The sequence below is a fragment of the Trichosurus vulpecula genome, chromosome 5 (assembly GCF_011100635.1).
Source record: "Trichosurus vulpecula isolate mTriVul1 chromosome 5, mTriVul1.pri, whole genome shotgun sequence".
NCBI classification, from domain to species: Eukaryota; Metazoa; Chordata; class Mammalia; order Diprotodontia; family Phalangeridae; genus Trichosurus; species Trichosurus vulpecula.
The window spans coordinates 5,985,506-6,046,453 of record NC_050577.1 but is presented as its reverse complement, the minus strand read 5'-3'; the positions used below and the strand labels follow the sequence as shown (position 1 = coordinate 6,046,453).

Sequence of the window (60,948 nt, the reverse complement as noted above, 5' to 3'; positions counted from 1 at the left end):
TTAACAAAAAGAAGAATGAGAAAACTAGGTAAAAGGAAGTAAGAAAAGTAAATTAGTAAGTTAAGCAAAACCAGGGAAATGGGTGACAGGGGAGGGGGAGGGGGAGGGGGCATGACAGAGCTTGAGAGTGAGGGGAAGGAAGATGGCAGGGAGAGGATTTCCTTAAAGTAGATTAAGCAAAAATAACTGATGAGGCAAAATGCTGTCTTTACAGAAGAAGAGGAACAAAAAATACTAATTCAAGGAAAAAAAATACAGACAGATGGATATAAGCCTAACTCTCCTAACTTTAAATGTGAATGGATTTGATAATCCAATAAAACAAAAAGGAGATAGACTGGATAAGAAAACAAAGCCCTACAATCTGCTGCATACAAGAAACACATCTAAAAAATAAAGGCATACACAGACAAAAAGGAGGCTCGTAACCTGATTTACTATGCTTAAGTGAATTTTAAAAAGCAAGAGTTGATCATGTGTAAGCAGAACGGCATTTGTTTTCTTTGAGTGACTCAGTTTATCTCATTGAGCCTTGCTGAGTGCTGGGCCCCAGCTGACTCAGTTTATCTCATTGAGCCTTGCTGGGTGCTGGGCTCAGAGCCCTGTTAGGTGTGGAACCATGGTGGGGTAAGGCTAACTCCAGGGAGGGCCTAGTTTACATGTCTGGGATAGCAGAGGCTTTTTCCCCTGAACTAAATGAATGTTCTGAAGTTCGGGGTGCTGGTTTTTTCCCCTGAACTGAATGCTGGATTAAAGTAAGCTTGTCAGCCCCTTCACCTTGCTTCCCTTGATTAAGCAGATCAAAAGAACCTGTGCTTCCCCGACGAAGCTGCTAACCGGATGGTTAAAAACAGCAGAGGCTGCTACAGCCGAAGCTGAAGCAGGAGCTGCCGGTAGCAGAGCTGACCTACATGTGGACCAAGGAGTGCTGAGCAAGGACTTGAGGCCAGTGGGTATCTTTTTTACCATAGAGGGGAAGCATGTATATGATTTTGCTTTATACCATCATGCTTCTCTGTGGCCTCCTGGTTACTCTTATGAGGTGGACTAATTGGGCCTGGAGGCTTTTGATCAATATATCAAGATGGGGATGCTGGTTTGTGGGTATGTTACTGTGGAGCTTAAATATATGCTTTGATTCTTCTGCCTCCTACTTTGAGAATGCCTTATATCCTGTGGTTCCGAACCTTTCAGACATATATATGATCCTCTTTGAAATTATAAATTCTGCCTTCATATTACATCATGCTACCAGACAAAGCAAAAAACAAAATTCACGGTGTAAAAAAGAGATAAAGAAACTATATTATGATGGAAGGAACCATAGACAACCAACAAATAACAAAATTAAACTTATATGCTCCAAATGTCTTAGGATTTAAAACATGCAATGCATAAGACAAAAATGTGCAGAATTACAAGAAGACAGTGATACAACAGCAGCAGGAGATGTTAACATCCCCCCTCTCTGCTTTGAGCAAATCCAACAGAAAGATAGATAAAAAGGAAAATATAGAATTGAACAAATTGCTGAGGGAAGTAGAGCTAAAAGATTTACAGCATCTTCTAAAGTACACACACACACACACACACACACAGACACACACATACACACACACATACACACACACACAGACACACACATACACACACACACACACACACACACACACACACACACACACGCACGCACACTCCTTAATTCCACAGTAAACTTCTACAAAAATTGACCCTATACTAGGGCACAGAGATATTGCAAACAAATACACAAATATAAAAAGGCAAAAATAGTAAGCACATCCTCTAGAGATCATACCAGCATAAGTAAATTATTACTTAGAACTATTTGTGTTTCGGGACTGCACACAAAGACACAGACTTGAAGTGAGGCTTTCTGTGAAATCTCAGTGTTAGCAGAACGTCTGGCCCTAAATAAGTGCTTTACCAAAATCTATTGCCTGACTGATTTTTCAGAGAGCATGACTGTTCTCAGTGTCCTTTACTTCCCACAATGTGTCTAGGATGATGTTTCCCAACGTGTACCCTTGAGAGCTCTCCTCTCCCCCACCTTCCTCCTCCTGCATCCTGCTTAGGTGCTTTCTTCTCAGGTCATTCTTCCCTACCGCTGGTGCCCAGGCCTGGTCTAGCCTCTATTCCTGCAGTCACCTGAAGTCTGCCACCCGTGAGGATATAAGCCATGAGAATGGGTGCAAAGGCATTGCATGAGGCATATAGAAATAAAGAAAATTCATGTGACTGGTGAGTAGTGAGTGACAAAGGAGGCTGGGAGACACGAGAGGCCTGTTTTAATTCGAGGCACATATCGAAGCTTCCATTTTCATAGACAGAAATTCCATTAAGAAAGTGACTAAAATATCTATACTGTTTGGCCCACAGACCTTACCCCTGTGTACATACCAAGGAGGTCAGTGACCAAAAGAAACTTCCCTTATAGATCAAAGTATTTATATTTATTGCAACCTTTTTTGTAGTAGCAAAGAACTGGAAACAAAGCATATACACCCAACAATCGGAGAATGACTAAACAAAATGTGGCACATTAAGATTAAAAAAGATGGATATGCATATACTATATAAATATTGTACGCATATGCATAGATTATAAACATATATGTATGTGTGTATATATATATATGTATATACACACGCACGCGCACACACACACACACACACACACCCATCCATTAAGAACTACTATGTTCAAGGCACTGTGCTAAACACTAGGGGATACAGATGAGAAAGAGAAAGGCAACACTTTCACTGAACTGAAGTTTACAGCCAACAGGAAGAATGACAAGGGAAGAGTAGCAGGGTCATGATGACCACGATGGTGGAGCTGGAAGCGCGGCGGCTGGGGCAAAGGGAGACGTGGTTGGGATTCTGATGCCTTTCTAGGGGAGGCTCAGGGTGGGGTGGGGGCGGAATTGCTCCACCTTTCAGCCCTCCAATCGGAGAGAAAGAAGTGGCCTAGGGCATGGCACGGACACGGTGTGAACATCGGAGCTGAAGCCAGCTCTGTGACACGAGATTCCTGGCAATAGGCAGTGATGGAGCTGAAAACAGGCTGAGCATCTAGTGGCAAGTGAATGGAATATTACCGTGCTGAAGGGAAGAAGAGAAGACAGATGTGCTGAATGCAGAGAAGCACGGGAAGGCTTATATGGATAGATGCAAAGTGAAGTCAGCAGATCCAGGAAGACACTAGAAATAACACAAAAGATGACAGTGATAACCACAAAAGCCTGAAACTGAAAGCTGTGACATTGTAACAGAAGGCCCATCTCCTCTTCTTTATGTAGGTGGGGGAAGGGGGAGGTGGGACACCGAAAAAGACACTCTCTTATTAAAATCTATCAGTTTTGTTCTACTATCCCCCAACCCCACCTTTTTTTTATTCTTTGTTAAAAGGGGCCACAGGAGCAGAGAGGGAAGGCTGGACCCTTGGTGACACCTGGCAGAAGCCTTCACATTACCCTGTGAAGGACTGTGCCAGCTCTACCATCTGATAAAGGACTGACTCTTACCACTATTTGGCCTTTCTTTTAATGAGAGGTCTCCCTGACTGACTCTGTGCCAAGCGGCTCTCTTGTCATTCTGGATTGATTGTTTTCCTCTTCTATAATTAATCCTCTATACAGCCACATTTCAGATATTGTGGGCTCTGTTCCAGACCACTGGAATAAAGCAAATATCACAATAAAGTGAGTCACACAATTTCCCAGTGCATATAAAAGTTATGTTTATGCTATACTGTAATCTGTTGAGTGTGCAATAGTATTATAGCTAAAAAAACCCAAATGTACATACTTTAATTAAAAATACTTTATCGCTAAAATAAATGCTACCCATCATCTGAGCCTTCAGTGAATTGTAATCTTTTTGCTGGTGGAGGGTCTTGCCTGGACATTGATGGCTGCTAACTGATCAGGGCGGTGGCTGCTGAGGACTAGGGTGACTATGACAATTTTTAAAAATAAGACAACAATGAAGTTTGTTTTTCCTTTCATTTGAACACTTAGAGGCCATAGTAGGGTTGTTATCTGGCCAAATTTCAATATTGTGTTTCAGGGAATAGTGGGGCCCCAGGAGAGGGAGAGAGATGGGGGATCACCAGTAGGTGACAGGGTCAGAACACACACAACAGTTAAGTTCACCTTCTTATGTGGATACGCTTCATGGCACCCAAAACAACTACAAGAGTAACATCAAAGATCACTGGTCATAATTCACCATGATAGATATAATAATAATAATAATGAAAAAGTATGAAATATTGCAGGAATTACCAAAATGTGACAGACATGATGTGAGCACATGCTGTCAGGAAAACGGCGCCGATATACTGGCTTGATGCAGGATTGCCACAAACCTTCAATTTCTAAAAAACACAATGTCTGCAAAGTTCAGTGTCTGCTTGTACCTTCTTGGTGGAAAAAATGAGCATTGGGGTGTTATTGTTACATACTGAAAGGGAAGGAACATTGGGAAATACAGGTGATGTAAAACCAAAATAAACTCATGAAATTTTACTTTAATGAAATAGGTAGTAAAGAGTCATTGTGATTTTTGAGTAGAGACTTACTGAATGAAAGTTGTGTTGGGAAAGGATTAATTTTGAAATTATAGACATGAAAGCTTAAAGTAGGGAAAATCCACCAGCAGTAGGACATCTCGGGAAGCTTATGAAGTCAGTAATTCAAGTATCTTGTCGAAGACCATAATTACAGTAAGAATGGGGAGGTGGTATGGAGTGGTGGGAAGGTCACTGGATTTAGACGTGGTCACTGGATGCCTGGGTTCAAATCCTGGCTCAATAACCATCTATGAAGCCTTAAGTTACTTTTTATCATTAGGCATTGGTTTCCTTGTTTGTCAAATGAGAGGTTTAGCATAGAGGAGACTAAGTAACTTTCCCCCTAGAAGTGACCCTGTCACATTACATAACCTCAATGGGCCCTTGCTTGTTGTAACAAGGCAGACATTTTTTATATTTATCTATTTTTAGTTTTCAACATTTGCTTTTATAAGATTTTGAGCTCTAAATTTTCCCCCCTCCCTTCGTTTCCCCTTCCCCAAGACGGCATGTAATTCTGATATAGGCTATACATGTATGACCGTATTGGACATATTTCCACATTAGTCATATTGTAAAGAAGAATCAGAAGCAAAGGGAAAAACCATGAGAAAGAAAACACAAAAAGCAATCAAAAAAGAGAGAAAATAGTACGTTTCAATCTGCATTTTCCATCATGAGTTTTTTGGAACTGTCTTAGATCACTGCACTGCTTAGAAGAGTTAACTCTAACAAAGTCGGCCATCATACAATGTTGCTATTACTGCCTACAAGGTTCTCTTGGTTCTGCTCACTTCACTCTGCATCAGTTCGTGTGAGTCTTTCCAGGTTTTTCTGAAGTCCACCTACTCACCATTTTTTATGGAACAACAGTACTCCATTACATGCACATACCACAGCTTGTTCAGCCATTCCCCAATAATAGAGATTCCCTCAATTTCCAATTCTTTGCCACCACAAAAAGAGCTGTCATAAATATCTTTGTACATGTGGTTCTTTTCGATAAGGCAGACATTTTATTCCTCTCTCATTAAGCCCGTATACCGCTGTCTTTGGTGGCTGTCCCAAACCTTCTTCTCTCTCCTCGAGGCACCTACAATGCCCCTTCCACACTCATATTCTCCTACGGAATACCTCCTCCTCTTGAGGCACTCCTGCTTCTCCTCCTCCCTAACTGACTGCATCATCTCGGTATCCTTTGCTGGTTCTTCATTCATATCCTGCTCCTTAACCATGGCTCTGTATTAGCAGCCCTTCCTTTCCTCTACCCCATCTCACTCCGTGCCACGACTTTACTACCATCGTGATGAAGCTGAGATACTGTCATGCATTCCCAGTGTCCTCTGACATCCTGTAGGTGTCACGAACTCAACACGTCCAAACAGGACTCACTGTCTCCTGCCCTCTTCCAAGCCACAGCCTCTTCCTAACCACCCCATTACTGCTAAGGGTGTCCATACCCACCTCACAGTGACCCAGGCCCCAGCTGAGGCACCATCTTGGTGCCATCCTGGACTCCTTGCTCTCACTCATCCCCCATTAACCATCTTTGACTTCTCCCTCATGCTTGTCCCAAAACATTATGTTACCAAATCTGGTCACTCCTACAATTCTCCCATGCATATCCTTTTCTCCAGTCAGGCATAAGCCCAGTTCAAGCTCTCTTTACCTCTTATCATGGTGTTCTTTTCTTTTGGAGGCAATTGGGGCTAAGTGACTTGTCCAGGGTCACATAGCTAGGAAATGTCTGAGGCAAGATTTGAATTCAGGTCCTCCCAACTCCAGGGCTGGTGTTCTATCTGCTGCACCACCTACATGGTAGTTTTCTAACTGATGTCCCTGTTGCAGGTTTCTCCTCAGTCCAAATCTTCCCATACTCAGCAATGTCATTTCCCAAAGCGTCGGTCTGACAATGTCACCTTCCTGCTCAATAAACTGCACTCTCCTTATCACTTCCAGGATCAAATAAAAGCTTCCCCATTTAGCTTTGAAAGTTGCTGATAGCCTGGCTCCTTCCTCCCTTGCTAGGCGTCTAACACTCCCCTCCCCTGCATGCACTCAGCTGTGCTCACCTCCTTGTAGAGCCTCAGACACCTGCTCTAACTCATGGTGCCTTTGGACTGGTCAGCTCCCATGCCTGGGATGTAGTCTTACCTTCCTCTGACCTGACTCTCCATCTACTGTCTGCCTAGTCATTACACAGTGCCCCCTGTTAGCATATGAGCTTCTGGGGACCAGGAACTTTCCCCTCTGCCTTTTTGTTTCTCCAGCATATAGCACAAAATAAATACCTAATAAATGCTTGTTGAGTGACTAATCCTGAGGGACAGAAACAGAAAAACACCACCACAAAGCCTTGGTGGGGAGAAATTTGGAGAAAAGCAAACAAAGGCAAGTCTGAGGTTAAGCTGCCACTTGGGGGAAGTGGAGGCTGTTGACAGTAGGGGAGGAGAGAAGCTTGGGGTTTGATTGTGTCATTTCAGTTACATTTAAGAAAATGGTATCCGACTCTGATGTTAATAAGAACCTGGAAAGGGAAGCTATCAGAGCTGCGGGTAGAATTCACATCAGCTGACTAGTCTGGAAGATGTGTCAGAAGGGGCCTTAGCAATCATCAAATCAGATTTCTCGCTCTGGGCAGCCTTCCTCGAGTAGATGAGTGTGCTGCATATACATGGTAACTGAAAACAGGTATAGAGGAGTGAGCACAGCTGGTGTGGGAGAAAGGCCTCTAGATTAAGGCTGAGCCCAGGACAAAACAGAAGTGCAAACACTCCTGCTGAAGGTGGCATCAATGGAAATTTACTAGAGGTACGAGCCCTCTGCCAGTGGGCCTCTGAAGAAGTCTTATTATCCCCACAGCCCTGGCACTGGCCAGTTCATTTTTCCTTTACCAAGGCCATCAAGCCTTGAATATAATGGATAGGAAACTCATCTATAAGCTCCACTGCCTCCTGGGAATTGTCCAATGTCTCTGTCTACCATGGCAAAGGGGCCAGGTCAGAAGCAAAGTCGAACAGGTGTTGGATGGCTCAACTCACCTCAGCCTCTTAGCTGCCGAGTCAATTCCACCTCACAGAATAATTCCACAGGGAGTCTCTTTGTGATTTATACCAGCTGGAATTCCATCCGTGCCCGCTAGCTTAAAAAATGGCCAGGTGTAACACCATCTTCTGAACACAGCATCCGGATGATCAGACATCTCTATGGCTCAGCTGAAGTCCCAAACAGCTAACACAGATGAGTTAGGTAGTTTGTAATGTAATAAGCAGAGAAAGCCTGTGGGCAAGGACTCAGAGCCTGGCTCTGGAGGAATGAGATAATATGTTCATTACCCAAAAGCAATTGTCCTTGAAAACAGTTTCTATGTAATTGGAAAGCACAAGGTGGCTTATTGACAATGGCTATGGGGCATGAAGAGGGCTGTTTCCAGGGAGTGGCCCTGCAGAACATCATTCAGATGTTCCTGTAGCTAGTCAAGCTTCCCTTCAGACAGCCAATGGACTTTAATGAGCCCCAAGAAATATTCCATATCCTGAAGGCCCTCATGATCTTCACGGCCCCAGGCCATCAACCCTCCGGGTTATCTGCCCCAGGTCAAACCCACAGCCTTCAGAATCTACAGAATTCTAACGTACCTCCTCAACTAATACAAGTCACTTTGCAAGTCCTGTGGTTCCACGACAGCGACTACGGGCAAGGAAAGCAGATCGTATTTCCATCCACATTATACTTATGATACATGTATTATATTCTGACGGAAAAGCTCTCTTGGTTGTCCTTGTAGCTGCATGCACTCATCAGAGCTTTGGGGGGTGGACTGGGGAGGGGAGATAGAACAAATGCACCCACCACCTGTTGGGCCCAGAACTGATTAAGAGGGAAAGAGTAAGCTGGACTGCCTTCGGGAGACTGCCCTGTCTGCTGTCCTTTGAACTGAACAATCAACTTTCTTCATCCACTGAATGTTCTTGTGAGGATGGCTGGGCCACTCTCTTGGGTCCCTTCTACGGGGCTCTGCAACGTTCTGGGGCTTGATGTATTAACCATCCTGCTTCTAGGAAGTGCTTGATGACTTATAATGAAGGTGGCCAGCTCTCCACTTCAGAATATGCACAGGAATTCTCGTACTGTTTCTTGTACACTCACTGTGTATCTTATAGATTAGCTGACGAGCCAGAAATGGGTACCAGTACAAAAGATTCCCATGAGGACACAGCAAACTTTTGTGCTTGACTGATCTGAGACCATGCTGTACATTGGGACCTCAGCCCCCCGCCCTCTAGCCGTGCCTGGCATTTGGATAGGTTTCATCCGTCTGAGTTTCAGGTTTGTAGAGGGACAGCAGGGAGGCTGGGAGCTGGAGTCCATGGTGGATGTTTTTGGACGGCTGAGGCTTGTGAGCACAATGTCCCAAGGTACTTGCTTGACCCCATAGAAATAGATCAAAGGCGGAAAAGACAGAGTGACAGCAACTCATTCCTCAACTAAGCTGCATTGTCAATTGAATCTCCGGGAGAATGCATGGCAGCAGCTGCTTTTCAGGTTGAACCCACCGTCCATAGGCACTGAGGTGGTACCTGGCACACAGTAGGCACTTAATAAATGTTCACTGATGGATGAGCAGAGGGTGACTATCCTCCACCAGCCCTCCCAACGCTGGGGAAAACGGCTTCGGCACTTACTGTATCTTCTCAGGAAATGCTCCTTTTAAAGAGCTAATCGATGCCATTTGACCAAGTGACACTGGGGCATTAATCAGTGGAGGATATAAGGGGTGAGGGACATTGAGAGAGGACACACCAGAATGACAGTTCAAGTCAACAGCATTGGAGAATAACCTCGGTGCCCCTGAGGGGTACCCCTGGAAACTTGAGATGTTGTAGGCAGCCAGAGGGCTGAGGGGGACTTTCCTCATCAGTGGGAGTTCAGAGAACGATCCTGGGTTCTGGACACCTCCAAGCTCTGGCAGGTCCAGCAGCAAGGGGGAAGGCTCATTAGCAGAAGGTTGGCCACCAGAAATATCACTTGTTTGGGGCACAGCATGTTATTAAACTATCTCCCAAGACACGGGCAGCTGCAAATATCAGAGGAGATGGATGCACAGATGCTTAAGAGATGTTGCTAATAGACTGAGAACTGTTGGAATACCAGACTTGGAGAATAGTCATGAGTGGATTAGGGTTGTATTGAGGAGATGGCCGGTGAAATGCTCCACACTCTGCCCTTGGTCCTGTGCCGTTTGACATTTTTATCATCGAACTGGAAAAGGCAGAAGTAACATGTTCAAATTTGAAGATGACAAAAAGCTGGGAGTGGGGTTAGGGAAGAGAGCAAACATGGTTGATGGCAGTCAGGGTCCAAAAATATCTTGCCAGGTTAGAATACTAGATTGAATGCAAGATGGAACTTAATAGACAGATTTTTTTAAAGTCTCCTATTTAGATTCCCAAAAGGCTTTATTAGAAAAAGCAGAGCTCAGGGTAAGTGGTGGTCTTAACTTACCCTTCCTTGGTCAGACCATAGTGATAAGGCAGGACAGCGTTAAGATGGAAAATGCCCAAAAGAAGGTGACAATGGGAATGAAGGGCTTGGAAATCCCTCCACACAAAGATTAATGGAAGGAAATGTGGAAAAGAAGATATCCTCAAGAATCTGAATGGACACAAGATGAAGGCATCTATTTGTTCCTCTTAGACCCAGAAGTCAGGAATAGGTGTGATGGGCAGATTGCAGACAGATCAGCACGATCTAATGCCAACTTGCCATCGCTGCTACTCACCACACGTGGAATGGGGCCTTGGGACCTTCTCTCCTACTGGAAGAAAGTCTTTAAGCAAAGGCTGTACCGACAGTTTTCTGGGTAAACTGCAGAGGAGACTTTTTCACTTATAAATTGGACTAAATAATCTCTGAGGTTTCATGAAACTGAGATTTTCTAAGACTGACGGCTTCTAAATCGAATGCTGTCTAAGGTTCCTTACAGCACTAAACCATGATAGACTTGATTAAACATTTGTGAGTGGTAACTCTGCCCTCCATCCATCCCCCTGCCCCACAACACTCTTCTCCTCCCCCCTCCTCCCAATCCCCATGCCAGGTGTGCCTCCTACAAAAATGATTGTGTCTCTTAGGCTGGTTTCTTTTCCCCTCAAAAGATATCGATCTTCTGCTCCCTATTCTTTCCCCCGTACTTTTAATTCTGACATATAGACAGAAGAAGCAGGGACATTCAACTCTCTGAATCCTATCATGTCCTTACAAGGGAATGCCATGTTCCTTTCATTTTTTAGTATCCTACTTTCTAGTCTCAAAAGGCACTTGTGGCATTGTGGGTAGAGCTGGCCATGGAGTCAGGAAGATCCAATTGCACAATCTTGGGCAAGTCCCCTGTCAGTGGCCCGAGGGAGTTCTCTAGAATGTTATACATAGGAGGTAGTGCCCAGTGTTGGGGATATAATGGCAGCTACCAAACAACTTCTGATGTCAGGGGGTTTGAGACTCAAAGAAGAAGACCTAAGACAAACGGCTCCAGAGGAAGGTAGAGAGAGAAGCCAAGAACTGGGCCCTGAGTTTAACGGAAGGTTTTAGCCTCACTCTATTGTTCCATGATGGAACACGGGCCAGTGGCCTTCCTCAGCCTCTCCCTTCTTGGCCATAACTCAGCCTTATCGGCTTCTTGGGCCTTCTTTCTCCTTTTGCTCAGTTTGTGGGGGCTGTAGGCTAGCGTTGGGGAAAGGGATCCCGTTGTTGCTGCTGCTCTTCCTTCTCAGTCTGCAACTAGAAACTCCAAGGACCAACTAGACTCCATCTTCTGGCTCAAACATCATAACAGTCCCAAATTCCTTTCAAGGCTGGAAGGGTAATGCTTACCTCTCTGAACTACAGATGCTAGGAGCTAGTCAGCTCCCACAGGAACTCCTTTGTTTCCTTCTTACACATTCATAAAACAATCTAGGCAACAAGAGATGGGTGTCTGAACGAGGGCAGTTCCTTTGGGAGGGCTGAGAAGAGCAGGGAAGGGAACATGAACAGGACCTGGCAGTAAGTGAATGGATGTGGACAAGGGGAAGGTGGAGGGAAGTCAGGGTCTGGAAGCTGGATGACTCGGTCAGGTTGTTTCTGCTTTTGGAGGATGGGGGAAGGCAGATGTAAGCGGAGCTTTGGAGGCACTGAGTCTGAGGTGGCAGTGGGACTTGGTATTGACAAATCTAACAGGAAGTCTGAAATAAAGGCCCAGGCCTTGTGACCTCTCTCCACTTTAGCAGTTCCATCACTTGCTAGGCAGCCACGTATCTGGTGATGATCCTCTCCAGACCTGGAATGGTTCCCACGTATGGTGTAAGATGAGGGTCCTACACCCAGAGACCATGAGCTCATTTAATATTCTGATAACTACTTCAACATAGTGGTTTCCTTTGTAATGTTTGCATCTTAAAAGACTTTGGGAAGAGGCCCACAGGTTTCCCTGGGGTGCCATTGTGATTCATAAACAAGACAGGTTAAGAACACCACAATGAGGGAAGCAGAGACGGTTTGGGTCCTTAGAGAGGAGAAGTGAAGCGGAGGTCAAAGAAGGCCTCCAGACCGCTGCAGAGGGAGTCAACCTAAGACTCCTCACTCAAGGGAGCTCCAGAAATCAGAGGAGGTTCACAAGGCCATGCAGGAACCAAGAGGTAGCAAATGAGCTCACGTCCACCAATCACTGCCTCTCTTTCTGCCCCACAAGCCTGTGTGACCACTTCTGCACACCCCAGTCCCCAGCCTCAGGCACATCTTCACTATGATACCCAAGGATCTGTACATACAGGCCTGGTCTCAAGAATCACTGAGACTCCAAGGCTAAGGAAGGTCCCCAGGTCTTTGGGTAACAGGAACTCCCATGGGCTAACTCACTTATGAGACCTGCCTAGAACCAAATGAAAAGGCAGCCATGAACTGCCTTATAAGGGTGCAGACTTCACTGGACAGCGTATGTGTCCAAGATCCTCAGAGTCTCTCTTAAAGTCTATGAAATGAACCGTACTCAGACCTTGACTGCAGGGACTAGGTGTCCCAACTTAGGAGAGGTTCCCTCTCTGAAATATTCTTGGGTTTAGAGAGTGCTTGATGATCCATCAGGGCAGATGGGCATCAAGTAATGTTATCTAGGTGTGCTAAAGTCTGGTATAGGCCTATACAGATTACACAGTCTCTGAGAATATCTCATGCAACCTGTACTTGAACAAGAATCTTCAAATAAATACCCCTAACAAATGGCTGTCTAGCCAGTAAGCTCCACCTACGACCTCATCAGGCAGTAGTCTTTCCCCAATGGCAAGAGCTGCCAGAGAAGCTAATTTCACCTCCACACCTACAATGATGCATCACAGGACTTGAGTGGAGGAGATGACATAAACTCCCTTAGTTTAACCCAAGCTAGGGAAACAGCCTGAATACAAGATGTTCAGGCTACTTGAGTACAGGGATCGTGCCTGGCACATAAATGACTAATAAGCAAAATGATTTCTAAGTAAACCAATGATGAAAACACCAAGAGTCTGCAGCACAGTCAGAACACGTCACCTAGGACACCAAAGTGATGCATGCCTGAAGAAACCAGATGGCAGTGAGAGGGTTACAGAGAACTCCGTCCATGTGGATTCTCCACCTGGACCCATGAACTGGCCTGGGGAGGCCATAAAGAAGCATCCCACCAGAGAAGGACTGCCGTGACTGGGTGGAGAGATCGTGGAGGGAGAACGTAACACAGTGTAAAGCAGTATTTCTAATAGAGATAAATCTTGACAGTCACAATGCACACACGCCTTCTGACATCAGCTTTGTAACAGCACAGAGACTAGGGCTAACTGAATGTGGACAGAAGAATTAAAATTCCTGATTTTTTTCCTTTTGGTAAATCCAAAGTTTTATTTCATAATCACTCCAATCATTAATTTTGTAGAGCTATCTGATTAACAGCAGCCATTCCCAAACAATTAAAATTAGTAACGGGTTAAATAGAAACACATAGCACAGGAACTTGTTAATGAACTTTTGGCGGACTGTTTATAAACATCGATAGCCCAATCAATACCACAGAATTGTGATCATTTAGATATACAATACTGATGACTAATTCTAGGTTACCAAAGATATCTAAAATATATCTTAATTAAAAATCGGCACAGCCCTCTCCCCAGCAGAATCCAGATATCTTTAAATATTAATTTTTTTATAATTTACTTTTTTAGTGACAGAGGAACCACATAAAAATGTTGCTGTGTAAAGTCCTTGTTAAGAATTTTAAGGCTAGGAGATCCACACAACCTTTGACTACTTGATTCTAATGAACTCAAAATGCATATCCAAACGCACTTTGACAGGAAGAAATTTTATTTTTCATGCTTAGCTAACAAATTTATTACAGATTTTAGTTTGACACACATAGTTACAAGAGCAACAGTTACAACTTTTAATTACAAAAATAGTTCTACTTTATCTTGTTTTTATGTTTTTATCATGTATGATCTGCATATTTGATTGGGTGAACTGCAACAATGGTTCAGCTCACACACAAATGCTTGCATTGAAGAGCTTAATGTGTCACTAATATCCTTGATGAATGTTAATACAAACAAAAAGTGTCCAACACACAGCCAAGTTCTAGGTTCTGTTCTTCACCCGCCATGAAAGAAAAGACTAGAGCCCAACTAGCATTGCTATTCCTAACTTGAGAAGTTACTGAGCAGGTGGAGTCCAGCACACAGCACGCACTGAATCATCCTTTAAAAACTACATTAAATAATCTTAGTCTAGCTTTGAAAGGCTACCCAGAAGGCATATTCCACAATTCATAAGATTTCAAAATCCCAGTGGGTCACAAAGAACAAAACTTCTTATCCAAAATAATCCATCAGTTAGAATCCAGCTGCTTAAGCAACAACCAAGTCTGACGTTGCATTAAGGATCTCCCAAGGATAGAAGGGGAGACAGCAGCTCCCAGACTTCAAGGATTTTTACAATTCTGGGAAAGAGAGTTGGAACCCAGATCATCTACATGGTAGTATATAGTATTGTCTCTAGGCCATTGGCCCAATACTCATCCTTTTTTGTTCTTTTACTAAAATATGCTAGAAATTTACTCCTTAAACACATTTCAATTAATGTAATACACAGAAGGTAGCAATTTCCCTTCTTAGAAGTTATATTTTACCATGAAAAATTTACCAGAAACTTTCTCATTAATTTATATACAGTCCTGAACCTAATGAACTCTAATGAGGTCTTGTATAGAAAGACACAGAGCCATGGCCTTTACTTTAGGGCTTGTGCTAAACACAAAATACACAAGGACAAAGGGGGATGAAGTCAACCAACCCCAAGAAGTGTAAACCACATGGCATAGAGCCCAGGGAAGGGGTTCTGCCTTTCCTATTAAAAAACTACATCAGTAACTTAAGTGCCATCCAAGAAGAGGACATTAAAGTTTCAATAATCAGCAATCAGGGCATAGGCTGAAAAAATTGCTTTGAGATCTGTGCTCTCTGTGCACACACAAAAATATAACTGACTCAGCCATGACAAAAGGAATTTTGACTAAGAGGAAAAAATAAACTTATAAAAAATTTTATCTTCATCTGGGAGAGAACTTCAATTTTTAAAATTTGCAAATATATTTTGTTTTAATGTGATATTTCAAATGCTAAAAACACGGAAGGGTCTAAAATACTTTTAAACAATTCTCCCAATAATTTAGAAATATTTTTTCTTCAAGTCAAATTTGATTCAAGAATAATAAACATTTTAAATTCAGTAACTGTATATAGGAAAAGGAAATGAAAATAATAAATTATCCACTGAATTTCTTAGATAAAAGAATGCTATAAGCAAAGCACTTGTTGCCTCAGTGGAGCTATGAATATACATTAACTTACTGGTCTGCTGATAACCTATTTGCTCATAATCTAAAATCCTTATATTCAATTCATATTACATATAAAAGACTAAATACTTTATTTTAGTATTCAATGAAGATTATGAAGATGAACATTGTGAATGTATTTTAAAGTTTTCCTTCCAAAAATGCATCTTTTAAACTGGAAAAAGGCAAAACAAAACCATTAGTTGACATTGACAGATCTTGAAGGTTATTTTTTTTATCATTACAATGCTTTCAAAATATGAAAAGCTCTACTGGATCATGACACGTCCAAGGAATTTGAAATGCACATTTAAAGTGCCCCAAGTTCCCCAATTTATTGAGACTCCATGTAAGAATGGCCAAGTCCCTCACAAATGCAAAGCTTTCATACTAGAAAACTTCATGAACTATTCTTTGCTGTACTGGGAGAAGACAGATTTCAATGTAACTTCATATATTAAGGTACTACTGTTTTCCTAAGACATGTAATCACCATGTGGAATTCATGTTTATTTCCAGAACTAAGTTTTCTGGGGAAGGAAAAAAAAAATGCAATTTTATTTGTTAGCATCAAAATGGCAAAAATGTGACCATGAGGAACCTGGCACACTGAAATAACGTGGGGGAGGAGGGGATGGATGAGAAACGCAAAGTCTACTGGAGATGCGTCCTGTGAGCAGCCAATCTAAGCCCATCATAACTGCATCAGTGAAACGTCAGCCAACTTAGTCATTCCCTTCCCATGTGTTGAACAAAGCTCAGCTCCTGATGAACTCCTGCACAGGTTACTTCACTACTAAGCTCTTTACCCGATCCATTATGGGCGGGGTGGGGGGCAAGCGTGTTTGTCTTTGTGGGCTGATGTGGGCTCCTCTGTCACCAGCCTGGCCCAGGATGGCTCTTTTCTCCACCCCAAGGCACTGTATGAATGGCAGCAGGGTGAAGAGAGGCCCTGGGGTCATGACAGGCAGGCCTCCCTCTGCACAAGGAGGGTACAGTCCACAGTGGGGGCCATTACATCACACTGCTCCCTAGGAGAGGCCCAGCATGGCAGAGAGATGCCTGAACATCTAACTAGGGAGCAGCAAACACTTGGAAGATACTCCTTTCCTATGAATGCGACGCGTCATATGCATTTTCACAAGTATCTATAAGGAATCTTCATCACATTTGCCAAGAAAGATCAAAACGTAAAAAACTTGTAAAAGAAATACCATGAAAATAAAATCACAGTTGTAAATAGCTTTCAAAGCGCTTTTCTGAGCAAAGGTGCTGCTTATTTATCTACTAGCCTCATTTTATTGTCCAACCTATTTAGGGTCAGTCATAGGTTCCCCAAGTGGGCGATACCACCCTGAGTGGCACTGGAATGATCCAGGGGGGTGGTAGTAGCCTTGGGTGCAACTGGGGGGCTCTAAATAAAAAGAAGCGGGCAGTGAAAGCATAAGGAAAGAAAAGAAGAAAATTTTGAAAAACTGTTCGTGCGTTTCATCTGCTGTGTAACAAAGTTAAAGTCTTAGTGGTTACATTATTTTCCAAATGAACACATAAAATGCAAGTTCTAACCTATCAGTAGTCAAGTCCACCAACAAGTCTTAACAAGCAAGTGTTGGCAGGCAAGTATGTCATGCATTTTTGCGAAGTACAGCATGCATGGGCAGGGATATGCGCACATAATAACCTGTTTACAATACGATACCACATGGTTATGTGACACAATATTGTGTCATCAAAATTTCAATGCAGGAAAAACCCCACAAATTTACAATAAATTATTAAACTTAAGATGGGCCATTTAAACAACATTTCATACTTTTTCGAAATGATGCAAATTTTTTTAAAAATGTTAAAGGGCTAAAAAGAAAGTAGATTTCCAGGGGGGTGCTGAGTAATTTTTTTTTTGAAAAGGGGACAGTAGGCCAACTAAATATGAGAACTTTTGGGGTCAGTAAAGGGAGCTTATTCTGACATTTTCTACCAGAATGTTACTAATAAAATAATTAGCGAACACTGGACTTAATTTTAGATCAGTTGCTCCTTCACTTTTAGGTCAGTTTTGAATATCATCTAATGCTTACTTAGTGAGATGCTGGAAATCTCATTTAGGAATAGGGAATGATCAGAAGACATTAAACATTAAATAAGTATACACTTGTATTAGTCACTACTAATCCAAGAAATCACTAATTTCTAAGTCCGGTTATGAATATCTCCTAACTTTTCTTTATAGTGAAACATTAAAGTCTCTGAAAGTGATGTCAAGCACTGAATGTTGAAATGCTCCCATCATCTCACATCCAGGAAGAATCCTGGAGCTCAAAGGCTCCTGCCAGACCCTGCAAGGACACAGAGCTTTACCATAGTGTAGGCCCCCAGCCCTGACTTTGGGCAGAGTGTTAGCAAGGAGGAGGTCGGGTAGCAACCAGTGACCTCACAATTCATTATGAGATCATCTGGATACTCTGAGAAGACAGCCTGGCGGGGAGTGACCTCACAACTTAAAAACTCAAACTACACATTTACTCATGACCAACAAACAAATTTCACCTGAACATTTTCATCACATGGGTTGGAGAGAAGGGCATGTGATTTGCTCAGGTTTTACATGGCCATCCTATGCCCTCTTGGAAGCTCAGTGACCCTCTTCAAGAGGGATCATACTCAATATCTCTCATGAATTCAGTAATGTTTTCTTTTCCTTCCAACTTCAGAAGCTCTGAAATCAAGTGAAATGTATGTCTATGATTAAAAAGTAGAAAAAAGCCTAAACAAACCAACCTTGATTCTGAAGCTTTGAGATATGTATTAAGGTAGATTATTTTCTTAATTATAACATTATTCACATTCTTAGACCCTGGTCTGGTTAATCAACATTTGACTGACGCCTGTGTGCAAACCACACACCAAGTTAAATTATGTGTGTGCACGAGAGTGCGGAGCTAGCAGGGTTCAAATGAGAGACTGTCCATCGAGACCAATGAGATATCTGGGAAATAGGTACACAGCACATGCATATACATGCATGTATACACAAACGATGATGAAGAATTTCTGAAAAGCAATGCAATTAGAAGGGCAGGGTAATGAGTTTACAAATGAAACCAGAGCTTAGGGAAAACAAGGAAGAATTAGCCATTGTGGGGGGGGCACGGTAAGCAGGAATCCATGATGGTTTCCCAATGGAGATGATGGCTACAATGGGATAAAGGGCCTTGGAGAAAGAGGGAGGAGGTGACAGTGTAGAATGGGGTGGTGGCAAATGCACACAAGAGGGGAGATCGAAGCAGAGGGGAAGGCTTGGCAGGGCTTGGTTAGGGATGGGGAAGGGAAGATGAGACCTAAGATTTATACCTGGAGGAGCCAAGACGCTCCTGCTGTGAACAGTGAGTCTGGGGCAGAGAGAATCACTGCAAATTCAGGAGAAGAATCAGGGTTCCAAGGTCACTTCAGAATCTTAATCAGTGAGTATTTCTATGTGTGAGCAGAGAGAAAAGACAGGCTTTCAGATTAATGAGGACATTCGGATGAGGACTCAGAGAGAAAAAACAACAGAATGAGCTGACAGGCTTTCAGAAAGGAGGGCCAGAAGACACGAGCACCATCAACAACAGGAAGAGATTTTCAAGAATGGGGTACATGATGGTGTTAAATGTACTGGGGCCAAGAAAGTGAAGACTGAGAAGATTGGACTTGGTCAAGCTACTGGCATCCAGAAAGAGGTTTGGCATAAAGAGGAAATGGTGCATGGGAGACTTAAAGAGGCAGAAAACACAGAGAAGTCTGCCATGCTTAGCCCTGAAACAAGAGCGCAAGCAAACAAGTGAAATGAAGATTTCACGAAGGGAACTAGCAGGACGTAAAGAAAGCGCAGGCAAGAGAACTCAACGTATTCGATGCTTTAAGCCTTTCAAATGGAGTCTCAAGGATAAGGCTCAATATGAGGCAGTGAAAAAAGCACTGAGCTTGGAGTCCTGGGTTCAAATCCCACCTCTCCTCCTTACCAGCTCTGAGCCCCTCTTCAGCTCAGTTTCCTCATCCTTAAAAGGGGCTTACCACCACCCAGCACCCAGTTAAAGGGTTGTCCTGAGGATCGAACATGGATGAAAGAGAAGTGCTTTTCAAAATTCAAAGTTATCAAAATGTCAGTGACTGTGACTCTCCATGACAAGGCTGGAACTTTAGGTGACCCTGAATTCTCTTTGTGAAATAAAACTCAAAGAATCAACTGTTTAAAGCGATGAGAGATAGTGTCTGTCTGTGGTGCTCCCTCGGGACCTCACCCAGGACAATACTCAGCGTAGGCAATGACTACTTGTTGAATGAAAAGGGAGAAGCCTGCCTAGCAAAGATTAAATGAAAACACAGTCACATGTGTGTGTGTGTGTGTGTGTGTGTGTGTGTGTGTGTGCAAGAGAAGAGGGATCCGGGGAGTTTGGATTAGGAAATGGAAAAGCCAAAAGGGATTCACCAGTCAAATTAACTAAAACATAATCTGGTTTGTAATTTAAAACATTAAAGACTGATTCCAATGGTTTAATAATATGTAGAATTCCTTCATGTTTGCTGACCACAGTGACGTTTTTCCTGTTCTACAACAGATTACAAAGGTAATTGAGGTAAACACGCATGTAGAAGTGAGGATTGTTCTAAGGCCTTCTCATGAAATCTGACTGGCACACATAAAAGAGCGGCGTTGGCGTTCTCTCTTTCGTGCATGTTATCCACATTTCGCAGGCACCCGATGACAGTCTAATACAAGAAGTCTCGGATTTGTATCACAATCAACTGCACATTTAGTTGACTTAATCCTTCAGTGACAGAGTTGGACTGTAGTTCATGCCCAGCTCCATCATTTACAGCCCAGTACGGCTGATTACTGATTATGCTGATGCCTAAAAATCACACAAATCTGATGAGCCTGATAATTCATCCTAGGGGCCATACAGAACTTTAGACTAAGATTTTGCCAACATTACTTCGGCTTACAAATTTTCAGAGCATTAATCAGCTCGACATAATAGATGAAAAGCTAAAAAACCGACTGTTTCACATCTCCAGTTTCAGGAGTAAAAAGGGTGCTGCCCTGGGAGCCAGAGGACCTGGGTTCAAATCCTGCCTCGGCAGCCACTTGCGGCCTAGATGACCTTGGGTTGGTGACCCCTAATTAGGGGTTGGCCGAGCTGATTTGCACTGCCCTTTCTGATCCTGACTGAGGCCTTCGGCAATGCTTCCATGTGACAACAGACCTCAAACCCCGTTCCCTGATGAGAATGTTGTGAATGGCAGGATAGTGTCTTTATACTTATTTGTGGTGAGATACTTGGTTTGGAAAATGTTCAGAAATACAGGCCTTTGTTTTTACCACTAAGCCTCTCACATGGAAGTTTCTGGTATAAACAGGCAGAGTCTCAGAAAAAGAGACCCTAGAAGTCAGGAGGGGCCGGGGTCAAACGCCAATTCCTATCCTCATTAACTATAACTGTGCCAAGTCACTGAATGTCTCTGAGACTCAGTTTCCTCCTCTGTGAAAAGGGGACAAACAGTTCCTGCAGTAATTATCACACAGAGTTGTTGTGAGGACCAAAGGACACAAATAATATATATGTAAAGTGCCTGGTGAGTCCTGGAGCACTATGTTAATGTCGACTATTACTACGAAATACAACACCACAATAGAGGGAAAGTTTCGGCAAGAGCACTCCTACATATTTTTAACTGTACCCCTAAGACAGGAGAGAGAAGTCGAGGTCTGCCTGCGGCGGGTGACAAAGGGGTCTTCGTGAGCGAGAGCCGGGGGCGCTGCGGGGCATCCTTCTCTCAGCCGCATCCTCACAGCATCTACTGAGGTGGCTGCAACGCATTCAGATACTCCGACTGGCCCAGGTGGTAGGTGGTGTTTCTTCCACAGTCGACATACAGGTACCGCTCTAGGGATATTTGCTCAGAGTGCCCAAAGTAGGTGGTAGTCACAGTCACTCTTTAAAAACAAAAACAAATATGAGACAGAAAAGGACATGTACCTACGCCTGGCAGTTACCCAAATGAGCACGAAGGAAACCGCCGTGCTCCAAGTGCTAACAATTCAGCCTTGGGTCCAGTAGCCAACAAGATCTGATTTCAACAAAAGGTTCTCATCGACAGGGGTACTTACTGAGCCAAGACAATTTTAACACAGCATGTTTACTTGAATTTTTGGCCATTCTTCAAAAACCTGTTTTTTAAATATATCTAGTGATTATATTTTAATTTATTTTTTAATTCAAGGTCCACTCCAACTTCAAAGACAAGAAGTATGAGGGAAAAAACCAGAAATATCAAATAAAAGTCAAAAGCCCAAAGCCCAAAGGGATGCTAAGTCCTACTGAGGTATTCCCCAACTTACAAATGGGGGGTCTCATTCTCAATGTCCCACCCACAGAATCACAGCATTTAGAGGTGGGAGGGACCTCAATGGCTCCCAGTATAGCTCTCCTACAACACCTCCAACAAACGGCCAGTTGGACTCTGCTAGAAGACTTCCAAGGAGGGGACCCATGACATTTCTGCACAACTTTAATGACTGGGAAGGTTTTCCTAAGCCTCAACTCACCTCTTTACCAATGCTATGCGCAGTCTCTAGTTCTACCTTCTGGGGCCGGACAGAATAAATCTATTTCTCTTCCACACACATATCTTCAATCCCTGAGGATTTCCCCCATCAACACCCCAAGTCTTCTCTTCTTCAGGCTCAAGAATCCTGTCATCGCACAGACTCAAGGCCTGTCGCCATCTTGGCTGCCTTCACTTGGAGTCTCTCCAGCTTATCGACATCCTTCTCAAAATGTGATGGGTCAGAACTAGCTACTTATTTTAAAACCAGCTGTTCAGAACAAAGTTATAAATGGAAATGAGGTCCCAAGGTCCACACACAAAAAGTTTACTTAACTACAAAGTAGGTAAAATATTTCACATTTCAATTGAAAAAAAAAAACAAAACAAAACAAGAACTATCCTGTTGCTGCACTCCTTAAATGGAAGGAATGCAGGTTCTGCTCTCTCTGCCATGGGATCTCGGCCAATCACTTGTCAATGATCACTCAGAAGTCCCTCTAGGGCCCCAGCCAACATCTATCGATGCCTCACAATTCAACTGTCTGCCTTGTTGCTAGCTCCCTGCAGTTCCATTTAGTGATGCTTTAAGCACATGGGGACAGAATTCTACTTCTTGTTTATACTCATGCTAGATTCCCAACAAAGAAAGTGTAAGGTTGTTAAAAAGAACAGCTTGTTTCTATTGATTCAATTCTTCCTCCATTTTATATTATGCCTCTTTGTGCTCTCAGTGAAAAGGAGATGGAGACCATGAATCCAGCTACCTAAATCTGGGGATTATTAATGTGTTTCTTTTTCTGCATCTTTAGCTATGCCTAGTTTAATTTTTTCCTGTCCTTTTTGGTCGTAAAGGCAGGCAACTCAGGGACGGAAGTCTGGCCCCAAGAACTGTCCTGGCCACATCCCACATAATCTGATGTGTCGTTAGCATCACGTCTATCTTTTTTACGTTCTACTATCATTCTTCTGATTTCTTCTTTAACCCAATACTTGAGTAGATTTTTTTCTGTTTCCACAAAATACACCTCTTCTTCATTTCTGGAGGAAGATAAACTAATACTGCAATGTTATGGCTTTCAGGCATTTCCTTGTAGCAACCTTGCAAGAGAAGCCACATCAGTGAGGCCTGTGACCCTGCACTGAGAGATCTGGGTCACTTCTTGTGCTTTAGGAAACATGGCTCAGGGAGCATTACAGAGCTGAGTGACCACTGAAGCATAAGGCACTGTGCCACAGCAGGGCCTGCACCAGGAACATCATTTCCATCTTATGTAAGTCAAACAAAACAGGTCCTATCACATGGGATGGCTCCAAGTTCGAGCCAAGTGTGGGCCTGAAAGACAATCTAGCTACCTCCTAGCCACAGACTGGCAAGCTTGGTGAGGCTGCAAGCAGAGGACCTACACAGGGAGGGATGCTCCAGCCGAAGAAGCCTAAAGCCCTACAGAGGACCCAGCAGAGCTATAAGCTCTGTCACTGGAAGGAGCACAAAAACTGTAGGTGGTGAAACCAATCAATGAAGGAATGCTAAGAACTTAGAGGTCATCTAGTTCCCATCTAGATAACATCACCCAGCCTGGACAGAAAGCAACCACTCCCACTTACTGCATCATGACCACGATGTTGTGGACTTTGATGGAGATCATCGTGCAGAAATCACTGTTAAAGAGAACATGGAGGAAGAGGTATCAATGATGGACAAAGATGAGAACTTCTCCTCCCCTTCCTCCACCCTCAAGCCTGATGGTGATACACATGGGAGACTGACTAGCCAAGCCACCCTTATTCAGGAGTCATCATCATCTGAATATGTCAATGGCTTAGTTTTTATTTTTTTTAGGGGGGAAGGGCAGGGCAATTGGGGTCAAGTGACTTGCCCAAGGTCACACAGCTAGTAAGTCTGAGGCTGGATTCGAACTCAGGTCTTCCTGACTCTAGGGCTGGTGCTCTACTCACTGCACCACCTAGCTGCCCCAGTGGTTTAGTTCTTTAAAGGAACTGTGGGTACACAGACATATCAAACAGTTCCTCTGGAATAGCTGTTTGTGTTATCTTTTTTATCTCCTTTCTGGTACGCAAACTCCCTGTACTAACAGAGCCGGCCTTACAGAGCTCCAGGAGGTGCTGAGAGGGGTAGGGACTTGCCCAGGGTAACAGAGCCCACCTGCGGAGAGGCATGAGCTGAGTCCTAGGACTTGGGACTCCCAGGGTGCTCCTCTCTCTGGGGGGAAATCATTCAGGGCTTTCCTACCACCTTGTGCTACAGAGAAATCAAGGTAAGCAGTTTACAAAATGTAAATTCTAATTCAAAATGCAACAGATGAGAATTCTAAAATTTTACAGGCAAAAATACTGTCATGTAGGAATGAGATCAAGGTTCAGCTTTTAAAAGATGCTCATACTACTGATGTAAAAAAGAATCCAGACTTACTACATATAACTCATCTCATCTACTATAGTGGTAGGAACTGTGTAATCAATCTGAAAGATAAAAAGGATATGAAAAGGGTTAAAGTGATGGAAAGTTTTAAAAAAATAATTCCTCAAATTCTTAGAGCCCAAACACCCCATCTCTGCATGTTCAATTCTATGATACCCTTTCCCCTTCTTTCTAAAATACGTTTGACACCTGTTTGGTTAAAATTATTTATTTATTATTTAAAATGAATTAAATAATTAAGAGGAGCTGCTGGAGACATTTAAAACCAAGCCTTTTAAAGATAGTCTGACACACTCTGATATATTAAAAAATTAAGTTAGGAATCACTTAGAAATTTAAAAAAGTTCCGCCGCCACTCTTTACCTGTTTCATATCCAGTGGCCCAATATTGGTGATGTTATTTAATCGCGCCTTTCCAATAACAGTTTTTGAAAACTGGACTTGCGCTGTGATGTTTGCGACTTCCACAGAATAATAATTGTTGTTCGTTATATTTAGGGTGCTCTGCAAAGAGAAAGGCAGATATTTGTAAATTGTCTCAAACTGTTTGGCTTCTCAAACTCATTCACTCATCAAGCGCGTCTGTGAAATCCTCTGCTCTGGTGGAGGCTGGGAAAGATTCCCCATGGGAGCTGCCATCTGGGATATCTAGGCTCCCAGTGACAAGGAAAACAGAAAGCGGCATCCCAAACGGGCTAAGTAAGATACTCACAATGGCGCCATTTGTGGAAAGCAACAAGATACATTTACCAACAATGTCCTGCAATTTGGTCTGGCTCCACACAGACAGGAATTCACACACAAGGTGAACATTAAGGCTGGTGGAAGGCAGAGTGAAGCAGTAAACACAGAGCTAAATCTTGGAGACACGTGACCCAGGTTAAAGCCCAGGTTCTTCAACATAACACCTGGATGACCTTGGGCAACTGCCAACCCCTCTAGACTTCTGATCCCCATCTACAAACGAGGTCGGTGGTCCTGGATGGCCTCCAACAATCCTCTTCAAATCCATTTTTCAAACAACCACTAAGGGTCTCACCATATCACTTCACTCCTTAAGAAACTACCTTGGCTCCCTATATCCTTTGTGATAAATGACAAGCCCTGTTAAAGCCCTTCACAGGGGCCTGCAAGTTATCTTTTCAGCATGATCGATAGATCAAAAATGATTAAGCTCCCACCATGTGTCTATGTGAAGTGTTAAGCGTTGTCTACGGATATAAATAATTAGTCACTCCATAAACATTTATAAAGCACCATTGTCTAAGCACTGAGGATACAGAAAGAAGCAGAAGACAGTCCCTGCCCTTAAGAAGCTCACAATGTAATGGGGGAACCACGAGCAAACAGATATAGAAATATAGGCTACATACAGGATAAAAGGGAAATAACTGCGGGGAAGGCACTCAAATGAAGAGAGGCTAAGAAAGGCTTCCTGGAAAAGGTGGCACGTTAGCTGGGACTCGGAGAAAGCATGGGCAGTGGGAATGATCACAGCTAAGATTTGTGGAATGGCCAGGAGGCCAGAGTCATTGGATCAAAGAGTACACGTCAGGAGTAAGGGGTGAGAAAGACGGGAAGGCCCAGGGCCTTGAATGCCAGATAGAACACTTTGTATTTGATCCTGGAGGCCATGGGGAGCCACTGGCTGGAGCTGGGAGAGACCTGAGACAAGCAGACCCACCAGCAGCTACTGCGGTGGTTCAGGCATGAGGGAGAAGGGCCCGAGCCAGGGAGGGCAGAGAAGAGAAGGGGGCATATGCGAGGGATGCCTCAAAGGTGGTATCGACCTGCCTTGGCAATAGCTTGGACATGGGGATGGTGAGGAGTCTGCTTCAGTTTCCTCGATTATAAAGTGGGTATTACCATAACAGACACACCTTGCAGGGTTGTTGTGAGAGTCAATTGAGATGATATTACTTAGCCCAATGTCTTCACACAGTGGTGCTTAATAAATGCTCATTCATTTTCCCTTTCCCTTTCCTTCTCAACAGAACTACAAGGTGGTGAAAGATGAAGAAAAGGAATTCAGAAGGCAAACTGCCATGAGTTACACCCACAAAAATGCTTTCAACATAATTTGTTTTCTGAAAGTCCAGTGGAACATAACGGCGACCCCAGGTTGCTTCTTCAAGGTGGCAGGAGGATTGCCTTTGTGCCTTCAGGGGCCAGGTCCCGGCCTGGGCCAGTCAGCAGTGAAAGAGGTGACCAAAGCTGCAAACTACCATCACCGCTGAGCATGGAGTAAATGCCTCTGGGCAAAGGGCCCTGTGCAGCCAGGCCAATCCCCGCCACAGTGGACAGGTCAAGGACACACCTCAATCTGGGCTCCAGCAGGGAGAAGGCCTAGGACAATGATGAGACAATCTGCACTCCTTCAGATCGCCTGCTGAGCATGGAGGCCTGGAAGAAAATCTGCTCTTTTTCCTAAATTGACAGATGTTTAGATGATGCGACTTATCCAAGAGGCCCAGGCATAAGAAAGTTATGAGTAAGGGACTTTTAAGTGATGGAGACAGGGATATATCTCTAATTAAAACCATTTAATTAAATTCTGTAAACAAGTTCCCATGGCCAGTACTGTAAATAGAAATATGGAGATGATAGGCAGCACCCTCAAGAAAGAAACATTCCCTGCACATTTCCATACCAGGACTCCCCCTCGATGCAACAGGTAAGCAGGGGTGGCAGTAGTCCCCGGTCAGGACAGGTGCAAGGGAGGAGGGGCAGCTGGCACACACAAGCAAGGGCCAAGGGGCACACCTTTCACTCTTCCTAAATGACTAAAGCTCTGTCTAGGGCACACGTCCACCTGCAGAACCTGAGAGCCGTCCCCACTCCTGTTGTCTCTAATGGTGGTATGGAGCTCTGCCCTATCTTTCCTGGGGAAATTTCTCTCCAAAGAGTTATTCTCGGAGTGAAACATTTCCCAATAATTGTTTCTTTAAATTCTTTAGTCTTATGTAAATGTACACTCTTGCTTTCAGAGAAAGCCCCATGATAGTCACTGAGTACAATCTAACAAGACATACAACTGTCAGCCACAACGAGCAGCATCTCTACCCCATTCTGCTCAGCGTCCTGTCCCAGGCAAAGACAGCATGAGGCGCTTCTCTTGTTCTAGCCAAGCCTCCTAACTAAAGTTCAAATACCTCAGCCTATGTACAGTAATGTACTTCTTGAATCACAGAGTTCAATGAGCTATTATCTTCCCAATTTTACAGTTCAGCCATCAGGGCAGTATCACAACAATCCGGCTAGCAGCTGCTGTGGGGGTGAAAGACCAACACAAGCCCAACCACAAGAACGCTGCCAGCACAGGTTCTTTGGATCTGCTTTACTAAGGAAAGTAATGTTACAGGGTTAACAATCTTATTTCAATCCAACATACAAATATCATTCACTTAGTTTAGGGGAAAAAACCAGCACCCTGAACTTTAGAGCAAATACAAACAAATTACAAACATACATCATAAACAGACCAAATACAATTCATGGTTACCAAGAAACCAACAATCTCTGAGTTCAGGAGCCGGAGAACTCATAACAACGGCCAGCCCAGAGTAATGCGCCCCTCCTCCTGCTGCTCAGAGCCCCAAGGGAGAATGCCAACCTCTGGGTTTATATATCTTGTTCAGGGTCAAAGGTGAGTCACACATGCGATTCACCCATGTGACCTAAAAGTGTCACAAAAATGCAACTTAAATCCACATGGTCTAAACATGTCACTCAAATCCATGTAAACTAGGCTTTCCCTTGAGGCAAGGAGGTTATCAAGGACTCCTAATTTAATCAAGGAAACAAAGGCCAAACTCTTCAAGGGCACTTGATTGAATAAGTGCTAAAAGCCCATCTTAATTACCAATTCAGGCCATTAGAGGAAAGTGACGCTCACAGGGTCACACAACTAGTGAAGGTCCCAGGCTGGCTGGAAACACAAGTCTTCCTGACTCCGGCCCTAGAGCCCTGTCCCCTGGGCCTCCAGCTGCCCCGACCCTAAACTGGTGAGGCTCTTTGGAAAGATACATGTAAACACATACCCCTGGAAGGAAATGGTTAAAAAAAAGGAACAAGGTAAGAGATTCTGCATTAATATCTGCACTTACCGTGATATTTAAGTAGATCACACGCTTTGCATCATCATAACTGACATACACTGACTTCACACCAACGTATTTCACGTCAATGGATCGAGGAAACAGGAAGAAAACGGCCAGCCCAGAAAGCAGCAGACACATAAACACAGATGCCATCACATAGAGCTTTCTGGAAGTCACAAGGAAAAGAAAGGACAGTTTAAAATGGGAACACGCCATAAACTGTGGGGAGAGCTCAGCCTAAGCACACGTGGACTAAAAGGTATTCTCCTTATGCTCTCGTCTTTTTTAACCCAATCTGTGACTGCACTGGAACAACACAACTCCCATGAGACATGCCCTCTCCACTGTAGATGCATCCTGGGGATCACAGCCAGGATGTGTTGGATAGAGGCTCTCTATTCCCCCTGGTGCTCAGCTTCTCTCGCCCTATGGAGCCACTGTAAAATACCCTTCCTTAGGCCCATTCTCCCCTCACTCTAAATAGCCATCATAAAGATGAACCTGACTTTAGTATGGGGTGAAATAAAATGTTCTAAATAGCCATCATAAAGATGAACCTGAGTTTGGAACGGGGTGAAATAAAATGTTCTATGCTCAGATTTCATTTTTTTGACTGAGTCTTGACTAGTGTGAAGATGGAAAGTATTTTAAGAGTTAATAAAAAAAGGATTCTAAAGGGCATTTAACTAAAATATTTAAGGGAAATTTCATTGATGCCTAGTGAACAAATACCAATTTGCATAGTGTTAAAATTTCACAAATAATATTTCCCATTGAAATTAGATAAGCCTTTCCTAGCACCTTAAACAAATTAAGTTTTTAATATGACACACTGTATGCGACCCGTAGGGAAGACCAGTGACCTGCAACCTCTAAGTGTAAGTCATCCAGTATGTCCATCTGCATCAGTGGGGGGAGTTTCTACACCAAATTACAAATAAAAACCCTTCCCCATTAGACATGGCACACTACTCTGCTGTAGCATCCAACGTAGGCTACCTTTAAATCTTAGGCTTGACCGCCGAAGATTTGTCATTGGCAGTTTGCTTATCTTTAAATTGGACTAGATAAGCATATTCTATAAATATCATGGTGATCTCCAAACATTTTGATCATATGCCCCCAGTAAGACAGCTGGGAACCCACTACTATCATTAATGCTTCTGTATTCATAGGTCAGACGTATAAGTACTATGTATTAATAATTATGGAAATCTAATGAAGCCAAATAAAAACAGAAACTAACGAAGTATAAGGAAAAGATGGAATGACATTTGATCTGGGAGTTCCCGGGTAGCACTGACTTGAGTTGGTCAGATGTGCATTTCTGAAATTGCTCTGGTAGCTGGGCAGAAGATGGCCTGAACGGAGGCTGGGAGGCCAGGAAGGAGACCACTGCAGTAGTATGGGCGAGAAGTGATGGGCTCTGAACTATGGGCTCAGCTGTAGCAGGAAAGCCCAAGGAGAGAGACTGACAGATGTGAGGTGGCATGAGTGAGGGGGGAGAAGATAATGGCATCAAGGCTGGGAACTTGGGAGATGAGAAGAAGGGTGGTGCCCTTGAGATGGCTACAGAAGACTGGAAGTGCACAGGGTTTGGGGGAAAGGTAATGTGATGAGGACTGAGATGAAGATCACAACCTCTTCATGGAGGCCACATCAGGTGTGGAGGTGATAGAGATAAAGAAAACTCAACTTGGGCTATCACCAAGAGGGTAGGAGGCAGCTGCCCCTCCCATCACATACCTCTTGGGGTCAAGTCACCACCCTGAAAACTGTACGAACCACACCCACTGTTCCCAAACTGCTTGCCCATAAGCCTCTGGGCTTGGTCACCTAATTTTAAGAAACATTACTCCAAAATATGTACTAGAGCTAATGAGAATAAAAGCTGTTATTTACTGGGAAGCTAGAGGGGGAAGTGGGGAGGAGGAGAAGGCCATACTTTGCACTTCTACCCTATCTAGTTAAAGTTCTTAGTTATGTTCAGACTGTCCAGATCACAAAAGACAGCTGTGGTGAATGCAGAGACAGGGGACTGACCAGTGCTGAAGGGGTCTCTGTCTCAGGTTTGGCTCCATCTGTGATCTCCCAGGTAATCTCTAAACACGTCTGCCCCGAGGGCAGAGCTGGAAGTGGGACACCCAGCCTTGGACAATCCCGTTACTCCTCAGGAGAAAGTACACAGCCCAAGGGACCAGGGGGAGAAAAAGAGAGGGGGAGAGGGAGGGAGAAAGGGGAGGGGGAGAGAGGGAATGAGGGAGAGAGAGAGGGAGGGAGGGAAAGAGGGAGAGAGGGAGGGAGGGAGGGAGGGGGGGGGAGAGAGAGAGAGAGAGGAATGGAGGGGAGTGATAAGGAACAGACAGCTCAGCTGCTCAGCCTTCAGAGGACTTCTGTGACACTGAGGCTCTAGGCCTCCACAAAGGAGGAGGAAAAAGAAGAGGAAAAGCTGAGCTTTTCAGTTCATCAATCTGTGCACTGAAGCACCTCTCCCTGGAAGGGACTTTTTTCCTTCCAATTAATAATCTCCTTAAGAAAATAAGACTGCTTTCACGGCTAAGTCCTCGTGAAGCTTTTGAGTGTAGGGGCGTGTGTGTGTGTGTGTGTGTGTGTGTGTGTGTGTGCACACTCGTGCACACAGTCATCCCTTAGCACTCACAGGTTTGGTTATTCACAGGCTGGCCACCAATAACTAGATGAAAATTTCTAGAGATTTGTGCTGTATGTGGAACGTTGCAAACAATGTGCATACGTAATGAAAACTAAAAAAAAAAATTACTTAAGCCATCGATGCATAAACTGTCTATTATTCATCCACCTTATCATTTACTACCAGTAGTATGCGTAGGTAAATGTATTAAATTTTCTTAAAAGTTTTGGTAGGCTGAAGAACTCCAGGCTGCAGTGCGGCCTCCTTGATTCTCTCCCACAGAGATCCTTGTATTGGGCACTTTTTGTAGGAGAAGGAAATCCACAAAGACTCCACCTTGTCTGTGAGATTTATCTTTCTCATGTAGAAACTGCAACATTTTTATGGGTGCACCGTGTTGTTTTAGTTCTTCTGTGTGTTCAATAAATCTGATCAGAATTATCACAAACGAGGCGTGTAGGTGGGGTGGGCCTAGGGTAACTTGTGGTATTCCACATTCTCGGGGTTCCGCACCCGTAGCCCCAAGCATGCTGAGGCATGACCGTATGCATGAGCACACCATGCTGGGCCCTGGCCATCCCCTTAGTCCAGGATGGGCTCTAAGGCCAATCCTCTGTGCCCTGTGCCACAGGGCTCCCTACGAAGTCACAGACAACCTAAAAACTTGAACCACAATATTTCTCCATGACACATCTGCAGCTGGGGAAGTTTTGTCACCAACACAGAAAGCATGCAGACGCTGATTTTCTTTTATCACTACTTACGTTCTTCTCGGCCTTAGTCTCTGATCACTGTATGGAATCAATGCCACGAGTTGATTTTCCTGGCCTACAAACATAAGAAGCATGTTAAAAATAAATGTAAACAGTTAAATAAACACACAGTAAAATACCATTGCAACAATGGTGAAGTAAGAAAGTAATGATTTAACATGCCATCAACCTGTTACATCAAGTTACATCTAGACGCGCATCACCGTGATTCTACAGTAACAAGCACATGTGAGCAAAGGGTAAGGTACGGGCTTCAGCAATGGGGACTTACTTTAAACTACCCTAAAAAGCTACAAGGAACCCAAATTTGCCTAGTCAGAATGTTATTTTCCCAAATAAATAAATGAAACAGAAATTACAACTGCATGAAAATGCAATATGAAACTTTAATTTTCACAGAGTTTCAGAAGAGTCTCATACAGTATCCAAGTAGGGACACATTAATCAGGAATTAGCCTTCCATGTCAGAAAGTCTGGGCCTTCCGTGTGCCTCGGATCCCTTGGGCAGTTTGGGGAAGCTCACGGAGTCTTCATCAGACCGATATTTTAAATGCACAATAAAGCAGAGGATTACAGAAGACAGCGGTTACACTGAAACAGTTATCACGACAGATCTTTAGGCAGCACAGATGCCTGGTTAAGAAGCCCCATTCTAGGCAATCTCTGTCTCCTCCTCTGCCTGTCTTTCTAAAGCCCTGTCCCCTCCAATTCCCTTGACGTGCCAAGGATCAGATTCCTCTTTGTGCATCACCACTTTTAAACATCATTAGAAACCTTCTTAGTTCCTTCCTTCTTACAGAGGAAAGTTCAAACTCTTTACTCTGGCATTCAAGGCCCCTGACAACATGTTTTTGATCTATCTCACATCTTAATTACTTTTTTCCCTAAGGGATCTTCCCCTTTGTCCAAACCAATGGAAATGAGCACACCTTGAATTCTGCACATATCAAGCCCCCCAAACATCCCACCTAATTATAAAAATCTTCTATACTTAATGGTCAGGGCCCTCTTCCCTGCTTCCATAAAGGCCCCTAGATCACCAGATACAGTCTGTGATCCCACTTCTGAACTCATTCAATTAATTAAATTGGCCTGCAAGACCTTGAACTATCTGGCCTTTAAACTGCTATTTAACATATGGATAGTTAATTTTTACCAGCTTACAGCCTGTGGACATCTTCAACTGAGAATGTCCAAAACCAAAAGCGTTTTCTTTCCCTCCAATTCCTCCCCCTTCCTAATTTTCCTATTGCTTTCCCGGGCACCAACCTCTTCCCAGGCCCTAGGCTCAAAACTTCCAAGTGTCCTGCCTGACTCTTCCCTCGCTCTCACACCAACCCCGCCATACCCAAGCTGTTGCCAAATCCTCTCAATTTTGCCTTCACAGCATCTTTTGTGAATGCCCCTGGCCTTGCTGGCTCTGTCTCTGCCCATTCTGGCCCATCCTCCACTTACCTGTCAAATGGAGCTTCCTGAAGGCCAAGTCTGACCATGCCACCCACCTACTCTATCTCCTCCAAAATCCACATCTGGCTTTTAGAGCCATTCATCACTGGCTCCTCCCACCTCTCCAGACTCCTCGGACCCCACTGCCCTCCACACACTCAGAGATTCAGTGACACCAGCCCCTGGCTGCTCCTCACACCCAGCCATCCATCTCCCCAGTGAGTGCATCTTCACTGCCTGTCCCTCATGCCTGGAATGCATTCTCTGTCTCGTTCATTCTCTCCCTCTCCCCGCCTCTCCCCCCACTTTTTCCTTCTCTCTCTCCCCCTTCTCTCTCTCCTCCTCCTCCCCGCCTCTTTTTCTCTCTCTCCCCCCTCTTCCCCCCCGCTTTCTCTTTCTCTCTCTCTTCTCTCTCTCTCCACCTCTGCTTCTCTCTCTCTCCTTCCTTCTCACCACAGTACCTGGGGTACCTAGCAGGTGCTTCATAAATGCTTCGTGACTTCATGCTGAAGGCAGGAACCATGCCTCATATGTCTTTGCATCCACCACAACACCTAGCATGGTGATTTACATCTCATTTTTTGTTGATTGACATGATCACCCTATTACATTCCTTTGGAAAATTAACATTTGGAGAGTAGGCCCACAATTCCAAAGCCAGATACAAGTTAGTTTAGTTCTGTTTTCTGTTGGTTTAGGAGGAAGGCCAGGCCTCATTCTAAGATGATGAGTAATGACCATGTGTATGTGTAATAGCCACATGACTAGGTTTAGTCATATGGAGGTGATATGGAACAATGCGGTAGGAACTGACCCATGCCCAGCACTGATCAGAGAGAGAAGAGTTCTCAGGGCTGGGGGTGGTTCAGCAGATGTTCCCGTCCCAAATTTCTTTGGCTGAGCCATTAAGGAGGCGAATTGGCCCCTCACAAAAGGCCGACCTGAGGTCTAGCCTCAGCTCCTCCCAACAGGTCAAGACTGCACAGGTGCCTGTCCCCTTTGCCGTCACCCGCTGCCCAGGAAATCAAACGGTCTGCTTAGTGTCTGGCATGGGACCAAGGTGGGAGGCAGAACAAGTCCAGGGCAGCAGAGGAGGGAGGACAGGAGGAATCAGGGGACATTTTTGCCCAGCCCTATACACCCAGGTGGCACAGACCACTTCCAAGGTGAAATCCACAGTCCTTTCTAGGGTACAGAACTGAGGGCTATGGAGGACAAGACCAGCCCTCTGCAGGCCTTGTCTGCCAGGCTAAGTGACAGCAGGCTATCCCCCAGCAGTAAGGCCACAGTCAGGGGCTCAGCAAATGCACTGGGCCAAGGAGGAGGAAGCAAACAGTTTCTTTCTGATACACCTGATTGCTTTGTCTTGGCCACTCTCCCTTCTAGCCTCCTACATGGGAACGTTGGGGTGGGGGCGGCCGTTCCTTTGCAGAGCTTGGCACAGAGAAAGAGAGGAAAGCCAGGGATGGCCGGACACATACCCTTGATTTCAGGAGTACAAATTGAAAGGGGCTCAGTTATAAGGTACGACCCCAAGTCAGCCCAAGAGGAATGGAAGCTTTCATGAATGAAATGAAACAGACACAAATAAAGTAGAAAGGGAAAAATTGCTTACATGGAGGCATGTACTTATTTGGCCAAATTCGATTTTTAAATACTGGTCTATGGCACATTGATACATTGTTGGTGGAGTTAAGAGCTGCCTGAACTAGTTATTCAGGATGGTCATTTGAATTCATATTAAAGAAGTGCCTAAAATGTCCATACTCTAACCCCAAGAAGTGGCGAGAAAAGGTGCACATCCCAAGGAGGTCCAAGATAGCCAATCAACATGGCTCTGTGAAACACCCACTAGGGGCTGGGTATAAAAAGGCAAACATAAAACAGTCTTGACACTAATGGGCGAGCGATCAATTTTCAATCCCACAATGGAGCCAGGGTGTGAAGACCTTTAAATGGCAAACAGAGGAATTTAATTTGATTCCAGAGGTAAGAGGGGTTGGAAAAGGTCCCTGATTTGCCACTATATTCATAGCAGGAGTTTTAAGAGCTGAAAATGAGGCAGTCACCTATATTCTGGGGAATGGCCATACCCACTGTGGTACATGAGTGCAATGGAATATTACAGAACGAGTTATCATTCTCCTCCAACCATTCCCTTGCCTGAATGTTCCTATTTCTGTTAAGGAAACCGCCATCCGGGTCCACGATGTCAGTGATGTCCTCGATTCCTCCCCCATCCCACACATACGATCAATTACCAAACATTCGTTTCCATCACTGAGCATCGTTCACTTCCCTCTTTCTACACACACACACACACACACACACACACACACACACACACTTGCTCCTGCTTCAATCCAACCTTCACACAACTGATTTTCTAAAGCAAAGAGTTAATCATGCTCCTTCCCTCCTCAATGAAGTCCAGCGGTTCCCAATGACATTCAATCTAACAGAAATCCCTCCATTTGGCATTTAAGGCTCTGCCCAAGCGGGACCCATCCTGCCTTACCCTGCACCCACCAGACTAAATGGTACTCCTCCCCCACTCTCCCCAGAGCAGTCCAAGAGGCCTTCCCCAACTGAGTTCTCTCCTATGAACACAGGCTATCAGTATTGTCACTGAGGCCAATGCCCTCATTTTTAGAAGGCAGGAAGCCAAGGCACAAACCAAACAATGAATTCTTTGCAGGAGGAGGAGAAGCCAAGGCCTGACTTCCTGTTCCCCCTTCTCATTGCCCCACTTTATCACTCTTGGATTGCATGGTTTTGCATACCATCTTGACTCAGTGTCCTTCCCTCCCAACCCCAACAGCCCATCAGAAAGCTCTCACAACTATTTCTGACCCTGTCCCAGTCCCTTCCCTTTTCCTCTCATCCTTGTCTGGGCATTTGTGGATGTGGATACCTGCCATCACCCCCTCTTGTTCTGACCTGTAGCTCCCCCTCCCCAAATAAGAACTAGCTTCCCCACAATGCCTTGCACAAGACAAGTGGTCTGTAAATATTTGCCAGTCTTTTTAGGAAATAGATAGCTTCTGGAGTTCTTGGATTATGACAAGCATAACTCTTAGTGAAGCCACACTGCCTTACCTCATAACCAAGATTCTAGCTGAGCTCTCAGCCTGACTGTTCTTTCTTCCCTCGTGACCCCTAATGTACAGATACTGAAAAGCTTCACCTTGGCTGCCATCCAGCAAGTCATGGTTATTCCTCAGATCTCTCCCCCTCAGATGCTTTCAGTGGTTGTTGCTCCTGATCCTGATACCCCAAACCCCACTCCTTGTGACTCCATCCTGACTGCATAACCTGACATCACTCGCTCTTTTTAATATCCCAGCCAGCTGAGGCAGCTGTCTTTGCACCCCGCTCACCACCCAGCTTTCCATGCCTGTCTTTGCTTGTGATGGCCTCCACCATGCCTACGATGGTCACCCCCTTCCTCCACCTCCACACGGTGAAATCTCTCCCTTTATTCAAGGCCTGGCCCACAAGCACCTCCTCCACACAGGCTTTCCTGGTGCCCTCAAGGGAAGGCTGCCTCTCCCTCCTCCACCACTGTCCTTGGTGTTCTGTGAAAACCTCTCCTATCCCTCTGTGTCTCCCCTCACCAACCCATCCAAATGCTTCTTTCCATGACTCCCACATTCCCCTTGAAGACAAATGAGCTTATCTGCTGTACCCTGGCTTTTTAATTCTTTCCCACCTCCATGCTTTTGCACATTGTCCCCACTTCCCAGGTCAGGAGCCCCTTCCTTTGGCAAGGCTGTGGAGGAGATCCTTTCTGTGGCTTAGGCCTTCTCCCTCCCCAAATGACCTTCCATCTAACTATCCAGGAGAATAGGAGTTCTCTTTTCCTTTCGGCTTTGTATGCCACTAAATCCTTATTGTTGCCTGAAATATTCCATTTGGCCTCGCAGACATTCGGGCTACATATCCCCTAAGCTTTCTGAAGACAGGGACTAGCTTTCAGTTGGTCTTTGCTTCTCTAGGATCTAAGGCGGAGCTCTGCCCACAGTCACGTTAAAAACTGAGTTCTGAGGCCTTTTCTCTGTCCAGGCAGCTTGCTAACATGGGGAGGGGAGCTAACAACAGTGTTTAGGCTTACTTTTGAGAACTGTATGTGTGTATATTGATGCAGTTCATTTGGGGGGAAAACAAAAACGTGGCACTCCTTACCCCGAGGAATCCTGCCAGTCCCCTGACAAGTAGGGCACGTGACACTGTCTCTTCCGGTGAATTCCACATATGGAAACTGAGAGACGTCTCCGTTCCTTCCATCTTCATTGTGGCTTTCAGAATGAATTAAGCCATTCCTCATATTATCAGATGATGTCATTCCATCATAGCCATCATCTTTACAGGAATGCAAAGGCAAGTGAGAAAAAGATTTACCCATGTCTGATACCTACAAAAAATAATTATTGAAAATTTAAGGAAAAAGAAACACTCTCCAAGGTAAAGTTGAAGTTATTATTACAGTGATAACAAATTAATACACAAAGATAATTGCATAACCTTTTAAAGACATCCGCCAGGTATTTTAATACTTGGATTCTGGCATGCCAAAATACTGCTGAAAATATGACTTCCTGAATTTCTAAGGATTGAGCTATTTTTAGCATTTGCAGCAGAGGGGCAAGACTGCCCAAGCGTCCAGCTCTGAATCAGGAAGACCTCTGCCACACACTGACCCACCTTTTGATTCTGGACAAGTTCCTTCCCAGTCTGTGCTCCAGGAAATGCTAAGTCTGTAAACTGTAGCGTGTTTACACTGCTATGGAGGGAGATGATGCTTCCTTACTGTACATTCTCTAGTCCAGTAAAATCATAGGTTTTGATGATAAAAAACCCCAGACACCCATCCAGCTCGCTGTCCACTGTGTTCTGCTGGGTGATCCCAGGCTCCTCCAATTCCTGGAGGGTCGAGGCCTATCAGAGGAGCAGCTTAGCCCTGGGGCACCATTTACTAGCGCACTCTGGGATGTGGCCAAGCTCTCAACCCCTTCACAAGCTGGACTTTCCTGATCAACAGTAAGATGGAGAGGAACTCACATGACTAGTGTATAAGGAAGGAACAAAGGAGAAACGATCCAGAGTGTTTTGCTAACATCAGGGTGTTATACAAGGGTCAGCAGCGGTTAAAATGATAACGGTGCCTCACTATGTGCCAGGCACCGTGCTAGGCACAAGCAAATACCATCTCACTTGATCTTCGGAACCACCCTGGGAGGAAGGTACTGTTACCATCCACATTTTATATCTGAGGAAACTGAGTCAAAAGTGACCTCCTCCTAGACACGCAGCCAGGAAGTGTCCCGGGCTGATTCCAGGCCCAGCACCCTCTCCATTGGGAAGGTGCTGGCCTTGCTACGTTTAGCTTTGGGGCAACCTTCGCAAACCGCTTCTTCTGTTCTTTGAAGAAAAGCAGTCGATTCTTAGTTTAATTTAATTTTAATATAAAATAAGGGGCATTTTCAGGTTTCTGGACTGTAGTTTTATCTCTCTGGTATATGGGACTCCCAGCAAAGAAACTTCCACACTTTCGTCTAGAGTCACCACATTGAGAGTTAACATTCTGAGGTTAAAGAGCTAAATTATCTCACCTTTAAGAACTCTGTTTTACCTACAAGTGGGAGGCTAAAAAAGCCACTTTTAACCAGTTGTCATCACGTGCCTCCACAAGAACAAGGTTCTTTAAGTAACTAAAAGCCTGAACCAACAGTTACCTTGGAAATGATCCTTATTTTGTGATACTAATGTAAATAACAACGTTTTACCGTTGAATGACGGGCTGATGCTCCAATCTGCTTACAAATTTAGGGATAAAATGCAAATAAGGCTCTTGGGACTTAGGCTGGAAAGGACAAATAAGGAAACTGAGGCCTATGGGGTGAAGTGATCTGGAAGGAGCAGCAGAGTCAGGACTCAAGGTTGGGCCTGCCCTGAGCTCCACCGTTCTTCCATACCTGGACCTAGGACCTCTTAGTACCAAAGAGGAGGCTGACAACTGTGGAGTTCGGATTGCAAACCTTCAGGGGTCACACTAACCAAAAAGGCCAGAGAAGAAATTCTGACTTACTCCACTGCTCTGGCCACAATTGCCTCATCTGGTCCCCAGGGCCTGCTCTGACTCCTAGCCAGGGGCCCCGTGGCCTGTTTCTTGTCTAAGATAGTCCTGCTTAGGAGATAAGACCATTCAGAGAACAGCTGCCTTCCCAGAAGACTACAATCTACACTTTCATCTGTCTGAGTGAATCCACAACTAATTTCTTCCTAATAGCTGCAATGCTTTGAATTCCAAAGAATCAATTGTAGATAAATTCCTAGGAGCCCAGAGAGGTTCCTCTTCTTCCCCTGAACCACTGGGGCTTGCTGGCTTTTTTCAGGGCAGGGGGGATGAGGGAGCAGGAAGGAAGGGAAATATTAATGGCATCTCCAGAATAAACAGATGAACCACACTGGAGTGGGCACCACATGCAAAGTACGGGCAAGTAAAGGGGACAAAGGGAACCTCTAACCAGAAGATCCAGGTTTGAACCCCATCCTAGCCATGTGACCGTGACTAAGTCATTTAACGAGTTTCAACTTTAACTGATGCTTAGTCAAGGCTGACCATCTAAAAAATAGCTAAAAGGCATCTGGCACTTTAAGATTTACAGTACTTTTCTCATAACACTGAGGTACAAATAGCACAAGAAAGGTTACCCCCATACCCAAATGGAGAGGAAGAGGCCACGGACACACTCTGAGTGTGTAGAAGTCAGGATGTGAAGCCAGATTTGAACCTTCTGACTGGGCCCCCTACAAATCTATGGTACAGAGCCTCACCCAGCCCGTGGTGCTGGGAGGCAATCTCCGACATTCCCTCTCCCAGGCCCCCAGCTGAGCGTCCTGCCTCCCCTCCAGAGCTCCCCCTTCTCCTCCTCTGCCATGCCCCTCTCCTTTACCCCGCTCACATGGAAAGGCCAACCCTCTGCCTGCACAAGCAACGCCATTCCATCCCAGGTCATCCCCCCTTTGTCCCCAATGTCCCTTCAACCTCCCTCCCCAGCCGCTCATCAGCCACTGCCCACAGAGGAGGCCGTGTCTCTGCCATCCACAGATCAGCCGCACTGAGTCCCTCCATCGGCGCTCACCACTGTCCAATGGAGAAGGCCGTCTACACCGGGGCCTCCACCTCCCCTGTCCAAAGTCGTTAAACGTCTCTCTGCAGCCGAATCCAGAGGGCTTTTCTCAGCTGTCAGCCTCTCTGATCCCTCTGCGGCCCTGGACACTGTCCGTCGCCCTCCTCCTGAATAGTGAGGACACCCTCCCGTCCTTGCCGACTGACCGCTCCTTCTCAGCGTCCACCACTGGCTCTTCACCCCGGCCATGCTCACTTTCAGGGGTGTCCCCCGGGGCTCTGTCCCGGGCCTTTCTCCCTCCGGGCTATGGTCACTGGTGATCTCATCTGCTCCCGAGGATCGCCAGCACGTGTCCATGCCGAGGACTCTCAGGTAAATCCGGCTCGAAGTCCCGCAGGGCGTCCATCTCCATCCAGCTGCGGGGCGTCCATCTCCATCCAGCTGCGGGGCGTCCATCTCCATCCAGCTGCGGGACACCCTCCTGCAGCCATCTCGCACACGGCTCGAGCGCCTCAAACTGGACTTATCTCCCCCCAACCTCCTGTTCCTGCCGCGGGCACGCTCACCCTCCAGGCCCCCTCTGAGCACGATCCCATCCTCACCTCGGTGCCCCTCGCCCATCCTGCGCCAGCTGTGCCAGCTGCGTCTCGCCCTGACCCCGTCACTGCTGCCCCAGGTCATCACCCCCGTCTGCCCCACGGCAATGACGTCCGCTGGGGCACGCGTGTGCCAGGACCAAGGGGCCGGCCCTCCACCACCTGGCCCTTCCTCCCTTCCTGTCCTCCCCCGCCGGCACGCGCTCTGCTCTCCCTCCTTATCTCTCCCCGTCCGCTTCCTGGGGAAGCCCCGCTTCTGCAGGCGGCCGTCCCGGCCCTCCTGGCCCTACTTCCAGTCCCTCTCTCCGCTCCTCGTTGGCAGCGTCCCCCATCGGGCTGCAGAGCGCGGGGGCTGTGTGCCAGCTCGCACTGTCGCCCCGGCATGAGCGCACGGGACCCCCAGGGCCCTAACTGGCCACCCAGCTGGGCTCCGGCCGGACCCTACCCCTGATGCCCTCTCCCAAGCCGGGCCGAGCTGTCTGGGCCCGGGGCTCCTCCGCTGGGGGGGGGGGGGGTTCCTCTGCTTCCGTGGGAGAAATCACAGGGACTCCAACGGCCACAAGTGGGGGACACGGGGTTAGAGATGGGCCGGTCTCTGGGGTCGGCAGGCTGTCACCGTGGACAGCAGCCCGCTGAGCGGCCGGACCCCGGCCTCCTCCCTGACGCTGGGGCCATTCCGCCTCCTCAGACCCGATGGCCCTGGGTCCGGGTTCCACCTCTAACGGTCGGCCAGTGGCTGGGGGGCACCTGAGGTCCCTTCCAGGCCTCGACCCCAGATTCTACAAGTCTGGACACTTGAGTTCAGAGCCCCGCCCTGGGCCTCCTCCATCATGGGCCCATGATGCCCACTTCCCGATCCATCGGCAAACACTCATTAAGCGCCTACTGTGTACCCGACTTTGTGCTAGGTGCCTGCCCTTGAGGGGCTTAAGATGCAAGCAAACCTCTGCAGGGCACACACCGAGGCCCTTCACAGCGAGAAGAAGGGGGCCAGCCGCCACGCTACGGGACGGGGGAGGGGGCGCTGCTACTGTCGCCAGGTCCCGTCCTAGGGGGCTGCTCTCAGCACGCCAGGTCACGGGACTCTGCAAACTTTGGGGAGCCCAAGGGCCAGGGGGGCCCCTCAACACGCCAGGTCAGGGGGCCCTGCAAACTTTGGGGTGGGGGGCTTCTTCTGTCCTCGCTGGTCCCACGCTGGGGCCCCCACCCCGAGTCAGGCGGTGCAAGCCTCAGGGGGTGGTCTGCTGTTGTCGCTGTCCCCTCCCCCCCCCGCCCCCCAGGGGGGCGGCTCCCCCAGCCGGTGACGTTCAGGGCCGCCGCCGCCACCGCCGCCCTCATGGGGGGGGATCGGGCGCCTCTCGGCCGCCCCGCAGCCCCTCCCAGCCTCCGCCGGGGTCCCCCTCACCTGGACGGGTCCCCGCGGGCTCCCCGGCCCCGGCCCGGCTCCCCCTTGGCCCGGCGCTCACTGGCACCCGGTTCGCTAGGGTCTCAGACGTTCTCCGCACTGCGCCTGCGCGGGTGGCGAGGGGAGGGGGGAGAGGGAAAGGGGGAGGGGGGAGAAAGGAAGGGACCAGAGAGCGCGCCCTACCTGGAGGCCCCTGTTTACATCAGGAGACTCAGCGCGCAGGCGCCTGGGACATCATTCCTCGGCACCTGGATTTCTTTTAGGGCCAGCATCAGTTATGGATATGCGCATGCGTTTGACCCTTAGTCCGGGATTCCAGAACAATTCTCCCTAGACTTCCGTAGTACCCGGATTTGTGTATGCGCATAGGCCGGCGCTTTCCCGTGCGTTTTGGTTTGGCGTTGCCTTCAGCATCAGTCATAGCGAAGCGCATGCGCCTGGGCTGCCGGTCCTTGACTTCTTGACCTGGCTCTTCCAAGCTTGGAAAACACCTCAAGGGAGGTGCGCATGAGCATGAGTTGTTAGTCCCTTGCCCCTCTCTCCCCTTTTTTGGCCGGGATGGGCGGGGGCGGGGAGTGTCTGTTGCCTAGATGCACCTGCGCTTGCGCTGTGAACCCAGGGCTCCCCGCTTTTGGGGTTGGCGTCACTCCGCAATTTGCGCATGCGCATTGGCGGCTGATCCTTTCTGGCTGTCTCTTCCCCGGGTACACATGCGTCAGCGGATGCGCCATGGACTCTGGCTTCCCCGACTCAGCCGGCCTCGCGGTCCCTCGTGCGCATGCGCTAGGCTTGGCGTTGTCCCTGAGCCTCTGCCCTCTGTTGGAGGAGGTGCGGGGGCCCTCTCACTCACCATCTCCTCCCCGATTTTCATTCCCTGCACCGCCGCGGTCCCGTGACTGCCTCCTCCCGGGGCTTCCGAGGAGACTCCTCCCTCTTGGAGTTTTCCGCCCGCCCCAGCCCGTGCGCACACGGATTTCCCGGGGACGCTCTTCAGGCTGCCTGCGGTGGCGCTTCCTGAGCTTGGACAGTGGGCACGGGATGCCTGGGCAGGAGTCAGGAAGCTCCCGAGGCCGCCAGACCGACCTCCTTAAACAAGGCCCCCGTGGCGAGCCCCCTTCTGTGCCTGCTTTTGTCCAGCGCTCTACAACATGGAAAAAAATAGCATATTGCCTGCCCTCGTGGGTCTTAGGGTCAGCCGGTGGGCGCCACCCCGCCTGTGTTAAGACCGGGTCAAGTTGGGGCTGTAGGATCGTCATCTTGTTAGAGCAGCGGCACTACAGAATGGGAGGGGACCCTCAAAAGCATCCCCCCTCCCCCTACCCTCCGGACAGGGGGTCACCCAGCCTTTGCCTGAAGACGTCCTCTGTTGGGAAGGCTTTGTTTTCTCCGATTATCCGGCACCAGCCTGAAGCCCCTCTGGGGTGAACCCCTTTTTTCTAGCCAGCCCTCCTCCGAACACCCTGAGATCCACGAGGAGGCTTGGCCAAGCTTCTCCCGGTGTGGGACAGAGTCAGCTGCTCCGAGACTCGGTGAGAGCTGGACAGTCGTTGTGAGGACGCGCGTTTGACTGTCACAGCTGCATTCCTTAGTGCCCTGTGTGAAGCGTCGTCATCACTCACGGATGCAGGTCCTGGTCCCCCTGCCCGCCTTGCCTTACTGCGCTCCTGATACAGCGCTCCTCCCCCCCCCCCACGTGGGCAGTCTTCACCGCGTCCTGGCCAGAGCCCATTAGAGTGCCCCAGGCTTGCTGCCCCCAGGGCCGGAGGCTGGCCAGCCACTTAAGGACCTGTGTGGGTCCGACCCCCACGATGGTATCAGCAGTCTTGGTTGCTCCATGAAACGCTCGATTCACGAGTCTGCAGCCCCTCTTCCCCCTTTCCTTAAGGATGGAGTTTTCTTCATCCCAGTCTAGTAGGCGAAGGGGCCTTTACTCTCAGAGATGCTGAAGTTGAACAGAAAGAACATTTGTGGGCTTTCTACGTGGGGTGTATGTTCTTGGCTCCCACCTGGCCCCTCTTATCAAGCATCTGCCACTCAGCAGGCCAGGCACCACAAACCAAAGATCCTTGCCCTCAGCGAGCCGCGTGTACATAAAGCTAAAACAAAGGAAATAACTTGGGGGGAGGGGGATTCACTAATAACCAAGAAGGTCTTAAAGGAAGTGGCGGGATCTATCTGAACTGGAGATTGGAAGAGGCAGAGGTGAGGAAAGAGGGCAGGCCAGAAACCAAGGTGTGTGTGTGTGTGGGGGGGCTTGGTGGTAGAAGAGGAATGCCATGTGCTAACACCTAAAAGTGAGGCAGGAAGAAGCCGTAGGGAGTTGGAAGGAATATAGAACCATCCTGGAATGATGGGCTGGGCCAAGATGGTAAAGGCCAGTGACCTACAGAAGAGGCAGATGTGTGCACAAGTAAGATGGGCATAGGGTCATAGGGTTACTAATTAGATTACAGAGCTCCAACTGCAGGAAGGAAGGAGGGAGGGAGGGGAGGGGAGGGAGAGAGGAAGTAAGGAAGGAAAGAAAAAGAGAAAGAAAGAGAAAAATGAAGGAAGGAAACAGACTGTGGTCCAGCTCCAGTGTCATCCCTGTTGCCCTGGCCTACCAGACTTTGGCCCTTTCCTCTCCCTTCCCCTCCACCCCCAATTTGAGCCGAGCCCACATAACCTCAGTGGGGCTCAGGTCTTGCCTGTCTCCAGCCCAGTCTGTGTTGAACTGGCAAGAGTGAATCAGTCCAAGTTGTTCAAGGAACGCAGTGACCCAATGCGCCTTATGGTTGATCTCTGCACAGTTGTGTTGCCCTCCATGGCTAGTCCTGGCCATCTCTGCTTTTACAATGTGTCTTAGAGAATCTCCAGATTCCTGAAGGCCGGCCTCCCCAAGGCTCAGGCACTAGCTGTTCCTGCTGAACTTGCTGGATTCAAACTGTGTTCACTCCTTGACCCTGCCAGCTACCTGGCATAGCTGAGGCTTCTGTCCTGAACTACTCTTAGCTAAGCCCAAGTTCTGGAAGAGAGAAGGTGGTGAGTTGGGAAGGCCAGTTAGCCCACTGATATCCTCATTGTAACGGCCAGGACCTATCTCCAGCAAAAATCAAAGCAGAAAAGAATGTCAGGCCAAGTGATATAGGGGAGAGGTCGAAGCCCTAAAACTATCTTCCAAGCCCAGATCCCACCCTCAGTTTACCTCCTAGGCTTTCCCATGACTCCAAGGAGTTTCAGAGGGGCCCAAGGGAAACCTATATGCAAACAAAGTGGTTCCTTTTTGCCAAAATTAAATCAGTTACTGGAATTAAAAGTATCCAAGAAATGGGAAATATCTGTGTAGAACAGCCTGTTAGTTACCATGCCATATGTACTCATGAGTTATTGTTTAAACACTGTTTAAACCTTGTATTAGATCATTTGGGGACCTTTAGTGAAAAAAAGATAGGAGGGAGTACATTTATAAGGAAACCATGACCTTGATGAGACTCAGGAAATAGGAAATATCATTCAATTCATTAGTCACACTAGAACAACTAGACTAGTTAATGATTGTTCTTTTCCAAAGGGAAACACTGTCTTCTGAAATGTTCAGCACCAGTGTATTCACAGATGGAAGATGATGGCTGGTGTCCATCATCCAAGAGTGGTGTCCAGAGAGGGATGGTTTGTTTTGGGAAGGTCCCAGGACAGTGAAAGGAGCCTCAGGAGTTATGATAACAATATACTTTTCCTAGTAGCAATAGCTGGATTGGTTTGAGTGTAGTTTTTGGAGGAAGAGGAGGAGAGTGAGGGGGAAGGGTCTGGGAGTAAATGCAAAGAGGCCAAGCAGAAGCCAGGAAAATGGCAGGGCAGAATACGAAACCTAGCTGGGCCAACTAGATAGGGAGCAGGCCATCCAGCCACACAAGCTTACAAGGGATCACACACTTACCAATCCTATGGCATAAGCCCAGAGCAGGAGGTCCAAAAGTGAATGGGCCAGTTCCCCTAGGGCATGATTCTGGGAGGACCTGTGACTGGGGAGGGAGTTATGCCCATATCATTGCAGACTCAGATGGCATTACCTATCTTGGCTGCCTTTCACATAGCTGACTTCTCAGGAGAATTGTGGTCCGCTCAGATGCCTAAATCTGGTTCAGATAAATTGCTCTCTACCCACAATTCCCCTGTCTTGGCTTTATGAAGTTGTTTTTTTTGAACCCAAGCATATGTCTTTACAGAATGCATTTTAAGTTTTAAATTATCCTCAGATCAATATTCTAGCCAGTTAATATCCTTCTTGATCCTGATTCTCTCATGCAGTGTGTTAGCTTTTCTTCCCAGCTTTTCATCCTCTGTATATTTTATAAACCTATTTAAGTCACTGATGATAAAGTTTAGAAACAGAACAACAAATCACAGGGCCAGCCACCAATTCCTGAGGGCACCACCCAGAGACCTCTTTCCCAGTTGATGTCAATCACAAATGACTGCTTTTAGGGTCCAGCCATTCAACTACTTTGTAATCCACCTATTTGTACAATTGTCTAGCTATGTCTTGGTATCAGAATAGCAGTAGGGACTGTATCCAAAGCTTTACTCGGTTCTAGGTCAGCCACACCCTCGACCTTCTCCTGACTTTGGAGTCTCCTTCCAGCGTCAACAAAGGCAGTGAAGCTGGTCTGGCATGACCTGTTCTTGATGGAGCCATGTGATCACTGCTTCCTTTTCTAAAACCACCCATCTGGAATTTTGCCATGTAAGAGTCAGGCTCACTGACTACACACCCATCAACCTCACTCTCCTTTTTTGAACATTTACACATTGGCCTTTTCCTTTTTGGGGGCCTCTTTCCCATTCGTGATAATCTGTGAAGGATCACAGATAGGCAGTAAGCTCCTACTATGTGCCAGGCTAAGTGTGAAGCACTGGGAATACAAAGAGGAGGGAGACAGCCCTGCCTTCAGGGAGCTCACAATCTAATGAGTTTAGTCCTGTTTAATCTCCTTCACACTTCATTCCTACTTGCCTTTTCTTCTCTCTATTTTTTCCTGTTTTAGTCTTTCCTCTCCTCCCAAGAAAACTCACACCAACCCTAGAGCTGTATTGTCTTGTGACCTCAGGCTATTCCCTGAGTGGTGATGAAAGTCCCCAGCTTTTGTTTTTATGGGATTGCCTTACCTCTGTATTCTTCAACTTCCCATTCCTGCAGTCCTTGTACAGCAGTAAGCCCTGAGATTGTCTTTCCAACCACAGCTTTGAGAAAACACCTAATTAAATTTCAGAAAAGCAGCACACATCCCTAGACCAATTCTGTTGATGGTGTGCTCATTGAAACGCATATTTAATATGACCCATCTATAAGCACTCAGTAATTTCTTGTTAGATTGTTTTAGTGCATGATGGATACTGTGCCATAACACTTTAATTCTCTTCTCCAGAGATTCTCAGCATTATCAGTGTTTTCACTAATGACTCTATCTCTGTGTTGAAAGATTCTACATGCAGAAAGCCATCCACATCTCTCTCCCATTACAGGAGTCGATTTACAATTGGACTTCTCTGGTTATTTATATCCCTATAAACATATCTGTATTCTGGCTTCTTTGCATGTACTCCTCAGAGCCTCTCCAAGGTGCTGCACGGCTGATATGATTAGAAAATCACAGAATTTCAGAGTTAGAAGGGAACCCAGAAATCATTTAAACTTTATGCGTTTGCTTGTCATGTAAAAAGAGCCGGTCCTCCAGCCTTTGTTGAAGACCTCCTTTTGTCTGTGGTGCTGGGGGGTGGGCTGCAGTTAAGGTGGAAGGTCAGTACATCCCCAGACAGCCCATTCCCCTTTGAACAGCTCTCCTTGGTCACAAGTATTTCCCTACACGAAGACTAAATTCTCCTGCTACTCTGAACCAGTGATCCTAGTCCCAACCTCTGACGGCAAATACAAAAATTGAAACTCTTTGCCATGTCATAAACCTTCTACTATTTAAAGATGCTGTGTGACCTCTCCCTCCCCAAGACTCTTTTCCTCAGCACACCCCTGGTCTTCTCTCATATGACATGGATCTGAGCTTCTTCCCTATCTTCATTGTTCACTCCCAGAGGCTGTACAGCTTAACAACGTCCTTCCTAAAACATCGCACTAAAACGACATCCAGCAAGCCTTCATCAAGAACCTACTATGTTCCAGGCGCTGTGCTAGGTGTTGGCTATTGGCTGACCATGGAAGAAGGCAGCTCAGTGCAGAGGAAGGGATGCTGGCCCTGCCCATTATGACACCGGGCAGCTGGGTACAAGTCACTTCTGGGAGCCCCCATTTCCTGACTGTAAAACAAGAGGGTTCCAAATCTTAATGGAAGATCTCGGGATTCTGTGATCAGAGTTGACGACGGTTTCTGACATCTCTTCCAGTTCTAAATCTATGATTCTTTTGCATGGCTGCTGCTGATTTATCCGGAGCTTCAGGTTCACTAGGCAGCTGTTTTAGAGAGGAGTTCTTTAGCTGTGCCTCCCTGCTCTTGCACTTTTGAAATGATTATTTTTGAAGGCAAGTATCAGGCTATAACCCTTTAGTCCTGTGACTTCATGCTTTATTAGATTCTGCCTAATGTTCTAACCTGCCCCAACAGTTTGTTTCTGAATTCTCATCTAACGTGTTAGTTTGATGCCATTTGTGCATTTCCCAAACATGCCGTATGTATCTTTAGCCAAGAAATTTATAAAAATGTCAGCTAGCACCAGGCCATGCACAAATCTCTGGGCATTTCACTGGAGACCTCCTTCCAAGGGGATGTTCAAGCATGAACGATCACTTTTGGGGTCTGACCATTCAACCAGTACCTAATGCACATTACTCTATAATGGTCTGGGCCGCCCCTCCTCACCTTGTGCAGATGTAAAATGGGAGGCCGGAATACTTGGCCCAATAACGTGATGGACTTGCCGAAATGTTCTATGAAAATCCAGGTCAGTTCTATCTACTGCCCTCCCCTCCACTGACAACCTAGTTTCATTGGCTTCCCATAGCAGTGGTACCAGGAACTCCCATTCATAAAGGCAGATGTATAACAGTTCTGTGATTGATGGTCTTACAGAGAATACTAGGGCACTGTGTGGCCCAGGGTCCCACACAGCCAGGGTTTTTCAGAAGCCAGGCTTGAACAAGGTATCCATGTTTCTGAGGCTAGCCACTGCACACTACCTCTTTCAAGGTGGTCAGCTTGTTAAAAAGGCCAAGAGGTTTATCTCTCATGACCCGTCCTGGATGTAGCCATGTGGCCAGTCCTCCCTTTTCTAGCCCTATCACTCTCACAGTCTATTCTAGAATTTTGCAAGCAATGAAGTCAAAGTCACCAGGGTCTTATTTTCAACCTTGGCCCTTTTCACTTAAAAAAAGTCCGAATAACAGGGGAAAGACTTTCCCTTATCCTCCAGGATCTCTCCCATTCTTCGAGTTCTTTCAGAAGCCTCTGGAAATGGCTGTTCATTACCCTGAGATGTGGTGGAGCAGGGCCAATGGCCTTGGAAAGAACAAGGAAGGGAGAAGTGGAAAGGAGAAAGGAATAAATATTTATTAAATACCTACTGAATGTTCACCTTTGGTCTCTACCTGCCTCCCAACTCTCGCCTGTGGCTCCAAGAAGCTGCAGCATGTGCAGCAGCCACTTCCCAGTAAAACCAACTCAGCAGATGGATTAAGCCAGGTTGAGGGGAACCAACAGGCCTCAGAGCTATCAGTAAGTTAGGGGTTGTCTACTCTAAGCACGAGAAGACTTCCTCTTGTGGAAGGGGCGGAGTGGTTTGTTCCAATGGCCACGAAGGCAGCTGAAGCAGGTTCTGTGGAGGGCTCAGATCTTGGTCTGATGTGGAAGGCACCAGGATCACCCGCTACTTCCCAGGTCATCACTCATCATCTTGACTGTTGTCCTGCCACCAGACTTGGATGACTCTGGAAGAGAGAGTGAGACATTGCCCTGTGCCCTCACTGGTCCTCTTTGAAAGGAAGGATGAACAACAACAGCTGTGTGCCAACTACACAAAGCTAAGAGCTTTACAAACATCTGATCTTATCCTCACAACATCCCTGGGAGGCATGTTTATCGCCATTCCATAGATGAGGAAACTGAAGCAAATAGAAATTTAGTGACTTGCCTAGGGTCACACAACTAAGTGTCTGAGGGTGGATTTGAACTCAGGTCTTTCTGACTCCTGGAGCCGTGCTGCCCCCTAGCGCCCAGTAGTTGTCCTGGCTGTCCTTCGCTTTTCTCACCAGCTTCAGGCAGTTTTGAGTTTCGGGGCCCTGGGAGCCGATCTTCAGCATCATCTGCAGGAATCTGTCTGCCACTGCTGGGCTAGTGCCCCTCTTCTTTGCAAAAGCCTGAGCTGGTGAACAAGAGCCCTGGTTTTGCATGTCGGTGTCCTTGGAGGATGTCCCACTTAGCAGTTCTGTACCATCTCCCAGGCCTCCTAGGATTCCTTGGTCTGTAGTTCATCCACTTAGCCTTCCAGAAATTTTTCAATCTGTTCAGCCCAAATCTATTCCGATGGGCCTCCTTAGGTCCTGCTCTCTTCTCCTGTGTCACCAAGCCAAAGGGGAGGGGCCCCTTCCGCCCTCGGATCCTCTTCTTTCTCTGCCAACTGGCTGTTCTTCCTCGTTGGGGAAAACCACATTCAAGGCGAATCCAGCCAATGTTGCTCTCCTGGGGCAAAGGGGTGTGTGTCTGTGTGTCTGTGTGGGTGTGTGTCTGTGTGTCTGTGCGGGTGTGTTTGTGAGAGAGAGACAGAGACAGATGGAGACCGAGTCCCAGCAGATAGCTCCAGGTAGCATTTTTCCAGGTGGCCCTTTGGGGTTTGCAAAGACTTTACGTATGATATCTCATTTGATTCTGATATAAACCCTGTGAATTACCTGTTAACATTGTTCCGATTTCATAGTTGATGAAACTGAGGCTGGGAAAGGCCAAGTGACTTGCCTAGGCCACTGAGCTAGTGAGTGTCTGAGACAGGCTTGGAGTCAGGTCTTCCTAATCTCAAGCCTCTACTTCCTGGATGCTAGAGGCTCCTTTGGAGACTGCCTCATCCACCTCTTCTCACTTGAGAGATGAGGAAAATGAGGCCCAGAGCACCCAAGTGACTCAGAAGGGTCCGACGCAGATGAGCCTGGGGTCCTCCTGCTTGCATGATCTGTGCTCTTGTCCGCTATACAGTCACATTGAGGGTTTTTTTTTTTGTTTTCCTGAACTCATCTGCTTTTACATCTTTCTGTCAAAATCAGATGCAGACTTTAACTATAAGGTTCATCTCCCTTCACGGTTCTTCAATGAAATGCTATGCCTTCCCTATGTCCTGAATTTCCTACAATTCTATTTATAAAAACAAAACCAAACTCAGCCATCTCTTAACTATACTTTGAAAGGCTAATGTCCTATAAATTCACTCCTAATGTATTTTTCAATGATCTCTGTCATGTAGCTACATTTCTTTAATGCTGAGGGATCCATAAGGCCACTGCTAGCCAAGAGTCTTCAGTAGAATTCCAATTTAGGTGGAAAGCATAGCTTCCCAGGATAGTTGGCCGGGTCTTGGGCTTTCCATGACTGCAGCTTCGTGCTCAGAGTTCTGTGTTTCAGGAGGACTTGCCTCAGCATGCACAGTCTTGAGAGGAGTGGACAAATCCGGAAGGCATTGCTCATCATGGTATGGACGCCGATGCCCCCAATGTGTGCAAAGGATCCAGTATCACCATCTTCTCTCACAGGATTCTTCTGCTGCTTCTTTGCATGCATGTAGGTCTATATCTGTTAACTTTAAGGATGTCATACAAAGTATAATCATTAGTATATTTACTTTTTGATGGAGGCTCTTCTAATACACACATATACACACTTGCACATACCACACACATGCATATACATGCACAGATATACCACATACACATACATGCAAGTGCACAGACACACATACACACACACGCCCCAAGTTCTAAAAACCATGTAGCTTTGGCTGGTAACAGATTTCACTTTCAGAGCAGATTGGCCAGTTCCGTGATATTATATATCCTTGTCTCTATGTGGGGAGAGATGTTTGTCATTATATGGATGTTCATCTGGGCCCTGGGTAATTAAACATGTGAATTGTCTCCCTACCCACACAGCTCTTGTATCAGGGCTTTCCCAAGGGATTTTTGTTTTTTCGCCTCCCTGGCTTGTCACCCTACCTTGAAAATCTGGAAAGTTCACTAGATGACACCATCCGGCATGTGGTTGCCAGCTCCTCGTGCATGTACACGACGCACCAAACACAAAGATTTTATTTATAGGTCAGATAGAACAAACTGAACTCATAACTGCACCCATAGAAGTTCACCATGCCTGCCAATCAGTGATGAAGCCTTGTCTAGAGATGGGCGGTCATGCCTCGGGAAGGCTCCCAGCAGTCATTGCCTCTCCTAGGTCTCCAGTGTGTTTGCAAATCCTCCTGTAATTCTTGGTAACTCCCAGAAGATAACATCAGTCAACCAATCAATAGCATTTTTCAAATGCTTAATTTGCCAGACAGTGCACCAGTAGGGATACATAGAAAAGTGAAACACATCCCCTGCCCTCCCAAAGTTTACATTCTAATGGGTGTATTATGAGGGCAGAGTTTATAATTTCAAAGAGGATCATATATATGTCTGAAAGGTTCGGAACCACCAGATATAAGAAATTCTCAAGATAGGAGGCAGAAGAATCAAAGCATATATTTAGGCTCCACAGTAACCAACCCACAAACCGGCATCCCCATTTTGATATTTTGATCAAAAGCTTCCAGGCCCAATAAGTCCGCCTCACAAGAGTAACCAGGAGGCCACAGAGAAGTATGATGGTATAAAGCAAAATCATATACATGCTTCCCCTCTATGGTAAAAAGATTATCCACTGGCCTCAAGTCCTTGTTCAGCACTCCTCACGTAGCTCAGCTCTGCTACCGGCAGCTCCTGCTTCAGCTTCAGCTTCAGCTGTGGCTGTGGCTGTGGCTGTAGCAGCCTCTGGCTCCAATGGAAGCTGTTTTTAACCATCTGGCTTCTGCGGGGGTGTAAGGTACGCCAGGGAAAGCACAGGTTCTTTCAATCTGCTTAAGCAAGGGAAGCAAGGTGAAGGGGCTGACAAGCTTACTCCAATCCAACATACAAACAGCATTCAGTTAGTTCAGGGGAAAAAGCCAAACTAGTCAAGGGCACTTGTTGACTAAGTGCTAAGGAGCCCATTTTTGGTTACCAACACAATGGGGGACACCACTTAAGTAAATAATGATGGCCAAGAAAATGGAGAATTGATGGAAGGTCCCTGCTGAGGCTCTAAGGGCTGGAGGTATGAGGAAAGTCTTCCTGCAGAAGGAAGTGTTTGAGCAGAGTCTTTAAGAAGCCAGGGAGTCCGGGTGCTGCCTCCCTCTTCTCCTTTCCTCCCAAGGAGCAGCTCCCAGCTGGCGTGGGGGTGTTCATGCTGTTTCTACTGTCACCCCCTGCCATGGCCCCTCCAGATATGATGTGTGGAATAGCTGCTGACGGGAACTCTGCCTTCTCTCTTAGTGGGAGAACCTGAGACCACACAAGGAAGTTTTCATTCCAGGTCTCTCTTGGATTACAGGTCCCACTGGCCTCTGGCCTCATGGAAGTTCTCCTAGGAGTCAGAAGCATCACTATCCTTCACTTCTAAGTGAGTCTCTGCCAATGACAGAAGATTGGGCCCTGGTCTAATGGAACTCTGAAGCCCAATGGCCTCACTCTGCATGACTCCTACCTAAATCTCCCCGCCCCCCACCACACACATTTTGCAGATATAAGTTTAACTAAATTTTAACTAAATTTCTCTCCAACCATCTCTCAGAGCTTCATGGATCACATGGGAAAAGATCCAGGCAGGTTTATTCAAATGACTCACCAAGTCTATTTCAGTAAATAGGAGCAGGGAAAGTCACCCCCTTCCCCAGCATTGTCACAGGCTAGGAGAGTGGAAGGAAAGATATAGAAAGAAACAGCTTCCACTACAGTCAGCCGAGAAGAAACAAAGGCTTGTTCACTGACTGACCAATAGTACAATGGAAAGCTGGCTTTGGAGGCCAAGGGAAGGCATCCACTGAGTCAAGCCCAACCCTCCCAATTTACAGATGAGAAAATGGGCCACTGAGATTAAATAGCTTACCCATAGTCAGACCAAGGCAGCAGCTTTTCCTGTCCACTGATGGATTATGCTTTTGTCCCATTGACATTTCCACAAGACAAGGAGTCTAGTGACCTTAGCTCCCAAAGAAGATGGGCTCCCCTGAGAACTTGTCATATTCTTTTTGATTGTTTGGACAGAGGAGATTTTTTTTAATCACAAGGGTAAATAAGACAGTACACAATGTCATTTGAAGCATGGGGTGATCTCCATATTGGGGTTCATGTGTCCCTGTTCCCTTGCTGTCCCCAAGCAACAGTGCTCAGTTTTACTGGGTATCCCAACCTCACCAAGGGCTGGGGAACCACTTCCATGAGTGAGGAAGGAGGGTAGATGAAGGGGCTGCCTCTGTTGTACCTCTGTTGCACTGGAGGGAAGGGGGTGAGACAAGGGGCTCTAGAATAATCAAGGAGCATCAGGAAACCCCTCAATTCAAAATACCCTTCCCCAAAGCCTAATATTCAAAGCTTAATTTGGATTAAAAATATCACTTAAAAATGTAACTACCCTCCAAGATAGATAGCTAACTCTATGCCTAAAAATTAGGAAAAATTTAATTTGAACCATTTACAAACTGAAAATAATGGAAAAGTTTAATAACATATAAAAAAGGAGTGGAAAACTTTAATGAAAGGCAGTGGGATTCATTAGCAAAAAATCTATTTAAGGCTAATTTGGGGTGAGCGAGTCTCCTCTTGACATAATAATCAGAAAGTCATTGAACAAGATCATCTCTGTCCCATCTTTCAAGGACTCTTGTCTGGTTTTCACACACACAGGAGACATATTGATACTTAAAGTGGCATTTTGCTCTACCAACTGAAAGGCTTTTTGTGGTCAAAACCCAATAAGTATTGTATTCTTGTATCCCCTATACCTTGAGGATCATCTGAAGGGCAAGGGAAAGGCTTGTGGTGGGCTTGAGCAGGCCAAAACCCATTACCAAAGAGTCACTGTGCATGAGAACTGGTGTAATGATATCAGGAGATTGGGATGGGACCAGACAAAAAGATGGGATAGTTCTGTAGCAGGAGAGCAGAGTAACTGACGACCAGCTCATTTGTGCCATTGGTATTCTCAAAGTTAAGGATCCAGCCCCTTGGAAGCCCCCTGGGGGGGGGCTTTCAGGGGTGCACAGGAGTCACTCAGGATGAAGCAAACATGAAATGGTTGTGATCAGGATTGAGGGGAGGGGAGCACACATTGATGAGGTCACAGGCCATCAAAGCAACTTTAGAGATCAGCTTGGAGACTGGATCTTTAATCAGTTTTTCTTTGTTGTTGCGGCTGTTATGAGATAAGGATTGCCTGGCAGGGTCACTTTAGGTGTGTCCTCACCTACCCAGGATTGCCAGCAACCCCAATGGCCTCAGGCTGGAGTTTTGCCCTAGAAAGGACAAATGAAAAGATGACAATAGCACCTTCCTGGGACTGTTTCTTCTCCTGTCCACCCCATTTCTATCATTGGGTCCATCAGTGCACTTCATTCTTCCTGCCCCATGACCAGCTTCATCCCTTTTCTCTCTCCCCTGCCTTCACCCCCAGTAGTCATGTTGTCCCACCCACCCCTAAAGATCAACTGCACAGTAGAATCTCAACTGGCAAGAAACTCAAGAAGCTTGAAGGTCAGGTTATTCCAACTCTAAAGCCCATGACCCAACCCCAAGCCGAATCCAAAAAACAAACCCCATCTACAAAATTCTCACCAAGGCCCCATCATACAGGCTTTTTGAGGGCCTGGAAAGAGAAGGAACTCACAACTCTGCAAGGCAACCCCCCAAACTCCCAGTCCTTCCCATGGGGAACAGCAGAACAATCTAATACTGATTTAGCATGAAATCCTCCAGATCTTTGGAGGGAGAAGCCATGTCCCTGACAAAGGAGGGAGGAGCAGGGAGGCACCAGAGTCCAATGGAAATGGACTGGCCCGTGATGGGAATGGTATGGATGACTCCTGGGGGATGAAACTCCTTCTACCAGTGCAGGTGGACGCATTCACTGCAACTTGTAATCTTAGTGAAGGGGTCTTTAACCATGTGTGCATGCCTGCGTACATGTGTGTGTGTGTGTGGGTGTGTGTGTGTGTGTGTGTGTCTGTGTGAGATGGGTCCTTTTGGCTGTCAGTCTAGAAACTCAGGGACCTTTTCTCAGAATGATGTTTATAAATTCATAGAATAAAATCCACAAGATTATAAATGAAACCAATTGTAGTAAAAATCTTTATACACACACACACTGTGTGTGTGTGTGTGTGTGTGTGTGTATTTGACTTCAGGTTAAGAACTCACAAATTAAGCGACTAGGGCTTCCTGGCTCCAAAGCAGGAACATGGATCTTGATGGCCTTTCACTATTACCCAAAGAGATATGAAATCCAGAATCTAGGGAAGTCAGGAATTAGACATTGTGTCTAGTGGTATCAGGCACCAAGGGTTAGGAGCCAGGGCAGAGGTTTGAAGCAAAGTGTGTGAAGAATGTTGGTCAGCCACTCCAGCACCAAGAGTCAGACCCTGGATCAGCCATCAGAGGAATTCACAGGAGAGACTGGCAGCAAGAATAGAATCTGACCTTGAGCCAGGCACTTTCGAAGGTCAGGTCCTCTGATAGCCACCCTTCCTGGCAGAAGTGCAGAGCTAGTTTAGCTTGTGGCTGGCCTTGGCCTGCCAGTGAAGGAAGTAGGAAGCAGTTAGGGAGGGAAAGGCATGTGTTGGCAGGATTTTCCAGTTTGGATGAGGGTGATAAAAAGAGAGAACATTTTTCATCAGGCTAGGAGGCGTGGCTAGAAGGGGACTTGGAGGAGCCAATGGACAGGATGGATTGGTTTGGAGGCAGGAGAGCAGGGGTCCAAAGCGGGAGGAGGGAAAAGGCTGACAAAGACCTCAGCTTCCAGGTGGGCTTTGGTGCCTGTGGGTGCCTACCGCTGCTCCTGTGACTCCAGCTGCAGGGCTGCTGATGGCCTGAGGTAGAGATGGGGCTCATTCATTTCTGTAGTCCTCATCTCATCCCTGCCATTCTCCTGCTGGTGAGAAAGAGAAAGGATGAGAGATGAGAAGAGGTTTCAGCTGGCATCCCCCACTAGCCCAGAGGGCTGTGGAATGTCCAAAGTGTGCCTGGCCTGTCCTTACCACAGGATAGCCTGTGGCACAAGGTCAAGTCTGTAAGCCCTACACCCTCCTCCACCTCTGCCTTCAAGCCTAGCAGAGAATGGGTTGCCTAGGCACTTAATAGATATGTGATACAGAGACAAACATATGACATGTGCCATGACCCTAGGGAAGCTGCTGCTGACCAGTGCACACTTTAAGCAAGTCCCAGGCAAGGGGCTCAAGAGAAAATTGTCCATCCTTCTCCCAAATACCAGCGGAGGCCGGAGTTGCTGATGCACGTATATAGATAAGAGGATGGTGTTAGAACAGGAACCACAAGAATTACTCAGCAGCATATTTCAATTTAGGGTACACTTATTAAACACCTACTGCATGCACACATATACTAGAAGCTGGATCCAAAGACAACATGGAAATCTGTAGTCCCTGTCCTGAGAATTATACTTGTCTGTGAATCTTTCAGGCCACTTTCTGCTCACCTAAGTCATTGTTAGCAATTCACTGCAACCTCCTTCCACCCGCTATTGCCTGGAACCCTCCTCAGTTTGCCATGTATTTACTTACCTGTTCCCATGTGCTATCCCTCTGTGATCTGTAGGCTCCTTGAGGGCAGGGTTTTCTTTTTATTTCCAGGACTAGGACAGCAGTTCCTGAGTTTTGGGGCTTCCAAAATTTTGATTCTTTGAAGACCATCATGTTCCATGAACCACCATCATAGAGTATCATGGAGGAAATGCTGATGCCAATAAAACTTGTGTGTGGAATTGTTGAAATAGCTGCCTAATCTTCAAAGGGTAATCAGACCTCTCTCTTCCTCCTCTTCCACCCCAGCCCCACTCACTGGCAGCTTGGTTGAGTGGATAGAATGCTGGGTCTGCAGTCAGGAAAGCTTTAAATGAATCTTCCCTCAGGCATGGCAAATTATTTAACTGCTCAAAGTCTCCATTGTGTCTTCTGTGAAATGGGGATAGCAGTAGTTATACTGTCCAGTTCACAGGGTTGTTGTGAGGAAAATGCTGTGGAAACCTTAAACCACTGTAGAAATCTGAGATGTTATCTGCAGAGTCTATCCATGAGCTAGACATTAATGGGCTAACTCCATGAACTGCCCTTCCAACTGCTTGACATAATCTGAGAAATGTGTATACTCCCTTATTCCCCCCCTTTTTTGTATAAATTGTTTGGTCAAGATATTTTTCATTGAAGGAGACCCCTAGCTAGGGCTGGGCTCAATTGTGATGGTACCCCCCCTCCCTCCACCGCCAACAGAAATGTCCAGAGGACCTCACCATCCCTCTCTCTCTCTCTCTCTCTCTCTCTCTCTCTCTCTCTCTCTCTGCATTCCATTCAGTATATTTTCCATGAAGGCAGGTGAACCTCTTTCTGGAACTTGGAACTAGTTACCTGTTTTTTTCCTCATGCAACACCGATGATTCGAGGTTTTTTTAAACAAGATTCTCTCTCTGGCTGCCTCTTATCTAAGAATCCTGTAGAATCATAAGATGTTCATGGAAAAGATCATGGCTTAAATCCTTTTCTGTTACTAAGAGTTTCTTTTTCTCCTTTCTACTTTCAGCCAGTTGTGAGTCTGTGATGGGAGACAGGAGTTGCTGTAGAACACTATCTCCAAAAGCTTGGCTGTTCCTTTCTCCTATTCTCACCAAGGATCCCAACACATTTGTCCATGAAGGTGTTTGAGAGAGGAGAGAGCATGCTGGTCAGTGGCTGATTATATCTTCCAGGTTCCTTATTTTTGTTGGTTTAGTAATCATATCCTCCACGGTCATTTTTATTATTTTGGTTTCTCTCCATCTTGGTGCCTTTAGAACTGTGTGGCCTCTAGTAGTGATTTCTTTGGTGTTTAATTTTTGTTCAGGGACTCACTCTTCCAGACTTCACCTTTCCAAGTTCCATGTCTGCTTGCTCCTGTTGTATGCTGGGTAATGAGGGGTTGGAGCCCAAATGTGGGAGTCCTGTTGTCATTAATGGTGACTTTAGATCACTTAAGGAATCCTGGGAAATCTGTTCCACTTCACATCTATTTGTTTTCCTCCTGCCATTTTATTTATTAATGTTTTGGGGGTGGCCAATCTTAGTTGATTTTATCAGATTGTGGTAAAGAATTTACCGTTGTAACATTGTTTCTTGTTGTCTCGTTTTCAATGTACAGGCGTCTGTTAAGCAAGTGATAGTAATAACAGATTACTAAATGCTGACAATCTTAGAATGATGAAGAGAATATTTATGATGATAGGAGATTTGTAAAGGATAACTGTCCCTATTTGTCCTCAGACTTCATTTATAAATAAAAGCATTTAAAAAGTATTCATGTGGGGGGCAGCGAGGTGGTGCCGTGAGTAGAGCACCGGCCCTGGAGGCCCTGGAGTCAGGAGGACCTGAGTCAAATCCAGCCTTAGACATTTTGACACACTTACTAGCTGTGTGACCTTGGGCAAATCACTTAACCCCAATTGCCCTGCCTTCCCCCCTCATATGGGGATATGAATAGACAAATCATTTAAAAGCATATTTAATGCTACCATGCACTCCAGATTTTATTTTCATTAACATTATTAAAAATTAATGAGCTACATGGGTGCTCATGTTTAATTTGCTAGTAGATTAACTTGATGCATCCATTGTTATCAGCCTCCAGATAACAGTTCTCACGCTCTTCTCACTGATAGTTGAGGATATTTCACAGAAGGCTTGACAAGCAATGCCTCGAGTCACAAACACCCTAAGGAAAAAGGCCTAGGGAGCCTCGGGTGGACTTTGGCACAGGCCAAGTAAACTAGTGGAAAGGTTGAATCTGACTGCACAGCCCAGGTGCTTGGGCGGCTCGTGGAGAGAGGAGCAGCCCACTTTCAGCCTGGAGTGCCCCCCAAAAAGCACTGGTCCGCAAGAGATCTTGCACTGACTTGTTTCTGCGCCATTTTGACCACATTTACAAAGCTCGTTTGTACTTTCTTTTGTAACAGCCGAGTATTTGATTGAAATGCAGCCTTCCGTCCTGGCTTACATGTGCTAAAGTGTGTGACAGAAAC

At 46.2% G+C, this 60,948-nt stretch overlaps 1 protein-coding gene across 2 annotated transcripts; it reads right to left on the bottom strand.

Annotated features, from left to right (window-relative positions):
- Positions 1-13,475: 13,475 nt before the first annotated feature.
- TMEM106B (transmembrane protein 106B) lies at positions 13,476-43,016 on the bottom strand. 2 transcript variants are annotated; one of them, XM_036758556.1, is made up of 8 exons: positions 42,815-43,016; positions 37,683-37,911; positions 32,043-32,106; positions 28,635-28,794; positions 24,892-25,032; positions 24,520-24,569; positions 23,694-23,747; positions 13,476-21,474 (listed from the first exon to the last, which is right to left on the bottom strand). In XM_036758556.1, exons 2-8 carry the CDS (start codon positions 37,900-37,902, stop codon positions 21,336-21,338), a joined length of 828 nt encoding a protein of 275 aa, XP_036614451.1. In that variant the 5' UTR covers positions 37,903-37,911; positions 42,815-43,016; the 3' UTR covers positions 13,476-21,335. The 2 variants fall into 2 exon arrangements, with proteins under 2 accessions (XP_036614451.1, XP_036614452.1); XM_036758557.1 differs by lacking the exon at positions 42,815-43,016 and adding an exon at positions 42,632-42,746.
- Between the last annotated feature and the right edge of the window lie 17,932 nt (positions 43,017-60,948).

Bases quoted from the DNA above. Each gene is read 5' to 3' on its own strand.
- TMEM106B (XM_036758556.1), bottom strand. From the start codon at position 37,902: ATGGGTAAATCTTTTTCTCACTTGCCTTTGCATTCCTGTAAAGATGAT. The intron at 32,107-37,682 runs GTAAGGAGTGCC...TTATGTTTGTAG, and splicing joins GACTGGCAGGATTCCTCGGG to GCCAGGAAAATCAACTCGTG. The intron at 21,475-23,693 runs GTAAGTGGGAGT...TTGTTTTTAAAG, and splicing joins AACATCGTGGTCATGATGCA to AGTGACTGTGACTACCACCT.